At 41.0% G+C, this 72,089-nt stretch overlaps 1 protein-coding gene and 1 long non-coding RNA gene across 2 annotated transcripts; both read left to right on the top strand.

Annotated features, from left to right (window-relative positions):
* The first annotated feature begins 2,057 nt into the window (after positions 1-2,057).
* On the top strand, positions 2,058-10,759 carry tent5bb (terminal nucleotidyltransferase 5Bb). Its single transcript, XM_051390144.1, has 2 exons — positions 2,058-2,631; positions 9,072-10,759. The coding sequence occupies exons 1-2, from the start codon at positions 2,476-2,478 to the stop codon at positions 10,095-10,097; spliced, it is 1,182 nt and encodes a 393-aa protein (XP_051246104.1). The 5' UTR covers positions 2,058-2,475; the 3' UTR covers positions 10,098-10,759.
* A 13,376-nt stretch (positions 10,760-24,135) lies between these two features.
* LOC127357747 (uncharacterized) lies at positions 24,136-60,515 on the top strand. Its single transcript, XR_007882306.1, has 3 exons — positions 24,136-24,228; positions 37,910-37,969; positions 60,435-60,515. It is a non-coding gene; the product is annotated as an uncharacterized LOC127357747 (long non-coding RNA).
* The last annotated feature ends 11,574 nt before the right edge of the window (positions 60,516-72,089 follow it).

Below are 72,089 nucleotides of genomic sequence, written 5' to 3'. Positions count from 1 at the left end.
TTTGACTTATTGCAAATGCCAGTGTGATTATGAATGTGTTTTCTTCCTCAACATACCCAGAGAATCTAGTTTCACTTTGGACATGCAAATTCCATACAGAAAGACGCTGCCCCAGCTGGGATTCAAACCCAGGACCTTCTTGCTGTGAGGGGACAGTGCTAACCAGAGGGCCACAAGGCTGCCTTTCAGACATTTTTTTTAGAGCAGACTTCCAAAAAAGGGCAAACCGGAGAAAACAGGAACAACAAAAACTATTTTTACCACTGCACCTTAAACTGTCACACAGCTTGTGTTCAGTTCCTGGGGCAGAAATATTAAACTCTTTAGCTGTCAGTTACACCTTTGTGTTTACCATCACCTACATAAATCAGGAGTGACAGATGAATCATGTGACATCCAGGATATATTATGTGCACATATGATGCAAATTACCCTAACTACATGTTTTGCATTGAGTGTTATTCTGCTTGTGACTCTGACTCTTGCATAAGAAACACAAACTCTACTTATTTGAATTGAACAATGACGCACGTTGACGAGGCATCATATGATCAGCCTGACATCTGATTCAGTCTCATTCCACAGAGGTCGAACATGATCTTGGATGTTCTGATATCCCTCTAAAACAGGTCTATTGGTCGACCACAACATCCAGGAGTGAATGAGTCTTCATTGTGACCTTTTACTGTACATTACAGTATCTTTTTCCCCATCAGACAAACGCTTCAGCAAAACACTGACTTTCCTAATCAGGCCTTCAAAGGCTCTTTCCATTTTCCCTGTAATTTAGTATTCACATATAGCTTTAGTAGATGCAGATGATTGATCCCCTCATGGAAAAACACCTGATTGGTATTTCTTTTATGCTGCAAATAATTTCTCATAATTCCCTGGATGTTTGGATGGAAACGTACACCATGAAAGATTTTGTACTTTATGAATTACTTAAAAACTTTCCAAAACAATGAGGTGTATTCATTATTATGTCAGAACAGATAGCAGGTTCCGTTGTGGGGACGAAGTTGAGCTGATGATGGACAAGGCTCTATTGCAGTGTTGATGTGTGGTTTGAAGTCTGGTTGGATTGCCTGAAATTCTTTGCAGACATTTATCGTCCAGAGAATGAATTCTAATGACTTTGGTGAGCATCTGACTTGTCCTCCAACCATTAGGATGGCTTTTTTGGTTTGTTGTATAGATTGTTTATTGATTGTTTTAAGGAAGTAGTTATTTTAACCCAAACCATGATCTTTTCCTAACCAGACTAATGACACCACCTGAAATGTATCTCAGCAAGCTCTTTATTTTGAAAGTCTAACCAGATATTGCTTAGGCTATTTATTGTTGCTACATTGACCACGGACTGAGAACATGTTTTCACACAAAGGCAAGGCAAAACGTGACAGTACAGCGGAGGGTGTATTACCCACTTTGATATTAACACACACTCCTCTCACTGGTCTGAAGGTGATATTCTGTCTATGATCAGTCTGAACAAACCCCACACACAGTGCTGAAGAAGTTTCAGTGCCAGTATCTTATACGCATATTATATCTACATTTTATTTTCTAACTTCCAGTTTGACTATTACTTATTTAATCACACATATTTTGTGTTGCAGAGAAACTGTTGGGATTTAATGGTGACAGTTTTATTTTACCAGTTTATACATCTACGGTTTGGAACACATCTATAATTTCAAAGGTCAAAGAGACTATGAAAGGGGTTTTTCCCCCCTACAGTCTTATTAACTTATCATTTGCTTCAATATTTCCCCTTCTTCTGTCTTCTTCTATATTAGTTTGCTCATTTTTGCTCTACATTTCCTTACAGTACATAAGCTAAAAATGTATTTAAAAACAATTAATGTTTGTCAGTTTCAGCGTGCACAGAACAGGTTTTGAAACGGGAAACCATTGAAGTTCCAGAGAACTGCGCCCTTTAATTAACTAGTAATTACCATATTTCCTACAGTCCTTGAACCTGTCATCCGAGGCATTGGAAGTATGTATGTGTGTGTGTGTGTGTGTGTGTGTGTGTGTGTGTGTGTGTGTGTGTGTGTGTGTGTGTGTGTGTGTGTAGGCTGATTGTAGTCTGCTGTATGTTGTAGCGGTCATAAATCTCTGACCAGCCAATGGGGAGGCTCCTGTTAATCCCAGCTCGGTAAAAACCCGGTGCGAGTCCAGAGGCGGCTCTAATCTGAGCAGAGAGTCAGTGCAGACAGACAGACAGACAGGCACAGGGGGACTGCTGGAAGTTTCTGCTTTGGAGATGTCCGATATTCTACAAAAAAATCCCATCACTTCACTGCATTTAGGAGCTTTCTGAAAGTTGTCCCAGAAGAGGAGAGACGCTCTGTGTTTCCCACTCCATCCACAGTCATCCGAACACCACGGGCTCTTTCTGAGGGGGACTGCGCCGCTGCTCTTCTGCTTTTAGCCTTCACACTGTGTGGACATCCCAGTCCGGTCGTCATGTCCTCCGGTGATGCGTCGGAGCAAAGTCGGCGAGTCAGCGTGCTGTCTTGGGATCAGGTGCGGCGTTTGGACTCCATCCTGGGCGAGAGCGTCCCGATCCACGGCCGCGGAAACTTCCCCACGCTGTCCGTGCAGCCCCGGCAGATCGTCCAGGTGAGACCCCCGTCTATCTCACTGTCTTTGAATGTCCCTCTAAAATAAAGTCTCCAGGAGCGCGCATGGCACTGATGATGGAGAGTGGGAATAAACTCGGGACAAGAATAAAACCTTTAATATGAGAAGTGTGTCACTTTATTAGTTCTACTTACTGTGGTGTATATGAAGTCAACCCTAAAAGGAATCATGCATAACTTATTCTTTAAACTCCTTCCGTGGGTGATATACACTTTTAATCTACTGTGTGATTAATATGGACTCATCATAAATGTCATTTTAATTTAAAAAGTTGTCAGTAATGATTAAAAAGGGGGAAATAGTCTTATGAGACTTGCTGATCAGTTTGAAAAAAAGCATCAACCCCCAATGCACACACACACACACACACACACACACACACACACACACACACACACACACACACACTGACAACATTGACTAGTTGAATTAAATAGTGTAAAAGTGTTTCAGATAACACACAGCACCTTATCAGCTGATTATACATACAGTAATTTGCTGCACCAGACACTCACTTCTAGAAAATTCTTCTGAATCTGTAATTGTCTCTGCACTGGCAGATATAAATAAGATTTTAATACATGTACATACATGCTAAGATGGACTTTTTTCCAGTGGATGTTTCTGAAAGGAAATTAAAATCAGGAGGATATATAACTGCCTAACAAAGTCACCCTTGCTTCTTTGATTTGAGCATTGACACATGCAGCAGAGTGCCACTGTTTTTTCCAAACTCACTAAAGCAGTGGTAAGGATTTGTGGCAGAGCTGATTACACTTAAAAAGACATTTGATCACTCATACTTTCAACACAGACACATGAGTCGAGATGATCTAACACTATGACTGCAGTTTTCCACTAGCTCACTAATGCTCCTTAAGTCATTTTTTTTCACAGCTCTCGTGAAAACAAGCGAGAGATAATGAGTGAGCTATGTTATATTTACTGGGGATGAATGTATAGGGAATTGCCTGGGTCGGAATTTTCCTGGACATAACTTGAATGTCCTTGCCTGTAATCCAGGTTCACATTTCACTTTAGTGATTCATATTTTCTGCGGTGGTCCTGTGGGGAAGAAAGACCCTCACAGGCACAATATTTCAAGGGCCTCTATAATCAAGGAGGCCCCTACCATCTGCACTGAACACTTTCCTTCATTACACGACTGTAGACAACAGGGACCCCAGACATTTTTCTTTCCATGAGCGAGAGTACTTTTGGAAATTTAGCCCACTGCTCATGCAATATCTGATGTGAGGCACCAAAGGTTTCTCTCTACCTCCAGTGTCTGTGCTGTCTGATGTTAACATGCTGGATGTGGCTTTACCCAAAGTACACAGATAAACATTTTAGTAATCCAGAGTTGTTTATTGTATATAGCCTGGAGGTTCTTAGCTTAAGAAAACAAGCTTTTTGTTGGTGCGGTCTGAATTAGCAATGCAAATACTAGCTAATGTAATGAAAACAAGAAGCTACATGGGAAAAGTTAAGTAAAATAATATTTGATTATTTTGGATCAGTTTAGGTATAACACCAGCCATTAAAATAATATCTCTGTGTCTCAGGTGGACAGTTCTGTCAGGTGCTTATGCTAATGATAAATTGGTGCGGCACATTTATGACTTTACACTTATCGCTGTTGTCCAGTTTCATTAGCATAATCCACTGATTTAAAAAGTCTGCACTGCATCACTTCGCAGTGATACCATTATTTTGACCAAAATAAAAGCAGAGGCCATGTTCCCTGTCATGGAATATGTCAAGAAGGCTTGAAGTCTCAGCAAGTTGATTTTCATACCATATGGACATAAATGGAAACCAATGACTGCCTGGAAGGAAGGAAAAACACATTCAGAGATCTAAACCACTATGATATGTTTTGGAAAATGGTTGACAGTAATGTGAGGTATCCGTGATTCATGGTAAATGGTCTAAAACATGCAAAACCACCAGTCTGCTCCTTTAAATGTGATTTATTTTTAGCTCGTGCACCAGACACTGTCTACCTGAGACAAATAGAGATGATTCCGGAGCCAAACCTGTCGTCACATACTGTAGGCTGCTTGGTAAGCTGACCAACAGATCACACTCCCAAAGAGTCAGAGGAGCCCATGTCCATGGTGGGTTTGTGTGAGCGCCACATTTAAATAACATCTGTTTGTGGTCTGGTTGTGAGTGAGCCACAGGGGCAGTGAAAGAAAACTTTTACTGTTACTTACACCTCTGTGCTCATTCAATGTTGACAGTCATCAACCAACAGTCAGAGTATTACCATACATTTTCCTCTATCTACAGAGGCCCTACATCCACGGTAGCATGAAACCACATGATGATAAACACAGATATCTGATTTGTGTGTCATAGGTTATGTAATTTGCTGAGTGGGTTTAGGTTTCGAGGCGCAGGTATGGAGGCCACTGTGTTTTTATTGGCCACCAAGAGGGTTGTCTCATATTCCAGCTCTGCAGGCTATTATTCAAACTAAATTGTTGTGCCTGTCCCTGCCTTAGTCATTGTGCTTTTCACTTTTTTCAAACTGGAAGTAGTACTCCCGGTTGGTAGAAAGTGTCCAGGATTTGAAGCAGAATGTGTGGAGTGGATTAGTGCCTGTAATAACACTGGGCTTTTGGGTCAGGCTTGACAACGTATCACTGTGGTAAGTGAAGACCAGTCGCCTGACTCCACTGTGTCCCCGGCCAGACTGTAAACCAACTCCTCACTAGGCTATTGTTGAGAAAGAGCAACATGAAGACACCACATGCTCCCAGTGCTCCCTTGAGGAGGTAACATTAAGTTTAGACGGTTAGGTAATGATTTTTATTTGGCAGTTAGCTTACAATTTTTGGCTCATTTTGCACAAATGCACATCTTAGTGCTTCTCACAGATCAAACAGTGTGGGTGGCGATGATAGGATCTCTCGGGCTGGAATTTCCATTGATGAAGTTAGAGTTTCTATGTGTTTTTTTGCCAAAGTGGCTAATGCTTCTCATGCTTACTTTGAAACACAACTTTACATCACTTCCTGTGTGTCCAGAGCAGGAATGTCCATTGAGAAAACCAAGGTCCTTTTTTCCTTTTTTCCTTTTAACAACCTGGGTTGAGTTTGATTTCTATATTAAACTATAAACAGTGGGTCTAATGAAATTCTAATCCATATTTATTCTTTAAATATGATTACTGTTAGACCAACAAAGTCACAAGATATATGTGGACGATTACTCGTACCATAGCTTTCACTCTCACCAGTTTTATCTTACATGGCTGGCTCAACAATCCAACACAACAAGAGTCTCCTCAGATGTGTTCCTTGGATAAAATACTATCAAATAAAGTTTAAGGGGCCGAAGACATTAAAATGTCTTTGTACCCTTGAATCACATAAACAAATCCTTCATTGAAAATGTCCATCTCACATAGGTGTAATAGTATCACCTTTCAGCCCGTGCCTCACTCTGGTCTAAGCATACAGGTGAAATGACCACCTGTACATAGGAAATTCAAGGAAGCTATTCAAATCAGAGGAAAAACCATCATCATCCCCCACTGCCTGCCAAGCTACTGTACGACTGACTGGCTGGGTTAGTTTTGGAGTGAATATGAAGGTCAGGGACTCGTAACTCCTCACTCGCTGTCGCCATTTCCCTGGCAGAGGGATCATCTGACTCACTGCCCAGAGCTCTCATTGGCGTCCAGGGGACTATGGGCTGGTAAATGGCTGGGCCATTTCAAACTGCCATAATAAAAACACATTCAGGCCGCAGCTTAAATGAAATACTCAAGGAAACGATTGAGACTGGAGAAGGAAAGTGGAGAGACTGTTATGTGTCGCCAAGGCGTTGTCAACACCAGACAGTCTGGTGTTTTTGCGGCTCTTTTTACAAGGCTCTTGTGCTCGAATGTCGGCGGAAGTGTCTCCCTTCACTCGGCTCACCAGGTGCTGGTGCGTCATGTGGGAAATGTACTAGCCTGTTTTATGAGTGCTGAAGGACGGGGATGGTGGGGGTGGCAGAGCTGTGCTTCCTCATACGCGCCTTGTGGGACCCCCAGACAGGCAGATTATGACGTGCTGTTAACTCGGACCAACTGTTTAAGTGTGAGGTCAGAGCAAATAGTGCTGTGGGTTTCCCTTGCTGGATGGTTAAAAAATCCACTTCTCTGCAGTGTTGTCCTGTGAAACCCTGTGTAATTTAATTCTACAGAGCTTCTGACCTTTTCTCATTGGATTTTGGAATAATATGGCGCCCTTGCTTTGAATTAACTTTTTGTTAGTAAGTGTTTTTGTCTCTTCGCTTTGGGCTATCAAAATAGCAGATAAACTGTGTTCGTGGTAGAACTTATTCTCTACACACAGTATCTTTATTTTTAACGGTTTGACTTGAAATATGTTGCCTTTGTATCATAACCTTTAGTTTAGGAAATTAATATAATATATAATCTTACAAGCAAATAATAATTTGCTTGTAATTCCACGTCTGTGTGTGTTAAATACAGATCTGGACTCGTTTCTGCTAGCCTAGCTAACCATAAACAATGGCGGCGGGAGCAGGCAGCTAGCATGGCTCTGTTGAAAGCCATCTTTTCAAAATACACCTATAAGTCGTAAAGTTTTCTATTTTACACCTTGTATCTCATTTATTTAATCCCTAGGCAAACAGAAATGCTGAAATGACAATTTGTGGTTTTGTGCTGTAACCATTTCTTGTTGAACAGTCTCTTCTAGCTAACATTTCCAAATACGCATCTGTAAATGTTAGCAACTAAGCCAAAATCCACATTTCTGTTCATGTACAGACTAAACCACATATAAATCGTGTAAATGTGAGACTCTGAGGTGTATTTCTTCATTTTGGAGAGAGCTATGCTAGCTGTATACCACATGCTAGCGTCCTACATAAAACCCGTCTTCATTGCACAGTCGGAAAGAAAGCAGATAAGAGTGTGGAACTCTTCCTCAAACATCAGGATCTTTTATCTGAAATGTAATGTTAACACTTGGCTCTAACCCAGTATGGTTTGTCACAAGAATGAGGAACCTTAAGAGAATAATTGCAACTTGACAAACACTATTCTCATGTCACTTCCTTTAATCTTCTGGTGTTTTTCAAGAAGAACAATGTCAGATTGAAGAAATTGCCTTAGTTTTACATCACAAACTAGCACATGGACTCTTTTTCTAACCGCCATTGAAAAGGGATATATTGAATTAAGCTAAAAAAAAAATGCATTCAGATACTGTCAGTATCTCAGCATTTAATTAGGACAGTGTAGCTAATGAGAGGGTTTTTTTGGTAACAGACAGCTGTGTTTTGGATTTCTTCAGAAATGGCCTTGTTTGGCTGTTTTTCTCCTCTTTGTGTCATTTGACTGATGCAACAGACAGGAAGCATAAACATCTCAGCTGTCTGTAGCTCAGCAGTTTCCCCAAGCATCACAGCAGTACAACATGGTGTGTGTTCCAATAACCAGATAAACCTTTTTTCTTGCCAAAGAGTGTTTATAGGACAGCAAAGGGATCACATTTTCTCAATATGATCTGAGGCCACGAGTTTAAAAGTTCACAGCTGAACTTTTGATTTTTTTAGTTAAGAGCCTCTTACAGCCGACACGCTCTGACTTGTCATTTTCCACAGTTTATCGCTGTTGTGCTGATGTTGCTTATACTTGTACACATTTGAGCAGATAGGACTAGATCAGGTATTCAGCTCATTAGAGGTATACTGTACAGTATGTAGGGCATCACCCCTCTCAGGCAACAGGACCGGTTATGGTTAATGAAACCATCCCCTAAGCAGCCACTTTGTTGACAGTGTTTCCTTAAGTGATATATTAAAAAACCTGCCTGCTTCAGGAATCTGCCTCCGGCTTTCCCTGACTCTGCATGCATTGCCTGCATTTACCGGCAATAAAATATTCCAAAATGCTCAAATCCTGCAGCATTTTTACTGTTATTCTTTTATAAACACATTTTACTTAAAAAAGCAAGAAGTCAAGAAATGTATGACTAAATACATTTATCACACAGTAAACTTTATTGGAGAGCTATTGGTATTTTTGTAATACTAGCTTGAGAAAGATATTTATGTAGATATCCATAAATGTCTGAAAAAGCAAATATTCCTCTTTTATTTATTTTTGTGAAGTTGTAATACATTTCTCCTTGCTTTGTTCTGCCATCAAATTGAATTAGATATTCAGGAAACTGTTTTGAAAGGGATCCTCTCATATTGCATTCTGTTTTACTGCTTTCATTTAACTCAAAGTTTTACCCCCCAAGCTATATTTTCAGCAGCTCAGATTCTCGTTATTTTATGCAGTGAGGAGAGAGCAGCTCCCTTTTGCATGTACATACTTGTATTTTCTGTGTCAGCCTCTTCTGATTTTTATCATCACTCATTTTTCCTTCATCTCTGTCTTTCAGGTGGTCAGGGCTCGACTGGAGGAGCGGGGTGTGGTGGTACGTGATGTCAAGCTGAACGGCTCAGCGGCCAGCCACGTGCTTCACCAGGAAAATGGCCTCGGCTACAAAGACCTGGACCTGATTTTCGGCCTGAGTCTCACTGATGACAAGACCTTTCGGCTGGTGAAGGACGTGGTGCTGGACTGCCTGGTGGACTTCTTGCCTGAAGGGGTGTGCAGGGAGCGGATCACAGCCCTCGCCCTGAAGGAAGCGTATGTGCAGAAACTGGTTAAAGTTTGCAACGAGACGGACCGCTGGAGCCTCATTTCGCTGTCCAACAACACCGGCAAGAACGTGGAGTTGAAGTTTGTGGACTCCCTGAGAAGGCAATTTGAGTTCAGCGTTGACTCCTTCCAGATCACTCTGGACTCGTTGCTGCTCTTCGACCGCTGCTCGGAGACGGCCATGTCCAAGACCTTCCACCCTACGGTGCAGGGGGAGAGCATGTATGGGGACTTTGAGGAAGCTCTGGGTCACCTTCTCTCCAGGACTATCGCCACCCGCAGCCCAGAAGAGATCCGGGGGGGCGGGCTGCTCAAGTACTGCCACCTGCTGGTGCGCGGCTTCCGGCCTTCCTCTGAGACTCAAATGAAACAGATGCAGCGCTACATGTGCTCACGCTTCTTCATCGACTTCCCCGACATAAGCGAGCAGCAGAGGAAACTCGAGGCCTATCTGCAGAACCACTTTGCGGGTATTGAGCACAAGCGCTATGATTACCTGGTGACGCTGAGGCAGGTGGTGGACGAGAGCACTGTGTGTCTGATGGGCCACGAGCGCAGGCAGACGCTGGCACTCATTTCTGCCCTGGCGCTGCGTGTAATGGCCGAACAGAACGCTATCCCTGCTCTGTCCAACATCACCTGCTACTACCAGCCAGCTCCCTATGTCAGAGATGTCAATTTCAGCAATTACTATGTGGCACAAGTTCAGTCACCCATGGCTACATGCAGTAACTCTTATCAGACGTGGCTGCCTTGCAGCTGAGCTATGACTTTTAGGATGTCTGGAGAGCTTTCGGTTTTAACTTTTTAATGTAAGTTGAGCATTCATTAGAGTGCTTAATACCTCTGTAGCAAAGGGGCTTTTTTTGGTTTGAAGCCCGTTGTGGACAAAAAGGAGCTAATGTATCTTTTTTTGCCAAATCTTATATCAAAACCATTCCACTAAGTTATATTGATTATTACTGCTGTAAAAAAAGAAAAGAAATCTCATTTGAGCCATTATAATTATACCTTTTTATTCTGTTGTCGTTTCATAACCAATGTGGAAATGTATGGAAGACTATGAAGGGTTGATATGTGACGGAGGAACTTTTCCAGTTCTGTTTCTTGTCTGATGGAGGCTTATATTGGGTCTTTAATGAAATGTAAATACTTTGTACGAAACCAGAAAGCTGTTTTTTGTTCTGTCTGTGGTTACGGCTGACCTGACTGGGAGATAAAAAGGACCAAAGAAATACTTTGTTGTGTAGCATGACAAACAAAGACTGTATGTGGTTCCAAGTGCCTGAAACTGACCAACGTCTTTATAGTAATTGCTATGTAAGAATTGTTTTTGAAACCTTTTCATCCAGGTTACTGTACATTTCTATATCTAGGGCCAGGGTATTTGTTTTTAAATCATTAAAAAAATGTCAAAAATGGAAAGATGTGTTACATTGGTCTTTCTTTACACTTTCTACAAAAACAAGCACTTAGATAAGGACGAATTGTTTTAATACGCCCCAGTTGACTCAAATTAGTCTGGGGATGTGCGTCATGAACTCTATCTCCATTCTCTGTATCTCACTGTCTCAGTTGCTGTGTCTCCAAAGATTCACATTTCTATCTTTCACTATCTTCCTTGATCACATACAAACTCCTCAGTGTGTTGTCTGTGTTCCATCAACCAGACACCAACTGGCCTGACACAAACACTTACTTGTTCAAGCTCTGTGCATTCCCCCCTTCCCCCAGAAACGGATTCCCCTGAGCCCGAGCCTATACATTAGCCATTTCCTTCCACTTGGGCATCTGACAAGGGGTTTCCTTGGCCTCATTCAGAAAGGGGAGATTGCTGCTGCTTGTCTTGGATGAATTGAGCTCTGAAGGGGCAGCTGAGGACCAGGTGGTGAAATGGGACTGCTGGCTGTTCAGCAAATGTAATGACGCATTCCAGCGCTTCACTTCCTGTATGATCAACAGTTCAGTATTTCATCCTCGCTTAGACCAGCATGTCTCCCGCTATGACATTTTATCCAAATTACTTTTGCATGGGGGATGACTTCTTGAGATTTAGTAGAGCATGAAAATGGCATGTAGCTGGGACACACCTGCTAACTATTGCTCCTGATGGAGACAGAAAGTACTTGCAATGCTGGAACACTTGAGTGAAGTGCTCACTGATTTCTCTCTAAGTTCATTTTGAAGGAAAGTGTCTGTCAGAATGATTAACGGGATGAGATATAAATGACAAGGGAAATTTCCCTCCCTGGGTTAGCTGTCAGACTTCTCCGTCTCCAAACTGCCACAGAAACACTCAAGGAAACCCAGGACACCCCTGGAGATTTCCACTGGAATAAACACACATTAAAGTCACAGAGCTTGTCGTATCTTTAACAAACCAGTGATTTCTGCGCCTGGTGGCCAGACCTCAAGAGTCAACCAGAGAGTTGTGAGGCACATCTCTGGAAATGTCTAATATTAATTAACAAATACAGCCAGTTGTTAATGTGTTGCATTTGCTCAAGACTAATCTCTATGAAACTGAGAAATCTTGTTGCCCGATGGTAATACCGGTCTGTCAGTCGGTCACTCCACCACTTTGGTCTGGAATGAAATTTTGCACCGACTATTACATGGATTGCCATAAATTTGGCACATTTCCCTCTCAAAATGTTGGTTTATAAACAAATACCTGCAAAATGAATGGCATTCCCATCAGCCTCAGTTGTACTTTGTGTGTGTGTGTAGCATGTTAAATTAGGATTGTGAACATAGTAAACATTTAACCATTTTAACATTGATATTCTGAGCATGCTAACGTTAGCATTCAGCTCTAAGGCTTCTAAGTACAGCCTCACAGAGCAGCTAGCGTGGCTGTATACTCCAAGTCTTGTATCTAAATAAAATATTACAAAATGTTCATTTATTGGGGAGAAATTCCGATGTGGTTATACAATAAAAAACTCAAACCTTGATGTAGGCTTTATGCCATGAAGGTCAACACAGTTCCTCCTATAGTAGCTGATAGCTATTTTCTAAGCCATTTACCTTAGATTTAAGGCAAGGTAGCCACAGTTTTGTTTTTCCTGGACAAATAACACAGATAAATCTGACACTGTGGTAAGCACTGTGGTTCATACTGTTCCACCAGCTCTCAGCAGCTTGGCCTTCTCACCCCCCCCCCTTCTCTGGTCTACGTGGGTGGGCCCTTCTGGGTTCGACTCCCACCACAGCCATTGGAACTCAAAAGGTCCTGTTATCATTTTTTCCTCCTTTCTGTGTTAGTCTGCAGTGTGGAGTAATCTCTGTCTGACAATCACAGTGTGCATGTTGTTCAGGGATGTGGTACGTTTACATGTCGGCTGATTAGATTATTGGAATGTCTTCTTCAGTGTTGAGTGATACCACCTGGGGGATGATGGGAAGGGTGAGGATGAGCGTGTAGCCAAGAATGGTCTCCAGTGTAACGAGCTGTTCACCATTGTCAGCTCTCAGCTCCCTATCTGGGTATATTGGCTGCCTAGGGAGACTGTAATAGAAAAACAAATTTGTTCTCAGATGAGATGCTACATGGGCGGCTGAATCTTCTCAAACAAAGTTGAACGCAGTGAACTTTAGAGAACATGCCTAAAGGAAGATGTTAAAGGAGTATTTATCACGGGAGGTGGACTTTGGGGGAAATTAGAGGGTAAGTCAACAAATCAAAAGACATATTTTAAATCAAAGAAAGTGGAGAGAACTACGATTTCCTAGTTTCAGCTGCCGTCATCCAAATTAAGTTCCATAAAAGTACCACATGTACAAAAATTCACGATTGAGATGTAATAAAAACAAATACATTTCTTCTGTTCAAGAATGATTGAATCGGATTGATACTAATTTCAGTCTTTACAGCTGAAGAATGAAGGAAGTGGTGCTAAAGATTTCTCATAAAGCTGTTTTACTGGACTGGGTGGCATTGCTCCATCCATCATCATGTCGTTAGCAAGCAATTCCCAGGAACTCACAGGATTTCTATTTGTAGGATCTGTGGATATTCAGAGCAGCTTCACCATGGTGATGTTTATTTGTTGTCCCAAAATGCAAAGGGGCTGTCTGTGCCATACAGAGGGCAATAAAAACTATGCATCCACATTGGCACTTGGTACATTTTCTGTGCCACAAAATTAGATAAAAACATGTTTATTAGGGAATTTCTGTTAAAAAGAGTGAAATTTCATGACATTTATGTGAAAGTATAAAAACCCAATACCTACAAAAATGGGTTTAGCATATGTATGACTGGATGCTCCATTTGTAAATCATAATATTTCAGTCAGGACCACTTTCGTCAAAATATCTTATATTCTAAGCAGAATTACATTTGGCGGTATGGCTCTGTTCTGGGACCTCCTTGTCCTTCCGCGTGCCTACGTGGAAAACCTTAAGGCAGGGAGAGCACACCTCCCTGCCCTTCCATGTGCATACATGGAAAAGTTTAAGACAAGGAGAGCGGCAGCAGAGACCCCAGGGTACAGAACAGAGCAAGCATCAATGGCAATCAGAAAATGACATTGATTAATTAGAAACAACATAAAAAGGAGGAGCTGGGGTGGAGGTGGGTGCAAAAGGCTTGTAGAGGAGCAGCAGAGATAGGCAGGCAGGCTAAAGCAGCTTAAATAAGGCGCCATGCATGATGTTTGCCAATTGGATGCTTGAGGAAATCAGGTGAGCTGTCAGCTGACTGTGTATGGTATCCAATGGGAAGCTTAGAGGAATCAGCTGATGTATGTTTATGACTAGCTGTGCTGGTATGATATAGCTGTAACTGAAAGCTAAGCCTGACTTCGTGCCCTGCCTGAACTAACGCTATGCTCAATTTCAGTCAGGACCACTTTCGTCAAAATATCTTATATTCCAAGCAGAATTACATTTGGCGGTATGGCTCTGTTCTGGGACCTCCTTGTCCTTCCGCGTGCCTACGTGGAAAACCTTAAGGCAGGGAGAGCACACCTCCCTGCCCTTCCATGTGCCTACATGGAAAAGTTTAAGACAAGGAGAGCGGCAGCAGAGACCCCCAAAGAACCATACCAGGCAACCTCCCTTCCATGAGCTACATGGAAGTGCCAGTAAGAGGAGCCAGCAGCGCAAATTTTTGTAAGAAATAAATAACAGTAATAAAGCCAATAATTATGCAGAAACTAGTTTAAGTAACTTGGCTGAGGATTAATAAAGAGATCCCTAAGAAGTTATGCTAGAAGAATATTTAAATTAAGCCAGCAAAACATATTTCCCAAACAGAGTGTTATATTTGGTGGTGTGGCTCTGTATGAGACCTCCTTGTCCTTCCACATGCCTATGTGGAAAACCTTAAGGTACAAAACCTGTGAAGGTACAAAATCAGCAATTGTTATCCAAGCATGGAATATGAGATGCTCTAATAATGAATTTACCCAACATAGATAACCAAGTGAGGCGCCTTACAAATCTATTAATGAATGGAACTGAAGAACGCCCTTGTAAATGATGTTGGCAGTTGCCTCATTGTCGCAAAAAACATGATTGTTTCCTTGACCAGTCTTTTCCCCACAGAAACATGAAACAACAATTGGTACATTCATTAAAAAGGTAGATGACAGTATTGTAGCCATATGTCTGTGAACCACTGATTATTATAAAACCCCCCCAAAACCTACAGAAGGGCGGTTATCATACAGGTCAATCATGCCACTTCTACTGTATGCTTGAATTAATTATATCTCCATTATGTCTGTACACAACACCGAAAACTGTGGATCCATTGCTCTTCCCTAAATTGCCCCTCATGTCTGCTCCCTGTCTTCTAAGCTCAGCAAAGCTGTCCATTAGTGATCTAGTAGATCATAGCAGTCACACTATTAGACCTTGCTGTTGACATAAAGCTCCCAGGGTGAACTGGCACACAGTGTTCGATTCATTTATATGTACTCAATATGCTGCATCTTTTTATAATTAATGGCAAATGATGATTCTAGCTGCTCATTGTAAAAGAAGGAGATGCCATGCCATTATCACACAGAAGAGATCGGGACTGGGGCTCGGATCTGCAGCCCTCATTCAAGCTCACCATATCATGGAGTGCTCTATAAATCGGAGAGGTCCAGAAGCCTGGATATAAGGGAACTTCCCTTATATCACATATGCCAATTTAAGATGTCTAAGCAAGGAGAGCAGTTCTCTTTTGGAAATTACTACTGCCTGCTGCTTTTATTACCTCTCTGATGCGATTTGCATCAGTACACTATCTAGAGTGAAGCCTAGAACTCTAGCCTTACAGGGCCTGATGTTCTACTTGGATAGCAGAAGACCTAATGTTTTAAAAGGTATATTTAAGAGCAAAAATGCATTGTCTGATTTTGAATTGATAGTCAACTAACAGAAAATCGTCTACGAGATGGAGCACGAAAGCAGTTGCAGTTATTAAAAGAATCCAGCAGAGAGCCTCTGACAAGTGTCAAATATCTGGGGCTGCTGTAACAACCAAAGGTGAGCCTAACTGAGAAGTAAATTTCTCTTCATTAAACTGAACATATACCAATGTGAAGGTGTAATACATGACTTAAATGCATCTGTGACATCTGCCTTGGCTAGCCATGCGCCTCTACATGCTTCTTTAATCAACTGATGGCATTGTAGATTATAGCATAAAAATAAGGAAAAGTGCCAGAGGATTTAAACTATTTATGCCTTAGTTTCGCCTTTGCAAGAGCAGATAAATTAATAATTATGTTTATTTATTTTCCCTGAATATTTCCTGGTAGCTATACCTTAATGCTTGTTGAGAAGGCGATTTATGAATGGACCAATATGAACCTTTGTTATCCTTTCTTCAGTAAAGCATCGACTATGTCAGCTCTTCAAAGCAGATCGTAGGTTTTGCAACCAAGTCAACCCAGCTAAGAACCATGAACCAGCCCTATAACAGATAATTCACTAACAGTGTTTAGATGCTTTCTTAGCGCCTTCCCCAGCTCAGGGACGTTTACTGGGGTTGAAGGTTTATCTCTCATGCCCCCTTGAGAGGCAGCACGTTCTTCCCTATGGTGATTGGGACTGCACTTCCCAGCATTCTCGGCGGGAATGTGACGCCGTCAAAACAAAACAACGTCATCGTCCAGCGCTGCACCTGTGGGACCATGCGCTCTACCTGCAGACAGCGAGGAGGGAAACAGGCCAACTGCGGACGAAGACTGGCCGGCCTGACGTGCCGAACCGAACCCTGGACCCTTGAACCCATGACGGCAAGCGACAACCGGATGTTGGACAGAACTGACAAGCAAGACAGGTGGAGCCGGCCGCTGCGCCTGGGACCCGCGCTTCCCTGGAAGGCAGCGCAGCGCCAGAGCCGGAGCCAGAGCCGGAGCCGGGACCGCAGCGGAGCCGCAGGAGCAATTCCCCCCCCTTCTGCGGACCCTCCAGAACCAGAACAGCCGGACACAACTGCGGATGTTGTTCAAAGCGACACTCTCCCCAACAGCCGAGATCGCTGCTGAGACTTCACAATGCAATCGACCCGCCATCATACTCACCGCAGACAGGACAAGTAGAAACAAACGACAAACCACAAGTAACGCACACAACATCCTGGCAAAAAGGCTTGTAGAGGAAGCAGCAGAGATAGGCAGGCAGGCTAAAGCAGCTTAAATAAGGCGCCATGCATGATGTTTGCCAATTGGATGCTTGAGGAAATCAGGTGAGCTGTCAGCTGACTGTGTATGGTATCCAATGGGAAGCTTAGAGAAATCAGCTGATGTATGTTTATGACTAGCTGTGAGTATGATATAGCTTCAACTGAAAGCTAAGCCTGACTTTGTGCCCTGCCTGAACTAACGCTATGCTCAATATGTGATTTATTCTCGAATAAATTTTAAGTGGTATTCTTGACCTGGGCAGCTGAGATAATAATCTGACCACAAGGTCCATCAAGTAGCTGTTATAGAGCTTTCAATTACTAACATGAGCTTCATCAGCAAATGAAATGTCTTCTCATGACGTTTCCAAAGTCAAGAATGAACTTCAGCTTTTTAAGCTAACATAGACAAGATGTCCCTAAAGTTACAGAAAGATTTCAGTTCTGTTTGATCTGGTGACACCTGTGGATACTGGTGGTAATGCTAAGAAAGTCTCAGAGTTAGGTTCTAAATTAAATTGACCAGATTATCAATCACCAGGGGCTGAAAATGTTCTTTGAGCAGCTACTCACAAATACAACAAAAGCCAAGCATCACTGTACTTGTACCGATGCAAATATCTTTCCTTTTCAAAATGCCCGGGACTGGTTGTCCAGATTACCTTATTATGTGGCATATGCACACAACTAATGTGCTAACGCTTGTCTTCAGAATGTCCTGTAGTATGGATGAATGAATCCCTTGTGCATGTGAATGCCATTTGATTTAAGCATTGAAATGGTGGACTCCGCCACTGACAATGCAGCCTACTATATATAGAAGTAACAAGTGAGCGCTAATGCATTTAATGGCTATAGCAGAACAATTATAGGATCATTATATTTTATAAGTTCATTTTGAACACTAAGAATTACATACAAAATTCTGACATAATCGAAAGCTCCAGAACAGCTACTCAATGGACCTTGTGGCGAGACTGTCTTCTCAACTGGTATTTAAATAATTACTTGTTAACCTCAGATTTTGAGTAGATTTATTTTAACAAATTGCTAAAATTTTACCTTTTTCTCACTAAGTTGCATTGGACAGTGTCCCTTTAATGTACACTGAGAGACAAGATACAAGTGTCCATTTTATACAAGAGCATAATATGAAATATCTGTGCCACTTCTGGAAGAACTTTGAATCCACTTCCTGTAGTCTCAAAGTGAAATAAAATATCCTTCTTCTACTTTAAAATTACAGAGAGACCAATAGTCTCTTTCAAATTTGAGGTCAATTGGACAGAAATAAAATCTCCCCATAAAGGCCAGCTCAGTGATGAATCAATCAACAAAGTCGAGCAAGTCATAATTTTCCTGGACTGACACATACTGTATAATTCCTTCAGTAGCTGAATTTATTTTTCCAAAACAAGCAGAACAGAAATGTTCTTATATGCATTCACTGCTCTCACCGCTTTATTTGAACAAATTAGTCTGTAACCTATAATTTACAGACAACATCACAGACGCTGAAGAAAAGCCTCGGTCTGTGTTTTCATGACAAATAAAGGGCTGGAACACAGACGACTGAGCACTGAATTCTGTTGAGTCATTCCCAGACTGAAAATAATGAACTGTATTTTTAAGAGAGAGTCCCAGACCACTGAGGGTGTAGACTATAAACAAAAAGAGACACCGTGTGAGCACACAACACAGTTTTGGGAAAGATTTGCTGCATGGAAATGTCGCGTCTTGAAAGTCATTTTTGTTTTTCTTATTTGAAATGGATACTTTCAGCTCACAGGCTTCCACACAGCCACTGCAGCCGATGTCAGACCTTCAACTAGAGGCAGAAACGAATGGTATCGTACCAACATCTGCTCGGGCCAAACACCAGCCTGCTTTCATTTGGTTTAGAGGAAGATGGGGCGGGGGTGCTCTCTTCCCTTATCCGACCGGCTTCCTGACAGCCACAGTAAACACTGGCCCTCTGAAAGGTCACACTGTTTGTCACCCTTTGGGCCCTAGCGAGGAGCTCTCTTCTCATAAATATTAATGGCCACTGTACCAAATGGGGCCACAGACTGTTAACAAGGGGTGTGGAGGATGGGAGGGAGGGCTGTTCCTTTTAACACTCTGAGAGGCTCCTCCACTGTGGGGCCATGGGAAAACAGAGAGACGAACCTGGAAATGTCTGGCCCCTGCTCCTGGCATATGGATCTTCTTAGCCCAAAATGACTTGAGTGCCGATCCCTTGTGGCTTTGATTACCAGGCGCTCACTTTGGCTTCGAAAGTGAAATCAGCAATAGCAGACATCGTCACGGCCGACCACATCAGCTCTCCACTTGAGAGTTGTAAATTTTCCCAAATGATTGATTTATTACCCTCCAGGCACTCCCTTCCCTTCAATGCACCCAGCTGGGCTAATACTGTATAGTGGGCCTTGTTTATCAGTTGGCCTCCGGCAGCTTATATAACAGTGTTATATAATAATCTGAGCCTCACAGACCAGGTATACCATGCTTCCCCATTAGGTCCACTCCATATTAGTCACAACCCCCCCTCAAAAAAGCACATCTGGTTGTCCGCTGATTTCAACCACAGCCAAACGATATGCAGACAGCAGCCAGGATGGGCAAAAGAAAGCTTTGTTTTGGTCCAAGACAACCATGAGTCTGCGAACTGCGGATAAAAAAGTGGGAAAAATTTGGAGGGATGTTTGCTTGATTTGGAATTATTCGGATTTCGAAAAATGTCCCAGCCTTTCATTACTTGCCATTCCTGAGCATGAAATATGCTCTCGGAGAAACCCCTAGAAGAAATCACACAGGTAAGTAGGTATGTGCAAGATTTCACATTTTACTTCAAAGGATCCTGATGGAATTTGCAAGGTATAAGATGTGTGAGTCGACTCTCATAAAACATCAGGTCTAAAAACGTATTATTTTAAGCACACTGCATATGCCTCCTGCCTGCTAGCGCTGGGGCTCATTTTCCCCTCAATTGGGTTTCCCAGAGTTACACACTGTATATGAAGACTCGCAAAGAGAAGCAACATTTCACTGGCAGTGTTGATGTTTCCCAATGAAATACAGCTCAGCAGGCAATGGCATCAGGGCTCCATGCTGAGGAGGAGTCGGGGGGGGGGGGGGTGGGGTTGATGGATGAGCCACAAGGCAAGGGCTTCAGTTTGACTCGCTGTGAGCAAGGGGGGAATGACATGTGATATGGCCATGTGGGGAAGGACAGGCCTGCTTCTGTTTCCATCAAAACCTCTGCGGGTTCGGCCCGGGGAAAAGGTAAATCACATCCCCTGTTCACATGTCAGATAAACCTTAGATCGGCTCTGTAGCTGTGGCTGAATGTTAGAGCTGAAACTCGCTGATGCAGTCACAGTGGATTCCTACAGTCCGTCATAGCCAGAAATAAAGTCGTAAATGAAAAGAGAGGAAACTATAAACTCCAGTTGCTGATGATCATAAGGTAAACAGACAATTATGCGATCAATTGTGCTCCCAGAAACATGCTGAGATAATAACTGTGACATTTTCATATGCACAAAATCTGTCTCTCTGCTCTCAAGAGCCAGCTGAAAAGACTAAATTGATGCAGACAAGTCATGAAGGCTTTCCTATTTGCTCCTCTCCATACATGGAGAGAAACTTCCATGGCTGAACCGACAAAAACAGCACCATCGACAGACTGAGTGAAGGTCTATGGAAAACAAACAGTGTCGTCCTCAAAATTTTGAAGTGCAATGGGCAACAAAGATATTTAAAATATAATGTTTCAGTGAACCAAAATAATAACTGCACTTCTGTGAAAAACATGCATTTGATTTCTTGCAGAGAGTTAGAGAAAGATACCACTCTCATATCTGTTCATTAAGTTTGATGCTGGACCTAAGAGGTGATTAGCCTAGCTTAGCATAAAGACTGGAAGCAGATTGAAAGAGCTAGCCTGGCCCTGTCCAAAGTGACAAGATACATCAACCCCCACCAATATAGTTACAGCATATAGTAGTGATTGAGCTTTAGAGGTGTTGGGTGGCGTACTGTTTCTCCCTTTTTCCAGTCTTTATGCTAAGCTAAACTAATTGCCTGCTGGCTCTAGGTGCATACTTGATGCACAGACATGACTGTGGTATCAGTCTTCTCATTTAACTCTTGACCTCCCAGGTTGTTGTTGTCATGGTGAGGTTGCCAGGCAGTCAGCAGACACGTTGCACAGAAGGCGGGTAGATTCATTATCGTCGTCATTAGCTGAGAAATAGTTCCAGCACTTAACTTAACACCACTAATTGACGTTTTGACATTTCTTTTTGAGTACAGATTAAACAGCCTTTTGTTAAACATTTTTAAACTTTGGGGAGACCCAGGCTAGCCGTTTTCTCCTGCTTCAAGTCTTTATGCTTTAAGCCAAGCTAATCTAGCTCCATACTTAACACACAGACATGAAAGCAAGTAAGTGAAATAAGCATATCAATGAACACTGAAACGCACAGTGCGGGCTGTGGACATGAACTAGTTGAGATAATTTTTCTCAACCATGTACTACAGCACAACTCAGACAAAAGCACAGGTTGAATAAATAACATGAATGATGGCTGCGTTCCATTTAGGGGAGCCAGTTTCAGGGCTCTGGTATTGTGCATGCTCACTCACTGGGTTACTAGGACACTTAATGGTACAGAGCCATTGTAATGTTATTGCTTGCACCTGTGCTTTTCCTACTTTGACAAGTCAAAATATCTGCCGTGAAAAAGGTCTTTGCAAACTTGTTAAGGTCTTGGTTAGGTGTTAACAAACTATAGGTCTAAGTAAGGGAAGGGTTATTTTTTATGAACACTTACTTCATGTTCTCCTTTGAAGTTGGAATTTTTGTTTTTATTTTTTTATTCTTACACACAAACAACATTTCTTCCACCTTTACAGATATCATGCTCATTTTAAATAAACAGCCCAATCTGATGGCGACGAGTTAGAGTCAGCGGTCATATTACTTGGCATGCAGATGCATCCGTTTGGCGAACAGAAGATGTTCGAGAATATGGGTAGGTGTTACATATCCCTGTGCGTCAGCTCCCACACAATGACTCACTCAGATTAGCTGAGTCATAATCACGTCTCTCTGTCCAACATGATTGACCTATTTACAGCTTAACAAACAAACACAAACACATTTCCGTCAAACTTATCTTTGTTATACGGTTACTTGAATTGGAATGTTATTTAACTGTTGGATGTGTGTCTCAGTATAACCGGTACTCCAGTAGAGTGAGTTGGATTTGAGACACTGGAACACTAGTCAGTCATATCTCTACAAACGCTACAAATAGTTTAACATACTATGTAGCTGTAGTGTTAACATACTGTATAATTGTCCTTTATGTTTTTGGGACTTTGGGTGTAGACACACAGATTCCAGCGAAGATGCATCTGAACCATCAACATATAAGAAATGGACGTCGCGTCTCCACTTCCTCCCACTGTACCAAAACGAAGCAAAAAAATATCCCGGACAAGGCCACTGGCATCTTTCGCCATTCGGACCCATTTTTTTGGGCCTTTATTTGATAGGGACAGCCAGAGATAGACAGGAAAGGGGGGTAGAGAGTGGGGATGACACGCAGCAAAGGGCTGCAGGTCGGATTCGAACCGTGGGCAACTGCAGCAAGGACTCAGCCTCAGTGTACATGGGTCCCCAGCTCTACCGACTGAGTTAACCGGGCACCCTTGATCTGTAAACTTTTTGCCATTCAGCAAAGATTCACATGTCTTTATATACAAGTTACTATGGAACTTTAACAAAAAACTAACAACAAAACTTAAGGCATTTTTCTCCAGATCTATTTTTTCAATACTGTCCATACTGTAACTGTTTTTATGGTCGTCAACAACATCATCATATTCTCAGTTCTGTGTGTTGACTTTATTATTAGCTGCATTACATTTAAAACCACTCTTGCTCTAATCTTTATACTCAACTTCATACATGTTTTGTTTTTTTATTACTTGCTGCTAATGACCCAGTCATTTAAGCTGCATTTCACTTTAAAAAGCGTGATCCAAACGGTACAATGGTGACTCCTTTCATCTCAAGCCATCCCTGCCTCCCCTCCTCTCCTCTCTCTCCTCCACCACCTCTGCACATTCATCCCATTTCTCAGATTGATCAAATATTTGCTCTTCTTGGGGCCCAGCCTGTTTATTTTCTGGAGTGTGTTTTCAGCAGCGGTTGGGCTTGTGCGGTGGCTCAACAGTGCCGTCTCAGACATGCCAGTGTTTGGCTTAGTGGCTGGGGACGGAGGCTGGGCCGGTGTCCGGAGCTGTGAGTGCGCCGGCAACGTTGGCCGCTCTCCCTACGCTGGGCAAACTGGGCCTGTGAGCCTCACACACTGTGGCCATTCACTCTCCCAGCACACACAGGATAGAGTATGGATTGTTTGGAGGCCAGTGGCAATGCCAGGAATGCTGAGCCCTAGTTCCTCTCTGGGAAAAAATGGTATTTGGTTCTCTGTCTCTCCCTCTCTCTGTGCCTTTGAAAGGTTGTAGCAGTCTGATGAGAGGGATCACTAGGTGCATTAGCCGACCTGTTTCCTCTTTTCTGCAGATTCCAGACTGGCCAGTCAGAGAGGGCCTCCCAGCCAGAGGAATCCTAAGGAGAGCCACTGCCTTCCACATCGGTATTTCCTGACCCAGTCCCACATCCCTAGTGGCTCATTCACAGTTATAGCAATGAAAAAACAGAAAGCTATATAGGGATGCATGCATAATGTATCCATCTTTAACTCAGAATTGGTTAAAAAAAATGCAGATTAGAGTTTAAAACCATACAAATTTCCATATTTTCCTTTTTTAACAACTTTTCTAATCTACTTATGTATTTAGCGTTTTATATTAAGAGTAATAGAGTAACATAACCAGCTGCTTATTGGCTCAGAGCACTTACATTTATGCTCCTAATCCAGTCTGTGATGATGCTGCATAAGTGCATATTATCATTTTCATGTGCTTCAGTGAACACAGGATGGGGATGATCTTTTACGGCTTAAACAGGTTTGCCATATGCAAAACCATGATTGTCAAGGCGATCCCTGCTGGTCTGATTCATTCGATGTTGGCTGGAGCTGTGCGTGACTGTGTGTCCACTGAACAACTTAGCCACTGCACCCTGCAAATGTAATAAGAGCTGAGGGGTCAGAGAGGATATGAAACACACTCCAGAAGTCATCAGAGGAGGGATTGTAAATCTGAAGATGTTGAAAAGCAGAAATAGGTGAGTACTTATTTATTAAACACCACGGACACATTCTGAGGTGCAAGTGATATCAGGTGGAAAAGGGATTTTTGTTCAGTCGAGTAACTTTTTTTAACATCCCAGAAGGCTGTGCGTTAATATCCCTTCCAGCTTGGTAAACAACAAAGCAGAGTCCAATTTCAGCAAGTTACAGAAGTGCAGGATTGGCAGAACAGTTTCTCAAACGTCAATAAATGCAGGCATCAAGGGGCCAAGTGGAGAAGTCATTAGGAAACCGCTGCAGTATCCAAAACCTATTTGGTCTATCAGATTCATTTTAGAGCAAAAGGAGCTCTAGAAAAGGTGATAATGTCCTGGACAACTTTGTAAAATCTTCAAGGAAACACAAATCTAACAGGCCAAGACTTCACAGTTCCTCCCGGGCTGTTGTCAGCTTCTTGTGAAATTCTGCTTTCTGTGTGTCTACACATGCCAGAGTAGATCCCCTGGGTGAAATCCCATCCCTTCCTCCTACAAAGATCCTGTAGGCTACTGTCCTCTGAGAGGATTCTGAGCAATAACTAATAACTTCTATGTAACAGGGATCTCACCACAAGCATTTCAGCTGAACACAGCCACACAAAATGTTTGTTATTCAGTCTCATTTTCAGCACTAAAATCTCTCAAGTAGAGCCAGTGGGGGAAATGATCCCACTGACTCCATTTAAATTTTCTCAAAATATTGCAAGTTGATCTTTTTCAGAGAATGTTTTAGCTCTCAGATTATTTGTCAAAAAAACCCTATAAAATAAATGGTTAGAATTGTCTCATTTAAACCTCAGTGGGTGGAGCAAAATAGTCTCTCTGCATGGTAGAGATCACAGAAACAAATAGCAGGAAAAAAAACATCATCTCATTATCTGAGAAGGTCACAAAGGCCACTTGGCTGGTTTACCTAATTTAGACATGCTGCGTCACACGAGAAGGAACTTCCCTCTCTACTGGTAGATCAGGTTCTACTTGGAAAGGAAACACGATTACCATCAACACTGGGTCTACCAGAAGTACCTCTTTGAGCTCATTGTTTTGGTGTCACGAACATTGACAGTAAATAATTAGTGAAGAGAGCTTTGGGACTGTGAAGTGAAACCACCAAGTGTCTTAAAGCTGCAGTAGGTAACTTTTATGAAAATAACTTTCATGACAGTAGTCCATGAAAGAGATAATCTGTGAATTCATGGCTCCTAATGGCATTTGCAAGAATCCACCGGACCTGAACGAAAACAAAGATCAGAGCCAAGAAAGATAGAAAGACACTTTGGGTTAGGGGCTTGAAGATAGTTGAAGATTGTTGAGTGTCATTCCCAGGGCTGGTATGAGGCTCAATAATCAACTATCTTTCTTGGCTCTGATTAGTTGTTTTTGTTCAGGCCCGGTGGATTCTTGCTAATGCCATTAGGAGCACTAGGAGGAGTCAGAGGAACCAGATTTTTTAACAGATTATCTGTGTCATGTACTTTTTTACTTCTACTTTTTTTTCTTCAGTAAATCAATTGAGTCCGTCCAGTGAACCACACAAAACTCAACTCAATTGTCAAACTAGGCAGTGCTGATTAAATAAGAATCAAGATTCTGTTACTGCATTTCAGAAACATATTTTAGCATACGGTTTACTTGTAATGCGAGAAAATGTTTGACCAGGTGAGCTGCCATTGTTTGTGATGAGTCAAAACCAAGGCCAGCCAATGAGAGCAGCTCAACTCACAGTACGTCTCCACTGATAGTTGCAAAAAGGGTGGAGGGTACACGCAAGTCTACGGAATATATCTACTTATTTTTCAGTCAGCATTGTGTATACCCACTTCTAAACCCTCCTGATGTGCATCATTCAGTAGTGAACTGAAAGCCTTATAGTTTTTTCCTAGGATGACAATCCAGCACAACCCACCCTACTCTGCCTCTGATTGGCTAGTACTTGTTGCCTTCGTTGGTTGGGTTGGTAGGATTAGGAATAAGGATCTCTCCTCATTTTGCTTTTATAGATTGATTGGATAGATTTAGGGTACAAATATCAGGGTTTGCCAGTCAGAGTAGAACTTGCCCTGATATACGTTATTTTGCATGGTTCTTTGTTCGTCGAAAAGAATTGAGCAGAATATAATACAAGTACAAGTTTATTGCTCAGCTGAGGCCAGAAGATCATCAATGTGGCATAGCTCATCACCACGTCACAAGAGTTAATATAACACAGTATACAAAATGTCTTCTGCACAGAAGGGTGGAGATAAGTGCAGTTTGTTGAAGAAGTATCATCAGTTTAGTTCATGAATCTCTACAACAGAGGTGATGAGTGTAAAGGTAGCATGACCTGCCACAATGTTCACATTTATGGGAAATACACCAGGGTGCTTTTCCTTTATGTATGGAACTGGAGTTGAGATTTGTTTAGCTTAGTTTAGTATAAAGACTTGTAGCACAGCAAAACAAATACACTTATGAGCTTTTTAGGGCCGAGCAACAGTTAATCCGTCCGCCTGGTACTTCAGTCCTGCATTTCCTGCCACAGTGTGGGTTGCCAGATAAGGTCGATGGGCACAGTTTTAGTTTTTGTTCTCTGAGCAGGCATTGTACCAAACCTGGCAACCTCAATGTGACAGGACTTTGGGATGTTGCACAGTCACTGCACACAGCTGTTTTCCAAGAAATAGTTCCAGCAAATAGCTGTACAATGTCTTATAATTGTAATTTTATAAGTGTACTGGACGAATGTGCTTGTATTTATAAGTTGATGTGTGGCTGTAGATTTGTCTGTATATTTGTTGGTGATAGAGATTATTTTTAGTGTCTGGTGATTGTTCTGTTTCGGCCTGCTGATGGAAATTAGCTGATAGCTTAATCTGGCAGAAATGATCTCTTCTCATTTTGAGATAAATGGTTTTGTACATGGTCCGTGGACATTTTTACAGCCAGGCTAGGTTCCCCTGCCTCTGGTCTTGATGCTAAGCTAGACAAAACACGTCTTGACTCTAGCTCCAGCTACTTAATGCACAAACATTACCATTATTAATCTTCTCAGTTCATTTTTAGAGAGAGAATAAAAGCATGTTTCCTAATGTTTTAATTGTCTGAGGCCTGTATTTTTGTACCTTTTGTATAAGTATCACAATCCGCTATGCTAGCTTAGCTATATTGGGGAAAAAAGTGAAAAAACAAACAGTCTTTGTCTGCAAAACCCCCCCCAAACAATTGCATTTTCCTTTAAGATCTTGACACATCCCCACACATGTCAAAGAAAATCTTTCTGACATTAAACTGGAGGCTTAAGCACGAGTTGCTCTATAAATGTACTCCTTTTTGAATAAACCTGTCCACACACTAACCGAGAAAGTAACTAAATGCAAGAAGCGTGACCCTACATGTTCTGAGTATGGTCACAGAGGAAAGACTAGATCTTGTGTTGTAGCTCGGAATGCTGAATTTCACAGTATGGAGCTTTTTCACTGTGATATAAAATGAACACACAGTTTGCTCAGAAACGCTGTCATTACATTCAAAAGTGATAGTTAGCGAAGCTGGATGAGACGTTCACATGCCAGCGGAGGGAAAGAGGAGGACATTCTTCCCTGTGTTTGGCTTTAAGAAAGAACAGATCGTCTCATCAGCTGAATGAAGATCAGCTTTTAACCCTACATAGATAGAATCACAGTGTTTCTAATGAAGTTCACGCACACAAAATAAATATACTTTAGGATTATGGCCAACTGTGTATTATTCTATGTGAATGAGCGTATACCTATGCTTTAGTTATGGCCAACCAATGTCCCAAATGAAAGGAAAGGGAGGATAAACAATGTTGACTCAGGCCTTTGGTTCACCGCTCCGTTTCACGACCTCCACACCCTCCCGCCACCACCACTCCATTCATCTTCCCTCCCGTTCAAAGCTTGACCCTCTCGCAGACTGCCCACATCACAGGCCAAATCCTTTCCCCGGTGGCGACATGTGAGCAACATGTATTTTCTCTCAGTGAACTTTAATTAGCTGTCGGGCCACAGCCTCCGTGACTTACCCTTCTGCAGCGCTTTGCATGTATGTATAATACATGCTGTATATACATATAGAATGTGTGGTCCTGTGTGGAATTGGTCCCGATGCCACCCATCTCCTGGCTGCTGTCATGACAACACGTTCTTACTGCCAACTCGTGAAAATACTGCCGTTTGGTCAGTGGCCCTCTGCTTTGAATCATGACGCTGTAGGTGTCCCTCTCGCGCCATTTCTGGACACGCAGGATTCCACGGTCAGGTTAGCAAGAATAAATATGCAACGTATGGTTAGACTTTCAAAACAAGTGTGGTTAACATTCTGACTCAACTCAACTCAACTGACATAGTGATGATGGGTGCATCCAGAAAAAACGCTAGGAGGACACCTACAGTGAACCTGAACACCCTGACTGGAGAGGTACCCAGTCCAGCTCTCCAACCAAGAGGAAGCAATTTACAAGCTAAAATTCTGTGCAAGGTTGTCAGGCCGTGAATGGATAAGCAGCATGCCACTGTGACTCTTGTTTTTTTAAAGGTCCAATGTATAACCTTTAGGAGGATCTATTGGCAGAAATTGAATATAATATTCATAGGTATGTTTTCATTAGTGTATAATCACCTGAAAATAAGAATCGTTGTTTTTATTACCTTAGAATGAGCCTTTTATCTACAGAGGCCATCATGTTGAACCACCATGCTACAGTAACCCAGAAGGGCAAATCAAACACTGGCTCTGGATAAGGGGTTTTTCATGTATTTTGCAGCCACTGTAGTTATTCCTTTGTGCTTGAAAGGGGAGGAGGAAGCGAGGCAGTAGCGATTGGCAACTACACCACTAGATGCCACTAAATTCTACACACTGGACCTTTAGACTACAGCATAGATTTAGGTTGGGTTTTTCAGTTTAGGTAAGTGTAGAGTAAGAGAAAGGCAGGTCAGACATTTGAGGTTTTATTATTTCTCTTCATTTCTTTTATTCAGAGAAAGGTAGACCTTGTTCAAACTCTGAGTTAGTAGTTCTCTTTTGGTTGTATTTATTTATTTGATTGAAGGAACCAGTGTGTAAGATTTAGTGGAATCAAGCGTTTGAGTTCCAGATTGCAACTAACTGAAACCTTGACTCAACCGAGTATGAGAAACTATGGTGGCTGGGAATAACGCGAAAGGCCCCATCTAGAGCCAGTGTTTGGTTTGTCCATTCTGGACTACTGTAGAAACATGACGGTTCAACATGGCCGACCCCGTGGAAGAGGACCTGCTCCCTCTGTAACCCTAACCCTAACCCTTAAAAAACAGCTAATTCTAAGGTAACAAGAACGTAACGATTCCTATTTTCACGTGATTATACACTAATGAAAACATACCTATGAATATTATATTCAATTTCTGACAACAGATCCTCCTAAATGTTACACACTGGACCTTTAAGCAGCACCCTCTGGGCCTTTATCCTTATTTTTGGTTAGTAAATCTAAATAACCTATAACCAATCCATGCAATAAATAACTTTATTTTGACAAATCTATGTCCCTTTCCCCTAGAGAGCTGTCTCTTCCCCTCAAGTATTTCCCACCTAGAGGGCAAATCAGGCCGCTGCAGTGTGGAAACATCCAGAGCTCTCTGGAAGAGCAGCCAACAATAACGGTCATCCTGCAGTCATGAATATTTAAGAAAGCGCCAGCTCTTACACTGTTTTATATATCATCACTGAATTCCAGGAGTTATTTTGTGATGATGTCTATTTCACTTTCCTGGTTTCCCTACTTTGACTTATTATGTCTCGTCTGCTTCTACTTCAGCTTGGGATTTCATACATTTGTTTTACAGAATAACGGCTTCCTTCTGACACCACACGTCCTGTGTTGTGTCCGCAATATATTGTACATTGAATATCAATATCAAAAACTCCTGGGGTTGTAAAAATTGGGTGTAAAAATTTTAAATATTTTTTTACTTTCCTTAAGTATTTTTCCTCTTTATGCTACTTTTTACTGCTTCTCCAATACATTTATTTGACGACAGTAGTTACTAATTTGCAGATTAAGATTTTATATATACAATTTATGATCAATTGATAAACTATGATGCTGCATTATAGATTAACATTATATAAAATAATGAAATTAGCTATATTAAACTTTAGAATAACAAAGTATCATGACAGTGTGAAAACAATCTGACAATGTGAAAGGGGTTGCTTGTAGTGATTAACCTATGGAGAATTCTTCAGCTTCCCTCTCCTTTATGGAGCTTTATAGTGAGTTTCAGCTCAGTGTTTTGCTGTCCGGCTGCAACTTTACTGTACTGTTGGTTCACTTTTATCGCTCTAGTGATCGTTTTCAGCCACAGCAGGCAGCTGAGAAATCTGCTTCTCCTCAAGCAGCTGCTGCTTTGGTGTTAAAGGAATAGTTTGACATTCTAGGAAGTTGCTCTCCTGCCGTGGGATAGATGAGAAGATTGAAACCACACACACACTTGTGTTTCGTAAACATGAAAACAGGGTCAAAAATATCAATTTACCATATTATGTGCTGGGCCATATTGGGGGAGCAGTAAGTTCCTGGTGGCTCTGCTGGCTGCCTGGCAAATGTCTGTACAGACTTCAAAGTGAAAAAAATCCTCTCATTAACTCTAGGCAAGAAAGCATATAAGCGTATTTCCCCAAATTGAACTATTTCTCCCATGTATCAGCAATAATATTTCAATAACACTGCGCTCTGAAAGGGTACTTTTGAAAGTATTTTATGTAGAGTGGTACTGCTACTTTTAGCTAAGAAATAGATATAAGTACTTCTTCCACCACTGGAAAAAAAACCCATCATCCTTTGTGTCTAAGGCAGAGACCTTTCTTGGAAATACTCAACATTAAGTTGTTCGGAGTTGACGGATTGGCTACGTGAGTATGTAAATGAACAACAAAAGGAGAACCACCTGAACCATTTTTCAAGATTGATTCCTTTAAACAACAGAAGATTTGCCATTGCTCAAGGAAGACTGCAGCCTGTTTACTTTGGAAGAAAAAAAAAGACTACATAGGCTGTTTGCACAGCTATCTAGAGTATAGCCTTGGCTAAAAACAACACTGCATAAAATCATAATAGATGCAAAGTTTCACAACACTCTGTACTCTGTAGAGCTCGCACAGTGGCACAAATGGCAGGTCCTTGGCAGGAAGTAGACTGGAGGGTTAAGTAAGGGTGGCGGCTGGCGCTGCTACTGATTTCCATGGGTTTGGATAAAACTGACGGGCTTTTTATAGCACAGTGGCCGGGCGGGGTCACAGGGTATGTGTGGCTCACAGCATTCACTGTGTGGGAGTGTGGCACCCGTTCAGATGGAGCTGAAAGAGAGACAGTGAGAGAGAAAAGGAGACAGAGAGGTGGTGGTGATGGGAAGCAAAGAAAGCCAAGCCTGAGATTGAGAATCAACAAAGAGGAGAAATGCTAATGTATGATCAGCTTAATCTCCCCAGAGATCTCCTCTCTGTCATTTTGGAAAGGTGTCATGAGCCATAGAAAAGAGAAGTGGCGGCGGGAGCTCAGCAAATGGACTGAGACAAACGGACAGAGAGCTGCCAAGCAGAGAAAAGCCAGGCCACTCCTCCATCACAGCCTCAGGAAATACCCCGGACTCAGTCCCAGATCTTCAATCACCCAGCTTGTCTGTGTGTTCTTCATGTGTGTATGTGCACATCTACATGTGCATGGTGGTTATCTTCAGAGTCAAACAGGGTGATTTACACTGGGGGAGAGTCTGGTTTGCAGCACTGCAAGCAAGTGTATTCCCATGCCAATGTCATCAATATCACAGATGACAGAGAGCTTGCAGGGGTAGAGAGTTGTACAGCCAAACAGTGTCACTGTGTCATACCAAAGATTCCTCTCTGCTCAGCAGATGGATGATGAGGACCAGAGCACCGGGCAGACCCTGCAATCCAGGAAAATATAAAAATATCATTAGTGGCTGGTTTGCAAAGTTGAAAGAGAATAAATGAGGTTTTCATCGATAGAGACTGCATCATGTTGTTCTACTGAAGAGAAAATTATAGTTAGAGGATCATTCTGGTGTATTACTCGTGGCCATTGCATCAATTGGTTATGATAACACTGTCGGACAGTATACAAGCCAACACTTCATCCAGATTGTCTGAAGCACGTCTTTTGGAGGTTAAACTCAAAAGTGCACCTGAAATGTGGTTGTGATCTCTCATTGCACAGGAACTGCACACACAACCAGCAAGCAGGTACAAGTAAAAACTAGAAGGTTGGTCTGTAAACTGTGATGGTCAGTACAGAGTTGTGGTAGTAATTAAAAGAGGTAAACATATAGGGTGGCCAGTCGTCCGGCTTTAGGCCGGACAGTCTGGTTTTTAAATACCCTGTCCGGCTGCAGGCGCAGCCTTAAGCCGGACACTCGTTTGTCCTCCTTTTGAGAACATTACCTCCTTAGTTTAATACTTATTGGCTAAAAATGTGTGTCAAAATAACTAATTTCATTGGTTACATTTTCGTGTTGTGACCTATCAACACTTGGCTAATTTTAATATTCAAATGAGCCATGTGTTGATTGTCACATGATCACTGCAGTTGCTACCACCAGGCTGTCAATCAAGCTCTCAGCAACAGAGAAGGTAATGTGAGCTAACGTCGGTTGTTGGACTGAAATTCTGAAAATGCTCATACTCATATGTAGATAGGCAAAGTCCCTTTATCCCCAGATAAAAACATTAAGAACAGTTTCTGTATGATGTTTATTAGACCTATGTAATCTGAATTGGAAGGGCACGGTGTCATGAGCTGTATCTTGTATATTTATTATTAGCTTTGTGGTATGTGTATGCACCTTTATGTAATCTGGTGGAAAAACATTCACATTTAAAACCGGATCATACCAAACAAATATCTGCTTGCGTGTCCCCGTGTATGCAAAGTGTCCTCCTTTTTGATGTGAAGGAAATGGCCACCCTATAAACATATGTGTTTCAGTTGCTCTGTTACTGTTACTTGAAATATTGCTGTTGAGCTGAGCTATTGTAGCAAAGCTAACTTTAGCTTTGTTTGGCGACTGAAAGTGGCGTAAAAGCGAAGTTCACCCATATTCATTTGGACACGAGGGATTCCCTTCTTAAGGCACTGTAGTGCACTGTATGACCAAAACACCCTTGCCTTTTATATTCTATGTTCGGTTTTCTTCATGCATGTAAACTCTCCAGAAAAGCAGCAACCTTATCACTTTACACTCCTGACCTCTTGTTTTGTGCAGAGAATAAGAAAAGACAGAGTTCTTGGAAAGAGCTAAATGGCTAAAGAAACAACATCAATCTCCTGAAAGTTTTGTTACAGGCCAAAATAAATTTTTTCTGATCATTTGTCTTCATTTTTTTGTTTCTTATTGTTTCTTAAAATTGTTGGTGATTCATTTTCTCTGGCATGAAAAATCGATGAATTGCTTCTGTGCTAGAATATGACTTCAGGACTGTCACCTTGTTCATCCCACTTGAGTTTACCGTCGGGCCATATAGACCAATTGAGGCATTGCCGCGATTGGCCACAGGGTTGTGCAGAGGCATGTGGGCGTGTTTATTTGTGCTTAGGACATAACCGCTGTAAAATAATCACAACATAACATTAATAACCGGCTCTCTCAATACCGGCACTCCCTCTCGCCATTCGTTGTCCATGTAGCTAGAGCACAGCTGTCTCTCTGCCAAACAAGAGGACATACACCAAAGCAAGCATAGACTGCAAGCAAGACAAAGACGTCAAAGCCGTTTACACAAAATAAACCAAGCAAGGACACAACTGGGAACGTATCACAGTTTGTTCCATGAACTCCGTCTGGATAGCGCCTGTTGCAGTTCCGGGTTGGCCACTGCAGCGTATTGTCGGGTTGCATTTCTCTAAAAGTGAATTCTGTTTCAACTTCTGCACCGCAGATCGAAGCATTTTGGTTTTTTTCAGCATCCCCTGCGGCCCCCACTGCCTAAACACACTACCCTACTCAAAATAAATGGAAGGAGTGTTTTTGTTGCAGCGCCTGATTTGGTCTGAATCTGCCCTTAGACTTATGAAAGAAAGACCCAAGTTGTAATAAACCAGACTTATCAATAATAAATGAGAAAGCTTTCTTGTTCTGGAACACCATGAACTCATTGTTACATAATGAGCTCAGATACTGAATGAACTGTGTGAATGCTGACTATCAGTTGTTTAGGGTTGATTCCCTTGAATTGTTTTCAATGAAGTAAGACCTGCATAAGAATCAGAATCAGAATCAGAATTATGTTTATTGTACAAGTGAACACACATGGAAACAGGCGTGCTCGAGTTGAAGCGCCTTTGAACTGACAACTGAAAAAATACTGCCTGTAAACTCCTCTAAAATAAAACTATGGTTCATTCGCTTTTTGGCAATAGAATAAACACCTTTTCATATCTAAACGCTGGCTAGCTCCTCCATGAAGCTGCATATTGTCAGTCAGTCAATCATGTCCAGGCAAACCACTGAGAGAAAGCGGTGTCCTGCTTTTACCCTTCACAGGCACAGCTAGATCATACAGTACTCTTAGTGGGAAGGCTCATCTACATTATAGGGTACTATAATGACAAAAACAAGGCAGTGACTTGGGAGCAGTTCACGGCTCTAGGGTTTCCACTAGTGGCTGCCTACTGTGTTTCAGTTCCCAGGCTTCTCTTTTGTCCTTCTCAGTCAGAGTGCTACCAGGAAACAAGCTCCTTTATGGCACAGGACACCACAGAAAACAATACCAGCCACCAGATACAGTTACAAAACAAGGTGTAAGCCCACCTGAGTAACTCAGCATGCTACTGCATTAGCTCCAGAGCCAAGGAGGAGGCTCACATCAGGCCATGACAGGCTGGATTTGTTTTTGAATGGGCCATTTAGCTGGAATTTTTTGTGGAATTTAAGCGTGTTGATACTGGCACATTCCTTGGCCGTCTGTAGAGTACAGGTTACAAATATAGACAACAGAGAGCAAGTTTGAGTAGTTCAAGTGTTCCACACTTTAAACCTAAAGTGCCCAAGTTCAAAAGGAACCTGTCAATTTGGAGTAACATGCAATCAGAATGAAGCAAACTTCCTCTGATTTGAGGTGTTGAAGTTCAGTGTTGACATTAATATTCAGTCTTTCTTTCTTTAATTGACAGCTTTGCAGTGGAAAACATCAGGTAAGATCCCAGGCTGTGGTACTGCAGGTGCACCTCAGGCATCAAATACACCAGGACTCTCCTGGACCTATTTCAGGATAATACTGGAATTATATTTTTCTTATTTCCAGTAAACCAAATAAAAATACCAAAACCAGCAATTCCTTATAGTCTCTCAATACTTCCCAACATCCCTACCTGAAGCCCATCGGCTCGCTGATTTACTAAAACTGTACTTCTTAGCAAATATTACTAAAAAAGCTATTTTCAGCTCTACATTGATGCAAATAAAGGAGTATTATTAGGAGTGTATACGTTTGGCCACATTTGCCGACTTCTTTCCCCACTCTCTGATGTATCCAACATAATCTGTGTTTACCCGTAGAGGCAAGTAAGGAAATGCATCATTACTTTGGGAAATGTACAGATTTATTTGGGTCTGAACATTGTTGGAAACATTTGGTATAATGTCCATAACTCAACAAAATATATAAGATAGGCCTAGAGTTTATAGACATTTTGATGTGGAAATGTTATGTATTACTTGTTAAATTTTTCCTAACACTAATTAAAAATAAAATAAAACCCAAGCATGTTAGCATTATCACTGAGCACAATACAGTAATATGCAGCCTCACAGAGCCTCTGTAGACTCTTGGTGTGTTGTAAGATAGCAATGGCACAGAGGTTTAAGCTATACCAGGCTTTGGATAAAGATACTTAAATACTTGTTAGGTGCATTTTGGTGGTTTTGGTCTTTTCATCTGTTGACAAGAGACGTATAGATAATTGCCAGACCTATCGATTAACATTCAGCATTGGAGATAAACTGCAATCTCAATGTCAACGGTTCAATTCCGACTGGGGACTTTTCTTGCATGTCATTCGTCTCACTCTTTCCATGTTTCCTGTCAGTACACACTTTCTACTGTCAACAGAAGCAAACTAGCCCTCTGTACAGACTCCATGTGTTTCACACTGCAAAGTAAACTGATGAAGCAGTGATTAACTCGTCTGTTCAACCATTCCTTTTGGTTTATTTTTCAGGCTATTGAACTTGGCTTCTCTTACAAAGAATAAGCCAAACATGCAAGCAGCATCACAAATTGAGACTGGAGCCCCAGGAACTCCCATCTTTACCAAATGATAGCTGTGATTATGGTTGCTCTTTTAAGGATTTTTGTTGGAAGACCTCTAATACTGGAACTGAAGTCCTCATTTGTCTTGCACAATAATTCCCCACCACTCTCATGTCTGGCACTCCATCTGATGCCATTCTGTGGGAAAATCAAGAGAAGATCTGTGAAGGGAGTCATGGACAGTTTTAACAAATCAAAATGTCTGATAAGGAAAAATAAAAGCCAATCAATTTTACTATCCCAAAGGAAATGTGTCCCAAATTAATTTCCAGTAGGACAAGGAAGTTGTCCATGCAGTGATAGTCAAGAGTGTATTATTATAATGCTTTAGATTAATAAATAATAAACATTTAGAAACCTGCCATGGTAATGTGTGACACTTTCCCTCAAACGATTCAAACATGACGGTAAAAGACTAACAGAGGGCTAAGAGGAACTTTAAAATAATACAAATACATTTAATTATTCTTCAAATAAGAAATTGGGTTGAATTTAGTATTGGATGTAGATAAAGTTGGAGGAATTGGTGCAGCAGAAGGTAAGATATTGTGACACTTAGTCCCTAGTATTGGTCAACCTGGATCCTTCATTTCCCATAATGCATTTCCTGTTAGACTTTCCCTTTATGGTAAATTTCACCTTTGTTTAATTGTGAAACTTTTGACTTAAAGGTCAAAGGTCACTGTAACCTCAAGACATTTTTACATTTTAGAACAGTAACCCTGGAAGATACCAACTTAACTTTTAAAGCCTCACATTAGCTTCAGCTTAAACTTGCTTCAACTTGTGGACAGTAAGCAGATATTAATGGTAAATATATTCAGAGCAATAGAGCAATGGCTCAAAGCGACGCACCGTGCAGTGCAATTGTCAATGCTAGTTTCCGACAGGTAGAGTTGACATTTTCATGCTAGTGGAAAATGTATGGTATTACATGTAAACCACGTAGGACTTTTAAGGTGTGTCTGCACCCCAGGTGGGCAGGAAGAAATATCCAGTTCTTTGAATTCAGGAATTATTCAAATGGTTTCCTTTTTATACTTGTTATTATCAAAATCATGGAGACCTCCCTTTCTTCCACTGTGCTAATCACAGAACTTAATGGTTCCAAAGAGGATTCTCATAGTGAAGGCATTCATGATGATGTTTTTATGTATTTATTCCAGTGTTTTGAAGATTCTTATTTTATGAGATGTTCAAATTAGTTTCTCACACTGTCAAGAATTTGTAAATGTCTACCTCCTAAAAACAAAAATTGGGATTTATACTGATGACAACCACAGGTTTTAAATGGAGCAGTGTGGAAGATTTTGAAAACTGAGTGACCCTCCAGAATTTTCTGTTTCCATGTCCTCCTCCCACCCAGCGGAGCTGCAGTGGATGCGGTCTACCGGGAAAGATCCAAGAGCTCCAATGGAAAGAACAGGTGAGCCATCCGTCACTGAGATTCACCGTGGCAATACTTGAAAAGACAATTAGACTGCTTAAACAATGAGGCCTTTGTAACACTGCCTCCGTTTCTTCCTGGCTCTTTTTTTTTTCCGAACACATTTCGGCTCCATGTGAAATAACAGTAGACGTCAGAGCGAAGAAGGTGTTTCCGTGTGGCATTACGGCAGAATGGATGTGGTGGAAAAGAAGGGCAGACAGGTGCTGACAGAAGGCTAAGAGTAACACATGTCTGAGAACATTGAAAGAATTATCACAGTGAGAGAATTCATCACCCAAAGTGACTGGACAAAGTTGAAATCCTCCTCTTCGCCATGTGTGAGTGTAGATCGCCTCTATGGCTTCATGAAAGGCTTCTGCACACATCCAAGAATGAAGACTTTAAAATATAGATTTTAGCTTTTTTATTGGTGATCTCAAAAAGGGAAAAAGGTTATTTGATCTGGAGAAATATCTGAGGAGGAACCTACTCTACAGCTCCGACACTTAGTGGGCACAGCGTTTGTTGTGTAAAGCAGATGAGAACTTCAGAAGGGGAGAATAGCCAGCTGACATTAGTATGTTTGGGAAAATGTTCAGTGCAATCAAGTACAGACCTTTAAGCAGTAATGTGATTACATTACAGAGACTTACGGGCTTTAATCGTGGAAAATGTCAATAGATCCCAGGGGAAAGTACCAGGCGCTCATTTAGCTGGATGGTCTGTTATTGAAGCTTTTGCATGGAGGATGTGCGCTCATGTCTATGTACAAGGAGCTGCCTGGCATCAAGTACCACTAAATACAGTACAGTAGGCCTCTGTGTAAAATCTCAATCACCCACCCCTCCTGTTGTTTCTACAAGCCCTGTGATATAGCTTCCAGTGTGAGGAAACATTGGGAGCTATTGTAGTAGAGAATTTTGTCAACATGCACTTTTGGGCCTCCCTACCAGGCTGTCAGCTCCCCTGAGTTCCCAGCACCCACCGGGGGTTGGATGTTATAATGGCCATGTGGGACAATTTTATATGAAAAACCTCTTTGCCTTCCAGGCCTCGGGGCTGTTAAATCCCCCCTCATGCCCAATCCTACCAGCAGTGCTTTAAGCTCCCTACTGGGGTCAGAGAGTGAGGGTCGGAAGGCTCTGGGGGAAACCACGGTACTGCAGCCCTGTCGTGGAAAACGAAGGGGAGGGGACATACAGCTGTGGATCCAGCTGTATATCATCTCTTTCTTTTTTTTCTTCAAAGTGTTTGCAGAGCAAGGGGCCACGAGTGGGACAAGTTGTAGGGGGCCTAAGGGGGAAGTGAAAGTGGTAATTACCCAGTACCTTTAGGTAATGGCGCCTAATAGTCACTTTATCTGAAGTTTAATTTAAAAAGTGTTGAGTGAGCGTGTCCTGCATGCTGTGAAAGGCTTTTGAAGTGTACATTAGAAATATAATTCCCCTCATTTTGCAGTTAAAAGCTGCAAAGCTGCTAAATATGGAACCATTATGTTACAACTTTCATTAACAGCGTAAGCGCCTTTGGTGATTTTTGTTTGAGTTGAATAATCTGTCTTAAGAGTGATAATGGCTGATTAACACTCTAATCTATGTTTCATGGCTAGGTTTGCCTGAGGATTTACAGCAGCCTTTTTTCTCATTTAGAGCGAGCCCTCTGTAAATTCCATGCTGTGACCTGTGCGCTTGCATTCCCAGCAAGAACAAAGAGCTTTAGGACATTTTATCATTACTGCTGCTTATCTTCCTGCCTTGCAGCCAGGCTTTTGGGAGGTAGTGTTTACACTGGAAAATTGTTTCTGCTTTGAGAACTTAACCTAACAAGTGGGTTTAGGCTAGTGGTCCTCAAGTCATAAAAACAGCACAGTACAGTGAGAAGTTTTTCTGACAGGGCTGCTAATCAAAGCCGCCGGTGAGGTTCACATCAAGGAAAATGCATACGCTTGTCGTCAGTGTTAATGCTGACACACACACACTTACAGAGCTTAAGGTAATCTGACATAAGTGAGGAGAGGATTTGTGCTGTCAGAAAATGGAAATAATATCTTCAAGGTTCAACACAGTAACATACAAGTGAGTCTACTGTGCACTTCATGCATGGATATCTGATGCATGTGTGATAAGTGACATTAAATGATTTGAGCACTTCTTACTGTAAAAAACAAAATTTATACTGCTTGGCATGCAGAAGAATAATACCACTGTCTGTATGATAAATATGGTTAGTTTAGCCTAAGGATTGGAAAACAGGGAAAACAAATCCCCCTCCCAGTTCCTCTAAAGCTAACTAATGAACATGTTAACACCGGTGCAGCAACCTCCAAACTTGAGGAATTTACTGCAACTGGAAATAGTCTGGCACTGTAACATGTACGTTTTTTCATCCATTGGTTTTCATACAGACTACACTAACAATAACCTAGTTGTGGCGGGTGGTTTGTTACACAGAATCATCTGCCTGGAAACTATTCCAAGGAAGGCACTTTAAAAAAATACTCTGATTGAAAATACTGATTGGATGAACCATCTGTCTGTCACAGTCTATCATGAGCGAACTTCAACCAATCAGATCAATGAACTATATAACGCAGTCAAACTCTTACCGAAGCCAGCAAAGAGTGAAAACACATAGTTCTTCAAGGTTTTGGTACCTGGCTAGCTGTTTCTTCCCGTTTCCAGTCTTTATGCTAAGCAAAGCTAACCAGCTGCTGGCTGTAGCTTCATATTTAGCATACACAGATGTGAGAACGGTATCAATCCTCTCATCTAACTCTCAGCAAGAAAGGGAAAAGTGAATTTGTAAATCCCAAAACGTCAAACTTAAAAATTTAAGTTTTTTTTCATTATTGATTTATTTTTATTTTATATTTAATATTATTTAATAGTCTCCTTCATCCACACAAGTAAGTCCTGATACTTGGACTCTTAAACTGCGATTCACTTCAGAGTGATAAACTGTTAACTCCTCTCAACTAAATCTCAGAATCAATGTATTAAATCAACTCAAACTGTATTATAAACAAATTTTAATGTGACAGGTCTGTCAGGTTCAAATCTGGTCAACTTAAATTGTGCTATTATGCTCAGAACCTTTAACAATGAACACAATCATGAACGTAAAATGATAATTTGACTAAATGTCCAACTCATCATCCAAGGCTTTCTGCACTGATTTTACACACGAAGGGGGAACTACTCAACCTGTGAAAACAGCTGTGTAAATGCCTTCTGTGGCTCTGGAACTAACTGTCTGAAGATAAAAAATAACACTCACAATATCAGGGTTATCTCAGACTGGGCTTGAGACTTGATAATGTTCCCAGAATGCCTGTGGTTGAAATGAAGCTGAGATGTGGAAATTGGGTCAGAACAGACATTGAGGGTCTAACGAAAGATAATAATGAATAAATGCTGCATTATGTGTTTTTTCTCTTTTTAATCTGTCTCTTATGAGTCCCCCAATGTAATGAAAGTGTAGTGCTAAATTACTGGAATAACCTAACCCTAACCCTTTAATTTGGAAAACTATGTTGTTTAAAAACAGTTATTTTCTCAGCATAATGTTAATCTGATGGAGGATTGTTATGTTAAGTTGGTATTCCTGCATGTGTCTCAGATGATTTGTATGATCTGATCCAAATTTTAATAATGCAACTCATGATGAAGATGGGGAACTTCTCCGTTTACTCTTTATGCTCTATCACTAAAGTCAGAGGATCCATAGCATAGCAGCCAGTACATTAGCTTTGAATGTGGCTGTTAGCTGTTCAGAAGAAGTTGTCAGTTTGTTATTGGAGACCAGTTGTTACTACTTTATTGATGAGAAAAATCAAACATTGTTGTGCATGAAATTAAATTAGAAACCAACATTCTTATTGGGTACATAAAAAAAAATCGAGTTAGCTGAAAAATTGGGCCATCTCAAAAGAGGAAATACATACTTTTTCTCATTTTAACATCGTCATGCTAACATTTGTGTAAATTTTAAAATGTGTTTTTTCTGGGAGGGTGTTTTCACCTTGCTTTATTCGCCAAGAAATTGAAACAAAATGAGCTTGTACCCTTCCAACCAACAGATTTTTTTGAGTGATTTTATTATTTGAAACCCCAAGTGATTCCTCAATGACGGCAGGGAATAAATTTGCAAACAAATATTACTGAACTCATTTCCCTCTCAATATTTCCTTGTGCAGTGGAAAAGCAACACAAAAAACACATTGTTTCGGGTGCCTGGTTAGCTCAGTGGGTAGAGCTGGCGACCCATGTACCAAGGCTCAGTCCTTGCTGCAGCCCTTTGCTGCGTGTCATCCTCACTCTCTGCCCCCCTTTCCTGTCTATCTTCAGCTGCCACTGTAGTAAAGGCAATAAAAGCCCCAAAAATGTACTTAAAAAAAAAACCTATTGTTTCATGGTCACAAAGTTTGTCTCGACAATCATTTTATTTGGACGGTTGCTATTCCTCTCACCCCTGTTTTCCACCTTGTGATTAATGTCCTTTCATAAAATAATAGACACTTAAAAATGTCATGATGACCCTTTCATCCCAGTAGGCCTGAATCATAATCTGTGGATGATTTGCAGCACATTCATGTGAGGAACGGGGTCCACATTAAGTGTTTGCTTCGGGCTGTCAGTCAGGAAACTTTCTTTGGCAGAAGATCGGAGTTTCCAGAATCTAAGGGACTGAGGCATCAATCATGGCCTCGGTGGGGGAATCGGCTTTCTCCTGTCTGTCATGGAGAATATCTGGGCGAAGTATGCGGCCCACTCCGTTGCAGTTGGTCTGGTGCTGCTGGTGGCGAGCGTCACCCCCACCCCCAATCCACTTGAGCAGCACTTTTCCTGTCAAGGAAACCAGAGTCTAATAGTTCACACACGTCAGTCATTACAGTAGAGAGTGATGAGACCCTGATGAGCCTCTCTGTTTTTCCTTCTCTGTCTCTTTGTGTTTCTTTCTAGCTATTTTTAATCTTTTCACTGCCCTATTGTCCTATGAAACCCCAGAGACCAAGACTACTATGGAAATACAATATTCAGAATCATAAATCACATATGCAGTTCGACCAGAACTTTGCATTGCAGTTTGTGGCACTGAAATCACATCATTGCTGAGACTCAGTGATACCACAGTCTGAAGCTATCGGTACACCGAACAGGTCAAGGATCAAGTTTAAAACATACACGTAAAGAGGGACTATGTCATTTTTGAAAGAAGAAACAACACAATCTCCTTCTTATAAATGAAAAGTCATAAGCACTAAATACACCCTTGACTCAGGGGTTTTACTGCTACAGTATAACTTGGTGTGCTATGTCCAGACTCTAATGGTGGCTAGTCTTAGATACCTCTAGCAAACTTTAGATAGCTTGATATGTTACTGACATTACTGAGTCAGTTTTGCTACTGTTAAACATTTCAGTGGTTTAAAAGTTACAGCCAGGATCTGTCTGGTTGGCACGTGGCCCTCTTTCCATTGTTCCGGCCTTGGTTGTCAGTCCTATTTGCGATAATACATGTAATGTTAATTTCTATGATCTGGAATTGCAGGGACATTGCTAAGAAAAGTCAGACGGGGAAGAAATCATGGATGTATTAAAGGAGAACTGGATACAGCGGCAGGCTCTGTTTATTCCTATGAAAGTTGCTCAGTGGCGCATGAAGCCAAAAAAGCCACTTCCTGCTGTAAAGAAATTCCCATGGATGAATGCAAACGGCACACGCTCTATGGGTCTTCCGCTGGCAGTACTAAAACGACTCATTTCGCGGGGGTTGTAACGCTCAAGAAAATCTATCCACCATTTTACGGCCGCACAAGAATAAGTCTTTTTGGGCCACTGTGCATCATGTGACGTTGTAATTACATGGTTTGGCCACTATGTCAAATTGGCTTCAAAGCCCTCCTGGGCAGGGGCGTGTCCAAACTTTTTTGACAGGGGTGGCACAAGAGGGGCACTGACTTATGCAGGGGTGGCATTGAGCATGTGTATCAGCTTTCCAGTCATTCCCGATTCCAACCCCATGGACCCCAGTCCACAGAAATATTTAAATACACTCAAATTACGAATAAAACATTAAATACAACATAAAAATATATGTTGTATAAATGTGTATAAAATGTGCATGGCTTTTGCCCAAAAACTGCATGGGATTAGCATAATGTGTCAGCAACGGGGAGACTTGTGGGTACCCACAGAATCCATTTTCATTCAGATATCTTGAGGTTAGAGGTCAAGGTATCACTATCACAACACCCGTTTTTCCATCGCCAAAAGTTAGCCAACTTTGGAGGGTTATTTAGCCTCTTACTGACATGCTAGCATGACATTGTTGGTAACAATGGATGCATGAGTTATCATATGATACAAGTATCTTCACTCTTTAAAACAGAGTCCCTCTAGGAACTTCCCTGTTCCTGGAGGCTTGGAAGTAACATGAGCCGTCTGATGATCACACACACAGTGTTCACGATTAGCCAAACTTATTTACAAAATGAAAAAAATAAGTAAAAAATCTGCTTGATTATTACCTAAACTGTCACAATAGCATCACAATTTACATTTGCATCCGTTTCCTGACTTTACTTCCATAATTGTGAGTGCAAAATGTATTTTGCAATGAGGGAATTATTACCAACCGTTGTTGTTTGCTTGTCTAAAACCTCTCATCATCTGATAGCTCATTTGTCTTCATCAGGCTTTGTTGTAGCATGTATGTGTAGTCATGTTCCCTTTAATAATTAATAATCCTTTAATACCTTCCATCCACAGTCAGTCATTCGTTACTGTGAAACTAGCTTTACTAAAATGAACGCTGTCACATGGCTCTATAGCTCCACTGTGATGCGGATGGAAATTGGAATCACTGACTGCCAGAATATGCAGTGTGTGTGATTTTCTGTGTTCAGTTTCTTATTTTAAACAGCACCGTTTTGTTACTTTGTCATTTGCTGTCACAGCGTCAGTGAACTGGCAGTGTGCACAGTACACATTACAATCTGTTTCTACATTCATGTCTTATACAATGGAATAACATTCAGAGGAATGAACTTGGAAGGCCAGATGTCTTTTGGCCACATGTGTGAGCATTACTTGCTTCTGACCTTCAATCACACTCATTAATTGAATTAAGCATCAGAAATAGAGAGCTTTCCTTGTTGGTAACATAAGCATCAAGGACTGTGGTCTCAAGTAGTATTGACCATCTGCAGACACATGTGAACAGCAAGATTTAGCAGGTGAGAACAACCCTGTTAATAACTTGTATGCTGCAGGATATTGTTGAAAAGTAGTTATGTGTGGAGTAGGTATAACTGCAGGTGTTTTTTTACTTTCTGTAGACTTTGATTGATGCTTTGCCCTCCAACAGCAGAGTGGTCTTTTCCCCCGTCAAACCCAGCCCATTTCTTAACACCTCCGCTCGACCTCTGCAGCCACAACGCACATCTGCTTCTGCAAATTGATCTCAGGCAGGAAAAAAAGGAACAGAGATGATAAGAAAGCTTGACAACTTTTAGAAGGAAAGATTATGAGTTTTCTTTTCCTTAGAAGGAGGAACATCACCACAGTGTTAAATTCCTTCAGCAGCAGCAGTGTGATCCACAGGAAGATCTGTGGAAGCCGTGAGCGAGTGAACAACATCGCTCCTGTTCAGTACCATCCCTAAGATCTGCTACTGTTGACCTTTCTGATCCATTAATCACACAGCGGCTGCAGCAGTTAAACACAGGACCCAACGTTAACCTCAGCACACACGTAGGCGCACATTGGACTACATTGACCAGTGGTAGTGTAGTGTAGGTAGCTGGTTTCCATGGTGAAAACTCTGAAATTAGATTTGCTTCATGCAGTAAAAGCAAATGGCCAGTAAAACAAGAGTACTTCAAGTCAGCTTTTCTAGAAATTAGTGGGAAATATAGTCTTTATCTCAGATCTCTTACGACATTAGTATATTGTCTTAAAATTTGTATAAACATTTTTTTCTACTACTTCTTTTACAAATTTGAGGTACTTCAAGAATCTGGTGATACAATACAGAGCTTACGATTTATGATGATTTATTGCCTTTAATCGATAATGACAGCTGAAGATAGGAAATGGGGAGAGAGAGGGGATGACACTCAGCGAAGGGCCACAGGTTGGAGTCAAACCCCTGGGCCACTGCAGTAAGGACCCTTGGTACATGGGGTGCCAACTCTACAGGTGAGCTATCTGGGTGCCCTAATCTAAGATATTTTGAAATCCTAAAATTTTGATTATTGGATTTCAGACTTTTTAAGACATCCACTACAATTATTTGACAACTTTAGTTACTTTTCAAATTAATTGTTTTTGCACACAAAATATATGAAAATGTACAGCAGAAATTATTAGTTGATTGACAAAAAAAATAATAGGAAACAGTTTTGATAATTGTTTAGTAATTTTCCATGCAAAAATGCCATTTGATGGTCCCAGTTTTTGCTGCTATTCCTTTTAATTATTGTTTTAATCAGTTTGAGGTTTGTACTGTTGGTTGGACAAAACTAGCATTGTGAGGGTGTCACTTTGTGCTCTGGCTAATTGTGACATTTCTCACTATTTTACAAACAAAAAACAGATTCATGGAGAAAATAATTAATAAATAGAAATAATCATTAGTTGCTTACAAATTAGTCAAAAAATTAGCTCCATCTTCCAACTACAAGTCAAATGTAAAAATCCTTCTTTTTACATTAATGCATGAGCAATATTAATCTAATGCTATAATATATAATAATATGCATACAGTGTTTCCAATACTGGAATTTGAATAATAAAAGTATTGACTATGTTTAGTATGAGAAGGTAAATTATGAGCAGCTACTGATCATCATAAGACAAATTACCAATAGAAATACAAACTTAAATGTCAAGCATATTATGGGTATTTTAAACCTTTATTACAGACTGTGGAGAGATCACAGGAAATGAGGGAGGGAGAGAGAGAGAGAGAGAGAGAGAGAGAGAGAGAGAGAGAGAGAGGTGTTACGAAGACTAAACTTTGCTAAAGGGGAGATCCATCTCTGACATATCGTCCTCAACCTGAATACGACAGGGCCCAGCAGGCCCTAGTGGCCACAGGTTCATTGTGTGGCATTTAGGGTGTGGCAATTTTTCTGATTGTGAACAATATTGGAAAATACAGCCCTAAAACAGAGAAGAAACTGAAATAATTAGGGCCTTAAGGTGGCTCCTACATTTTTACCTAATCTTGACACTTCTTGTAGAGGACCCCCACAGATTTCACCTGGCTCCTTAAAGTGGGGCTGGTTTTTCAGTATAAAGCACTAGTAAAAACTGAAGAAAATTAAATAAAACCTACGTAAATACAAAGATATACTAGAAAATATATTTTTTGTTATTTAGGTGAACTATTCCTTTAAATAGACATAAAAGAGTCATATCACTGATTTATATGAATAAAAGGTGGTTTCATGTCAGTTTACACATTACTCCACACCTCTAACTATAATATGTTCAGTCAAATTGAAGAAGTCAGTTGATACACTGCTCATCAGCGGGAAAGACACAACCTCATACTCCGTGTCCTGTGTGAATCTGGATACTTCATCACCTCCACAGAGCTGTTTGTTCTCCTGCTCTCCGCTGACTCCTAATTCATACTGTAGGTGTTTAACAGGGTTACTGTTTCCCGGCAACAGCTCGTTCTGCATCTCGAGCTGCGCCTGTAAGCCGACAGCGGGTCTGACAGGAAGACGGTGCGGACTAATGAGACTGGATGCATGGGCGAGCATCACCCGGGGCCAGCCAAGTTAATCATTTCCATTCAGAGCAGCCGGGCCTTTGTACACAGCCAATGGCTAATAAACTCTCGGTCGAAGGCATTTTCACTTTATCAATGACTTTTGGATCCAGTCTCAACTGAGAGGCAGTGTTTGTTGGTACAATGCACACATTATTAAACACCTTTGGCCTTTTGGAGGGGACAAAGAGATCCAAAGTGGTGGTGATGTCTGCCTGGCACTCTCCCATCTGAGGTCATCTCCTGAATTCCCCTCATTTTGAACTGGCACACTGTCCAAGTCCCTTGAGAAAACAAGAGAGCCAGTCACTCAGTCAGGTTTATACAGCCATGATACGGATCATCGACCCGTAAGAAAATGTCATTTTTTTTCGTTCTCTTCCTGCGGTGCACCGGCCAATCTTGAGATGTGGACGGGCCTGCAGTTTCCCAAAGACTTTTCCCCATCGCACCCCTAATTAGGTAGGAACTTTCCGTGCTCATAAACGCCAATGCGACCATCAAAAGGAGGAATGCTCGGAAACAGAGAGGAAAGCTCCAGGAATCACAATCTTCTGTCTGACGGAAGCCTCACGGATTACTATTTACAGTGTCACAGGCCTGGGAAGTCAGGGAGGAGTGGAAAACTGAAATGAGTTTGGAGTGATGGAATATCTCGTAGAATGTCTGGCCAGACCGCTGGTGGGCGGTGACATATAGCAGCTACGCTTAAACATTGCATATTATAACCGACAGCAACCACCAAGCAGCTATATATTTTCATATTTTCTGAACAAAGGATTCAGACACACAGAGAAGGGTACAGTACGGGGGAGGTTCTGAGGTTTTGTCTAGAGTAGAGTTATTGATGCAGTACACAACATAAGTCACGTCAGAAGGTCATGGCCTGGAGCTTTCAGGCTTCCTTTTTATCGAATGGAACATATCCGTGAAATCAACGTGGTTTCAATTCTTTTATATTTCTGATCAGAGAAATTGCTCATCTGAGGCACATTAGATCAGTGTAAAAGGACACATAACTTCTGTTTGGCTTCCATCATTACATTGTCTTTAAATGGCAAAAAAGACACTAAAATAAAATTAATGCTGGAAAATACAATGCTAATAAAGCAACAATGTTTCTAAAGAAGTAGAGTTTAGTGAATGATCAGCTGGACATTTAATCAACTCATTTGTTTACTGAAACCATAACTATAAGTTCTGAATGTAGCAACTAGAGGACTGTTCCGAAACCCCAATAATCAGAAAAATGTCTCGTTGGACTGAAGACACATTTATATGAAGGCCCGTTTTTTTGGAAGATCTAAAAAAGAGAAAAAAAGAAAAAAGAGCTATATATATATATATATATATATATATATATATATTTAGATTTAGTTCTTTATATATGTTGTTTGTATAATATATATTGTTTGTATATCTGGAGTTTGAAACAAAAATAATTTCCCCCTGGGATTATTAAAGTATTTCTGATTCTGATTCTGAAAAAATTTGATTTTTTTCAAATTTTTCTATTAGCCTCCAAGCAGCTTCATTAAAGATATATTATTGAAATAACTTGCTCATAGCATCTTAACAGTAGCTACTCAGTGAAGCGTGAGTGTACCTCATTCCTTTTCACCATCCACATCTTCATAGCTGGGCCAGCAATTCCACCCAGACCTTATTCAAATATTGATTCCTATTATTTATAATCGTGCAGAGCAAAGCAGAGCTTTTGCACTGAGAAAATAACCACTTTGGTCTTAACACGCTGTAATGCAGCAATTGCTTTGGCCTTCAAAAAGTATGATAAATATCCTTTTGGAAAATGAGAAACACAGAATCCATTGTAAGTGGAAGTCAAATGGTTCTTGCAGCCAGGAGAAAAATAGCTCTTCGAGTGAAAGCAGCTCAACGTCTTGCTTCCAGGTCGAATGTGACCAAAAGTTGGGCCTACAGATTAGCCGAAGTCCAAAATTCAGTGTAGTCAATGAAACCAGTTGGAAAGCAAGGTTTATGACGGTATAACAAATGAACTGTATTTCCTATTTTTAAAACATATATGCTTTTTGAGAGCTTTTTGAATGGCTCCATTGGACTGTGTTTAATAGAAACTGTGATGTATGTATATGAATCAAGGGAATTAACTATTTAATTATTTGTCATTTTGGAAAACATACTTTTTCACTTTCTTTCATATAATAAGGTTGACCAGTCTCATGTCTCTGAGTTAAGTATGGAACTAAAGCCAGGAGGCAATTAGCCTAGCTTAACTCAAAGATTGGAAGCAGTGGAAAACAGTTAGCCTCTCCCAAGTAAAATAAATCCACCACCGGGATCTCTAAAGCTCACTTAACGTTGTATCTTGTTTATTTAATCCATGCACATAGCAATGCCTGAAATGGGCTTGTACTGACCAAAACTGAATACTGGCACTTTTGATATTTGTCCACATGAGAACCCTTACTTCTTATTGCATAACCCCACTTCCTGGTGGGTTTGCACATCCCCTAAAGACCTGCGTTGTTTTTTTCCCCACCGGCATTCCACATAGACCTTCCCTTCTCTGCCTCTGATTGGCTAGCGTTCATTGATTTGGAGTGACGGTAAGGGTTAGAAGAAAATGTAAAGGTCAGAGCCAATCAGAGGCAGAGAGGATTAAAACCACCCGCTATATGTGTCTCTGTGTAAACACATAGTTAGCTTAATGCTTAATGAGAAAACAGTGCTTAAAATGTCCTTGTTAAAGGAGATAGAAAAGAATTAGGGTTAGGTTGATGTTGTGTTGAAGGTTGGGGTTAGGGTGAATTTAGGTACCAGCACCTTTTCTGGTCCAGTTCAGGCACAGTCTTTTTTTACTTCTGGTTTAACCAATAGGGAACTTTGGTTTTACAATTTACAAATAGGTTTCTCTTTAAGCTCCCTCATTTGTTCTCCTTCCTTGTTTCCTAAACATTCTCACCTTCTTCTCCTGAAGCCATTAACCACTTGACACATAGTGCTGCTGGTTACTGCAATTCTCCCTTCTGAAATGCTCTTATGGGTATAAGTAGCGTATTAGTAGTAGGCCATGGTACAGAACAGATTAGCCCTGTAGTGCTCACACCTCCTGCATCTTCACTAACCATAGGTATACAGTGTAATCCGTGTTAACGTCATTAACCTACTGTACCTTGGGGTGGGGGGGGTGGAGCTGCCTGAAAAAAAGGCTTCTGTCAGCCTTTACATAAATAGTATAAATGTTGGAAAATGTATTTGAGCTGTTAGTTTTCATATGGGAGATATGTATCTTTTATCTCTCCAAACCTCTTCACTGGATATACTGTGTGTTTTTGGTTTCTTCGTGAGCTTGGGATACACCGTCAGCCTTCCTTCACTGTCACTCACACTCACCAGTCTGTTATTAACGACAAGCCATATGATGTAAATAACGGTTTTTAGATTGCATTATTAGGCATTTCCAGTTTGCTGAAGGTGTTTTTTGACTTTGACAGCTTAATGCTTTTACTGCTGCTGTGTTTTAGGTGAAAAATAGGAAGACAATAATTGCTGAAATATGCACAGAGTTTATGTCATAGCACAGCAGGCCAGAGCTTGCACAGCATTTCATGGCTGTATGAAGTTAGGGACTAAGGGATCACCTCAATCTGTTTACATCTTTACTATTATTTCTGCCGTCAATCATGAAAACAGGTAATCAAGAAGTGGATCCTTACTGTACAGCAACAGGCTGAACTGGCTGCGTGCGAAAGCGGGGGGAAGAACGATCATGGCACGGGGTTTGTGTATGACCTCTCAAATATGCACATGACCTGACTTTAACGTCTCACCGTTTCCGTCACTTTTGCATTTCCCCTTTCCCCTTCATTCAGCGGCCCTTTCATTAACATTCCTTGGATTTTTTGACGCGAGCCAAAGTTGGAAACGTTCACTCAGGCGGACAGAAACACACTCATATGGCTGACATAAGGAGAGCAGGGCAGACGTGGTTTTCCTAAGGTGAATACAGTCCACCACCTCTCGCCACTTGGCACAGATTCATGTCCAGTTGTGTCTTCTCTCTGCGCTACATCACACACGTGCCCCCCTCTTGTCTAGAAATCCTCTTTGGGACATGGGATAGGACTGCTAGACAGATGTGACCTCATGTGAAGGGGACATTGTGTCATAGTGGTGGAAACAGTGGCAACAGTGGCACCACTACACTCCATGTCCATGAAGAGGAAAATGACTAACGTAGAGCTAAAGAGTCTCTTAAATCTGTCTCTGCTCTCGCAGCTGTAAGGCTGATCTGATGACATGATTTATAACAGATGACTGCGCTAGTCACGTTGCCCAAATATGCACCATGCGTTATCATTTATTGCTCCCTTCTGCCAGTCTGCTAACTGTTGCAAGGTGAAATAACTGACAGACTTTAAAGGGTCAGTCCACCTAAATCACAAAACCATATATTTTCCCACTTACTCCAACTGTAGTGGTATGTGGATTGTTTTGCCAGGTTTTAAGATATCGGCCACAGAGTTTTCTGGCGGCACCCCAATAATGGAGGTGAGTGGGATTTCGTTTGTGGTGCTCAAAGCTTCGGAAACATTGAAAAAACTTTCCAGCAAAGATGTTGCGGTTTCTGAAGATAATCCACAGACCCCACTCACAACACGTTTCGCTATTTTCTGCTGTCAAAAGGAAATAGTCAGTTAAATTTCATTTATACTGGCCACAATCACAAATTTACCTCAAAGGGCTTTACAATCTGTACAAAATATGACATTCTCTCCCCCTGGACCCTTTTTCAGATAATGGAAGTCTAAATGAAAACCATCACAGGGTCTGTTGATTATATAGTGTATCCAAGGCAGTTTCTGAAAAGATATATTGCTGGTGAGTTTTCCAAATTACCTTTTCAGTTCTTTATTTCTTTCTATATTGCAAAGTACCACAGGGGTAAAAAAAAATCTTAATTTTTTCATGTAATTCAAGTAAACTAACCCTTAAACATAAAACACAATAGTAATGCGGGCAGCTCTTATTGACACAACAGTGCATAGTTGACATTGTTGCTTTGATTACATACTGTAGAAATTGCTGGGTGCACATTCTGCATTGACCAAATCAAAGGTCTCAGTGTTGCTGTTGACTGCCAATGAGTATATGATACTTTTCATCTTGATTCACTTAACACGTGTGAGCTGGCTGATGCTTCAATTTGATCTGAAGCATCTAATTAGCAAATAATATGATATGTTGGTGCTATTACTGCATACAGTTAATTAACACAATCAAAGTTGATTACATTAAACTGTAATTAGTGTATGACAATGTGAATCAGTTTTTCATTTTACTGCCTCTGTGAAGTTTCTGGTATAAAAATGTTCTGCTCTTTAAATCCACATAAGAACCATATTTGCATGATAATGTCCAAAATACACGGGGCACGGATGCAGTGCGACATATCTGCAGAAGCATTGCCCGCAGCAGAGTGCATCCATTATAATTATAAACTACATAGAACTGTGTGGAAAAAAACAGTACAATCAGTCAATCACTGAGGCAATGTGATGCAGAAAAGCAACCTTTTGGGTGTTTTTAGATTTCAAATCAATCAAATCGATGTGTATCCATGACCGTTGTTCAAGCGATCCAGTTAAGGAATTCAGTACCAGTTAATAAAGCATGCACTTCCAAACCCTGCATAACCAACTGCATTATTGCTTGGCAAAACTCAATATGCACACAGTGAAGCTGGCACTCAACCATCTGTAAAGACGGGAGTCTGTGTACTGCTCTGCCCCGCCTATGTGATACATTTAGTTTGCGTGGGTAGGGCTGTCACACTAACCGCAATAATGATATTGCACTATTCAGAAGCCAACAGCAGGGAGTGGCAAGTATAAAACACTGACAGGTCTGCTAATTATCCCAATTCACGACAGGTGTGGCGTTTGCGTCCCCCGCTTACCAGCATCTTGGTTTAAAGAGCAACCCTGGTAACTAGTGACTTTCAGCCAAATATGTTGACTAACTAACTGGCTTTTTTTGGCTAGAAGTCAAAAACCCAGGAGGCAGGAGGAGGCAGGGTGCAGGTGATTAGTACAAGCAGGTACTGAGATTAAACTGTAAACCTTACAAAGTATTGTAAGGTGTAAAGTATCTATTGTATTGTATTCTATAAGTATCTAGTGTTTATATGAAATTATTGATTAGTGCACCTATAAAGCACTTTGTAGCCAAATGCTACTTCAGTAAACCTTTTTATTATCTTCACATCATTATTATGAATGTTATACGTAGTGCTTGGGTCAGACTACCTTTAGAGCAGGTTGACTAACTACTACAAGCCCAGTCCAGTGTCTGAGGTGACTCACCAGAGATTTAGTAGCATATGACTGATTGAGTTTTGTGCCAAATCTGCTGAACCACCCAATATCACTCTGTCCTCAGTTTGTGGCCCCATGAAATGAGACGTTTAAGCCAAGGTGCTCTCATTTGATACATCTGCTTGTTTCCCTTGACTCTGAACCAGAGAACACATTTATACTTTCTGCAACAGTGCATTTAGTAAGAATCACAGATCACAATTTCACTCACGTTACACTGCGCCCCGAGGATAAGCCTGGCGGATGCTTTTCTCACACTTCTCGTGAGGCAGGTTAGTCGAGAGGCTTTTCTTGTATTTTTCCTGATTAGGCACGACTCGCTGAGAATGAGCCGAAACATGATGGTGGTATGCCGAGGACTGTAAAGACGCTCTGATAGGTATGATGTATCTGTTTCTAAAGGGCAGTGGGCCTGTAGAAAGAAATCAGGAATGACAGAGAATAAGAGTTTACTGAAACATGGATGATAAAACTATTTCACTTACACCAAACAGTCTCCTGTATTTATTAAAGGAATGTTACTTTCAGCTTCATTTTACACACAAGCTTGAAATCACACAGCTCTCATATGCCAGCGCATGAATGCCCACAAAAGACACGCTTTGAGTCTGAGTCCACTTTTATTTACTGCTTTGGCACCGCACGACAGGGACATGGGATATATTACGATGGAAAATTCCTGGTCCTGGTTTCCTGGATTAATATGGACCAAATATAAAGTGTCAGCTTCGATTTGGGTATTTACGTGAAAATGAAAAGGAGAATTCAGTCGCTGGTGTTGAGTCAGAGTACAGAACAGCATGATACGCTCATGAAAGGAGTTTTTGCTTTCGCTGGCTGTCCCAGTGGTTGTGACTTTAAGCGGTGTCACGCCTGCCAACACAGGGCTATGATTAAGCTAGTTTGTGTGGTAATCGGCGACATTTTGATATTTAAAAAAAAAGATGATTGACATAACATAACAGCGGTTCAAACCTTTAGCCAGGACATGGAATTGCTGTTGTCAGCATGAAGCATCTGGTTGGTCTTTTAAAGCATGATGTATTATACATTTCTGGTTTGTTAAGGATGTGATGGAACTGAGTAATGCTGCTATTTGCTATGACTGATTAAATAAATCTGTTTTACGTTTCTATTTCATTCAGTTAGAATGAGCAGGGAACCACCATGAGAATAAATCATTCTCTAGAATTAATCATTTGTGCACAGAACATACAGTCATGGACGAAAGTATTGGCACCCCTGGAACTTTTCCAGAAAATGCACCATTTCTCCCATAAAAGTGTTGCAATTACAAATGTTTTGGTATACACACGTTTATTTACATGTGCATTGGGACAACACAAAAAAGCAGAAGAAAAAAGCCAATTTGACATCATTTTACACAAAACTCCAAAAATCGACTGGACAAAATCTTTCGCACCTTATTAAAACTGTAGGTAAATAATTTCATTTCAAGCATGTGATCTTCGTTTAAACTCACCTGTGGCAAGTAACAGGTGCTGGCAATATATGAATGATGGATAAACAACCTCAGTCAACTTCCACACAAATTCAGGCTGTCCTGCAGACTCAGGGTGCAACGGTGTCAGCTAGAACCATACGTTGTCATCTGAATGAGATGAAGTGCTATGGCAGGAGACCGAGGAGAACCCCACTTCTGACACAGAGGCATAAAAAAGCCAGACTTCAGTTTGCAAGAACATACCTGAGTAAGCCTCAGGATAAGAATGTTTTGTGGACAGATGAGACTAATGTAGAGCTTTTTAACAAAGCACGTCATTCTACTGTTGTACAGAAAACAGAATGAGGTCTACAAAGAAAAGAACAAGGTACCTACAGTCAAATATGGTGGAGGCTCAAAGATGTTTTGGGGTTGTTTTGCTGCCTCTGGCACTGGGTGCATTGATTGTGTGCAAGGAATCATGAAATCTGGAGACTATCAAAAGATTTTGGCCCGTAATGTAAGGCCTAGTGTCAGAAAGCTGGGTCTGCGTCAGAGGTCATGGGTGTTCCAGCAGGACAATGACCCAAAACATACCTCACAAAGCACCCAGAAATGGTTGGAGACAAAGCGCTGGATAATTCTGAAGTGGCCAGCAATGAGTCCGGATCTAAATCCCATAGAACACCTATGGAAAGATCTCAAAATTGCTGTTGCGCGAAGGCACCCTTCAAATCTGAGAGACCTGGAGCAGTTTGCAAAAGAAGAGTGGTCCAAAATTCCAGTTGAGAGGTGTAGCAAACTTGTTGATGGTTATAGGAAGCGATTGGTTTCAGTTATTTTCTCCAAAGGGTGTGCAACCAAATATTAAGTTGAGGGTGCCAATGATTTTGTCCGACCCAATTTTTGAGTTTTGTGTAAAATGATGTCAAATTTGACTTCTTTCTTCTGCTTTTTTGTGTTGTCCCAATGCACTTAAAGGAAATAAAGGTGTATACCAAAACATTTGTAATTGCAACACTTTTCTGGGAGAAATTGTGCATTTTCTGGAAAAGTTCCAGGGGTGCCAATACCTTCATCCGTGACTGTATATATTGTTAGATTTTAACAATTGTTACATATGATTTTTTTTTCAATGCAGCTATACAGTGTAGCTATTACAACTTGAGACTTCTCATTATCACTCTGCTGATGAATCCTTCCAAAGCCGTTTGTGGCTGCACCAACTTTGTCACCCCAACCATGCCCTTGTGTGTGTTCAGTTTTGTTTAGTTGTTTGTTTTTTTTTTCAGTTTTTTATCAAATCTGCAAATTCTTAAATTGAGCTCAAAGTGTCCAAAATACTTATTTTAAGAAAGTCTATCTTAAATAAGTGATTTTTTTATTCATAGAGCAGCCACATGGAGAGACATTATCCACAGTGATCTTTAGCCTGACCTGTATTTGTTTTCACTGCTGTGTCACCGTGTCAGGTTGTTTGTTCTAGGTTGTTGAATCATGTTTTTAGCCTCCATCTCAATCCAAGAGAGGATTCATCAAAAATAGACGAATGAAACCTGGACCTTCACATGAGTCCAAACAGACAATCATGATTCAACCTCATGCACTTATTATCTTCTTATGCTATCTGACATCAGAAAGTGATCAATACCTGGAATCTAACAGAATAAATTTACATTCTCTACAGTGAATTAAAAACAGAGAAGTAGCTGGGAGAAAGCGATGACAAGTCCGAGACAAAACAAGGTTCCTCACAGGCTGCTAATTGGATCAGGGTCTGTTTCCCCCTGGGCGTCTTGGGAAATGAGCACAAGTAGGTATTAGCACAGTGACACAGCCCCATCTCCTCTCTCCTGGCTTACACAAAACACTGGCTGGATTAAATAAATTTGAAAAGCACTGTCACAACGGAGTGTTTTAATGCCACAGATAAATGAAATGTGATTTTGCTAGGGTTGCGTCACCACATGACCTTTTGAACAAAACGGCATATGATTGCATGTTTCTACTTGTATAATGTAAGAGTGTCACTTCTCAGATCATCTATTATAATGTGATTTAATACAACATTTCCTCTTATTAAGTCTTCCTGGGCATTCCGAGGATTAGCAGACTATATAACTGTATCTACTATTATTTTAATATACTGACTAGATACTCAGGTCCATTTAAAGCCAATATTTGGTTTGTCTGTTCTGGGCTATTGTAGAAACCTGGCGGTTCAGCATGGTGGCAGATAACAACAGCTCATTCTAAGGTAATGAAAACACAACAATTATTATTTTCAGGTTTTTATACACTAATAAAAGCATACCTGTGAATATTATATTCCATTTCTGCCAATATCCTCCTAAAATCCTCCTAAATGGACCCTTAACACGTGGTGGCTGTTGATGGGTTGGAACACATGCAGGTCATTTCTTACTATGGATAATGTCCACGTGTAAGCTATCATGACATTATGGCAATGTATTTTCTACCGCCCTGCATCCAAGAAACATGTATATACAATGTATTTCTCACAGCAGGGTTCTTGAAATTGAGAGTACATCTATGTCTACTGAAGTATCACTGCAGCAACCATGCATCACAGAAATATTTGTTATCAGTTTCTTTCAATTGTCCATGAGGGAGTGTTTTCTCAGATTCATTTTTCCTAACAAGGGAATCCTGATACATCTGAAAATCGATACCCAGCCAAGCCAGAAATGGAGCTAAAGAGACTAACACTGCCTCTGCCAGTGTTTGTTTCCAGTAAACAGCCTCTTTGACAGGGTAAAAGATACCCAACTCTGACATGAGAGGGAAACAGAGGCTGTTCACAAGCAAATTCCCAACGACACTCTGATTCTGCTGCCTCTCGTTTCTCATGAAACAAACACTGTGCTCGAGCCAGAAAGGTCTTTTCAACTAAACATTCACAAGGGCAAAAAAGGTTTATACGTGTTAGGAACACACACACAAGTAAGCACATAAAACCATTTTAGATCCACTCACCCAGTTCACCTCCTGTTCCCTCCGGCAGGTGCTATAAGTCACTGCCATCCAGGGCAAATTCAGCCTTTCAAAAATAGTTTTCACTCCACTGCAATACAGACCTCTAAAACTCGGGCTCTTTAGCCATCTTTTGCCCTTCGTCAATCCGTACATAACTATTGCACTGTGTGTATTGTGATATGTGATGTGATTCTTGTTTTTGAAATGGTGTTGATAGAAATGAGCTGTTACACACTGTACCAAGCTCAAATTCCAGCAGCTTGTTGCAGCTGCAAGTGAATTAAACAGCCACACTCAAAGGTGGGATGAAATGTCTGCTTTAGTGAACGACATGGTGAATCATTCAGATTAGGATAATTGCGGCCACACTCCTCAGAGGCATTCATGCTGTTGCACGTTTCACACCCAAAAAGTGACGAAAGTAGTTGTTTTAAGAATGAAAAGCTTCAAGGAGAAATTCAAACCCTGATGATTTTTTCACAACAGGGTGTGCTTGTAGGATTGTCAGTTTCAGAAAGTCATAAAATGTTGATGTAGTCCTCCCAATGTCAACATTAGAAGGGGTATTGGGAAAGGGGCTTTCTCACGCTGTTCGATCATATGTTTGAGGCGTATTGATGCCTTTTGATCACACAGTGACAATCCTAGCCACGGTGGCCCTGAATGGTAACCTGACTGCGCCAGATGGTTTGTTACACAGAGCACTCTGGGAAGTCTTTGTTGGAAAATGTTTGGAAAAGGGCAGGCACTTTCAAAAAATATTCAGCATGTAATTGGATGGTGTATCTATTACGGGCAAACTTCTACCAATCAGATCAACAAACGTTAAGTAGATACATTATATGGTCAAACTTACCTAAGTCAGTTGGGACAAGACCAAACACATCCTTTCTATGGAGAAAAGCCTTTAGAGTCGTAAGAAATACAATTCTGATAGAACAGATGCTTGCAGCATGTACGCTAACCTCTGTGGGAGCCACCATTGTTGTCAAACAGTATCTTGTTGCTGCTCCACACCTAGTGCCCACCCCCGTAGCTGCCAGTACTTCCTCAAAGGACACTGATTAATCCAGTACCAGCGCATGGACCACAAACACATCGATTGAAGGCTTGCAAGATCAATTCTCCCGTGATAGTGTGACCTCGCAAGGCAGCTTGACTTGCGAGGTTACTGCTGTGCCTAAGCAGAGCTGCTAGCGTGGCTGTAGACTCTGAGTCTTGTTTCTACTTGCATGCATATACTGTATGTATGTGGATGTTTATGTTGATGTTCTCTTTAGTCCATTTATACACTGCTCCTCTCACACACAGTGGCGTTGTCTTGTGCCTTAACAGCAAACACATGGATCCTATGTGCAGCTCTCTGTTTTGACACCCCGTATAGTGGAACTACAAACACGCAGTATTTTTAGTTTGGCACCAGTTCGTGCAATATGGAAGTGAGGAAGGAGCATAAGAGGGCCTTGCATGCTGTCAAGAAGAGTGGTACTCTGCACCAGCCTTTGACACTAAATGTTTGAGGGGGCTGTAGTGAATATGATTAAGGAGTCTTTTGTTGCCTCAAACTGGAAGGCCCTTGTCCCTTTGCCTGTGAATATCCTCAGCTCACAGCACGTGTCAATGTAGTGCTACCAGTGTGAGGAAAATGCACAGAGAAGGTCAAATAGGCAGGTTGCAAAGAACCACAGAGTTTGTTCACAGACAGCCTACAGAAAAGATTCCACATCAGCGACCATATGTAATTAACTGTTTTAGGTAGGTAGCAATAAAACTGTATTTGTCCGTTTTCTTGAATTCCTCCTTCCAGCCACTGAGACTGTCTCTATCATGCGGGCTTGACCCAGAGGTTGCCAATTTGTGTTTGTGTCTTTGTCTGCAGCTCTAGTACAGGCTTGTGGTTTTGGCGAGGAAAAAGAGAGGAAGACAGCGTTGCAGCAGAGCAGGGGGGATGGAGATGGAGATGGAGGAGAGAAAGGACAAAGAAGAGGAGGAGAGGAAGATGTATTTCAGCCTAACAAGCCATAAACAGAGATGAGGTGAGGAGTTCATGCCAGGGGAAGGAAGTCTATATAATTTCAAGTTCAAAAGTATAGAAATATACTACAATAGAAACCTGGCCACAACAGTGTGATTAACAAACTCTCTTCTACTGTCATATGGAGGTTTTTTTATGTCCGTGAAAAGAGATTTTCAGACGCTATAATACTTGCAAAATGGCCAGTGCATAATTTCAATTTTTCATCCTTTCATTTAACGCACTCCAGCCCTTTTGCCCTGTTTGAAATTACATCTGCTATCACCGAAACTTCTCTGAGCCCAATTTACCCTGGTCTGTCATTGTGCTCCAGGCCAGGCTTTTCTCACTGCCATCCCTGCGAGACCAAATAAAGTCAGCCAATTTCTGGTTACTGATGTCATCTCCACCATTTAAGTGATTGCCCTATAATCAGACCCATTCTGCTCTGTGATTGGCGTGGCCGGGCCAATCTGGCCTTGGTGACTTCTGTGGGACCGATGGCAGAGAAAGATGAAGGAACATATGGCATCCTTTAAAGTCAATCTCTGTAAATGCACTTGATGTAACCGATGACTTAGGTGATCATTTGGATTTTTTCAAAACTCTCAAAATCAAATTTAAGTAACTAATAAATGAGAGTTTTTTGCCATGTTTTGCTGCCAGTGGATGTAATTTTTACTTATTAGTTATACTATTCAGGTCATTATGCTCGTTCAGGGACCTTTTAGGTTTTTGGGACAATTTCCTCTTATTAAAACTTACTTTAATAGCTTTAATATGTGGGATGAATGCTTGTTTTTAGTGTTTTTTGTTTTAACGTTCATTATTTAGTTCATTTAAAGGTCCATTGCGTAACTTCTACTTCTAAGATCTACTGGAAGAAATGGATAATAATATTCTTTTCATTTATTTATAATCAGCTGAAAATAAGACTCTTTGTATTTTCATTATCTTAGAATGTGCTGTTTTTATCTAAAGAGGGAGCGAGTCCTCTTCTATGGATGCTGCCATGTTGAACAGCCATGTTTCTACAGTAGCCCAGGATGTACAAACCAGATAAACTGCTGGATGTTTATCTTCATGCTTGGAAGGCGAGTGGTATTCAGTTAGTCACCGCTTGATGCCACTAAATTATATGTGGGTACTGCCATACAGGAAGGAAAATAGTTTAAACAGGAAAAAAGAAAGAATCAAGTAATGAGGAAAGGTAATTCAGTCATGAGGTGTTGGACTATGCACTACAACCTACTTATTATATAATCAGGACAGACCAATTAAAGCACTATTGGAAAAATTGCCCATTTTGAGTCCTTAGTCAAGAGCTACTGAAGTGGCTGAATGTGGATTGGCTTAGTATTGAATAGTACATTGTATTTGAAAATTGGACCTTCTTCAGAGAGAATTACTATGATTGCCTACAATTACTCTCTCAAATATATCCACAGAGGTGCCCAAATAAAACGCAATACGGCTTGCCACAACACATTCTGCAACCTGTCATTAAGAGCCGCAACTTCTTCTGTTTAACGTCTAGTAGCTGTCTTGATTACAACAGTCTTCTAATGTATATGAGGTACACCAGGAGACCTCGGCAACAAAGGAGAGGAACAGATTTAAGGTTATGAAATGCAGAGTGCATGGCATAGTGAGGGGCCGTCGCTGACAAAGAGCGACCCAGGAGGTCAAGAGTCTCTCACAGACCAAGATGACAGGTCTGCTTCTGACCTCGGGCCAGGCCTGCCAATCCAGTGCACATCAGCTGTCAGTCTGCAGAGAGCACTGATGCCAGCCACAACAGAAAACAACCTAGTCTGCATGCCAACCAAACCAAACCAACCAAATCAAGAGCAATCCGGGGTTGAACCCAATTCAGTTCACAAGGATATTCTGCAACAATATATATAGAATAGATGCTTTTTTACAATGCTTTGCTGGGAAATAAAAAAGGTTTAATTTGCTGTTTTGAAAAATCCAAATGGTCACTAGTTCATTAAACAAATAAGAAAGACTTACATACATTTTCTGCACTTCTAGTTCTAGTATTCCTTACAATGTAAGAAATGTCTACGCTAGTTGCACTTAGTAATGTGATTAATTAATCCTTAGTAATATTATTAGTAGTAAATGTAGTTATTACTTTAAAGCTAAATATCTGTTTCGGAGTGTTCACGTAGTTTAGAGTGAGTGGGAAATCTGATTATCTTATATGATCTTACATGAACTGATGTTAATTGGTCATCTAATCTTACATGATTGGCATTACTTTACAACAACAACACAACCAGGAACACAAAAGTGATGTGAATACACAATGTGACTGAAGTGTGATCTAACACTATTGCTGATTTTTCCATTTCATAAAATGTAATAATATCCTTTGACACTGGCAGGGGCACTCTTTGTTTCAGGCGAGGAAGAGTGCCAGGACTATAAATCCCTGCTGGATGATCTGTATTTTTTATTCAATTTACACTGAAACACATTATGTGTCCCTCAAGGGGAAATCTGAGGAGTGTTCACAGAAGTAAAGTCACATAAACAAATCATTCACCCACATATAAGCTAAAAAGTGCAAGTGCATTTATCAATGGCCACACAAGGTAAGCTCACCATCTCCTGTGTGGTGGTTGTCTGTAGCCTCTGAAACAGAATCAAACTCCCTTCTGTTTGTCTGGTATCTAAAACACATTCCTAATTGACTTAAAAAAAGAGATTTAGCATTGCACTACCAACATCTTCAGACTCACAAAATGATGCAACATTGCAACTGGACAGCCGTCTGAGATCTGGGTGTGTTATGCTATGCTACTGTAGCCAGGTACCGCTATCCTCAGGCAGAGATGAGGAGCGGGCTACAGAGGTCTGGTAAGCTCACTTCTTCCACTCCCAGATTTTTTCTTCTTAAAACTTGTAGACCCAACAGACACTGACTCAAGACATGCTCAGTATTAACCTGTGCTAAACTCTTGAAGCACTCAATCAAAACAGTGAGATTTCATTAGCTAACTGACACAGGACAACTGGATTACCAACCAGATAAAGCAGGAAACTGCCCAAAGCCTTTAGACCACCACTGTCATTATAGTAAATGGTTAATAGATGAATTACAAATGTGTTTGGGAATATGGGCCACTAAATTGTTAAAATTAGACTGCTATAGCAACAAACCACGAACAAACTGTTTTCATACCTTCATTACTTAAATTTATACCATGCTCACATTGTGCATATTCCTATTTAAATCGGTTTATTTACTTGAATGTGACACTACAATGCGCAGAAAGATGATGGTGGTGATATCGATGCACTGTATCAATAGGGGCAAATAGTTTTGCCCTAGGGGCCCTCAGTGGGTTAATCTGGTCCTGACTGGGTGAAACATTTACTGTACTGAAAAAACTAACTGTTCTGTTTGTCTTTTCATTTCTTGACAGTACAATTATTTATTTTCAATTAGACTTTAAAAGAGACATCTGTCTGAGATGAGTGAATTTCTTCTTGAAAGAAATAAGAAGAAATTCTTCTCTGGCTGCAGGTTATAGGAACCATCTGTCACTGAGGCTTGTTAAATAAGAAAGCCCAGGAGGGAATGGAACCTTTTCTGTCTTGGATCTACCCCTGAGGCATAATAAGTGTGATATGGTCTTCATATTCAACATTCCACAGGTTAGGACTGATCTTTTCTGAGGAGCAGCAGCAGAAATGAGATCTACCTGAGAGCTGGCTAATGCAGGGTAGAAGAAATGTGACTTATATACTGTATGCCAGTTTTCCATCCCCCCTCATCCTCCTGATATCTTGTCTAGCCAAATATTCTATGATGTGGCATCACTGTCCCCTGCTGGCGCTGCTCAGAAATGTTCCGCCTACCTTTCATTGTATAATATCGTTTTCTATTTCCACTTAGTTCTATTTTGCAGCTTACAAATGACTCAAAGCCAACAAACAAGAGTGTAAGACATTTAAGAGTCTCACTGCCAGTTTATAGCCCACATGTGCATGTAAGTTTTGTATAATGTGTATTCCTTTATGATGCTCAGTTCCACTTCATTTAATATAGGATTTTATGTTTCCAAACCAGAGATGATGGATAGATTAAGGTTTTTTTCCCCCATCCAAGCAGCCATACAAAAAGTTAGAAGATGGAAGAAAGATGATGTGTTTAGGCACCAGTAGGTGGCAGCAGCACAGTGTAATTTAGGGTTCATTTAAATTGGAAGCTCATACACAATCTGCTCATCTTGCTCTAGTTTATCTTTGTCTAATGGATGAATGACTCATCCACAGAGCCACACACTAATAAGACTGACGTGTTCTGATTTAAAAGCAAGCAACTGTGCTGACATTTGGATTAAAAGAAAACTTTAGGAAAGTATCACCAATGTTTGGCCCCACGTACCAACTTGGTCCAACAACAAGTCTGTTCGGGTAACTTGATAGGGGAAGATTTGTCCCTGAGCCCAAACAACCATACATATAAGTTGTGCTATCCTTCCACTCAACATTAAGATACATATAATATTTTCTTTCATATTTGAAGAGCTGTCAGCTTGATCCAGCGCAGTGCGTGGGAGAGTGAATTCCCTGAACTATTGAAAGAAGGGCACTCAGCAAACTGTGCCACGATCAACAATATTTATTTTCATGTTTGAAATATATATTACCGGTCTCTAGCTTCATCGTGTCCCTCTCGACATTATTATTATGTGTCAAAAGGTCACGCACATGACTAGTTTGCCAATAACTTTACAATAAATACAGCATTCATACTGATGTCTTCTCTCCCCTCCCATCTTTAACTTTCCCCCACATTTCACATTGGAAGGGTCTAACATGATAAAATTGCCTGTACCATAAAAAAGCAATTTGCCCTAATGAAAAAAGATTATAGATATGGGCAATGAAATTGGTCATGCATTTCAATTACTGAAGTGACGGGGCTTGATAAGTGTGCATCTGGACTGCCAAGTGAGTGGGAGATGAGATCTGAGCCTGGGGCCATTCTCCTTCAGATTCATACATTCAAATGGTAAAGAAGCCTTTCGACCTTGTGTGAGAGCGGCACGTAGATGCGTGGGAGGAAAGTCGGCGCAGACTAAATTCACAAAGCAAAAGCTTGGCCATCTTTTCCCCCAAACTCATCTGTTTTGTGAATCATGACCCAACAGATTTGCAGGCTGTCATTTGGCTAAATCAAACAATATTTACATCAGGTGTCGTTAGTAGAGTGTTTCTTTTCCTGGGAAGGCTTTTACAGTACATACTGTCAAACATTGTTTTAACCCTGGTAAAGAATACAAAGAAAATTGAATCTTTTACATTACATCTCTAGCTGCCCTCTGGCATCCTGACTCTGTAGCAAAAGAGCATTGAGGGGAAAGAGAAAGAGGAAAGGCTGATTAGCTCCCGGCAGGATAAAGGGCTCAGATTTGTCAAAACAGTGCTGACTCTGGACCCAGGAGACCCCTGTTCAGTGTTCTAATTTCCAAACTCTACGGCCAAAACAAGCCATCTAATTAGCATCCCTCTCATATGGACCCACCGCTCCTCGCTCAGTGGTCCATTACAGAGCTATAAACACTGGCGCTGTTTAATGTCCACACAGTATCCTCATCTGACAGGAGCTTTGGCGCTGCCGGGAGAAAAATCCTGATGACACAGGTGCCAAAGAGCCATGTGTTACTTGTCATTTTTAGGTTTCAGTGTAGTTTGCTCAACAGAGAAAACTGGCAATACAAAAAAGCAACATTTAGCAGATGTACTTTAAGCTTCTGTTTCTCTGGACACACACCAGGCTGGTAGTCTGATGCCAGGAATGCAAGGGCGGGTTTAGAGACTTTAAATAGTCTGATATAAAATAATATCAATAAATAGCTGCAATTTGTAACTCCAAATAGCCTATATCCATGGACACATAGTAGGGCCATGACCATGGGCATGTAAAAGGCCCCCTTACCCTTCATAAGAGGAATATACCCAGACTGAAAGAGACAAAACTACTACAGACAATGAAGTTGAATCATTTGTAGTTATTTTGTGTCTCTTTGTAGTTGTTTTGTGTATTTTTGTAGTTATTTTATGTGTCTTTGTAGTTGTTTTGTGTATTTTTGTAGTTATTTTGTATCTCTTTGTGGTTGTTTTTGTCTCTTTGTAGTTATTTTGTGTCGCTTTGAGATTGCAACAAACAACTAGAAAGAGACACACTCTTTCTAGTTGTTTGATTGATTTTCCAACAAGGAATGTTAACACTGTCTTCATACAGAGGTTCTTGTCCAGCCAACAACACCCATAGGTCCCCCCCTCTCCTCCATTCATCATCAGCGCCACCTGAGCCAGTGGCTAATATGCACGCAGCTGCTTGGTAACTCAACAGTCAGGCTGACTTTATTAAGATTTCACCTCAGTTGTTCAGACGCCAAGGCCATAAAATATTTGCTGCGCTTAAAAGCAGCACCATAGTACAGTTAATATTGCAGAGGTTTGAAATATTATCACTATTTGTTCAGCCAACACAGGAATCACTTTTAGTAAATCCAAGCTACCTGCCAAATTCTAAGGGCCTGTTTAGTAGCCTGCAACAGAAACACAAGCGTCACTCATTGAAGTTAGAGATCTGTGTTTAGGCTTTTGGAGAAAAAGCAGAATAGTGCAGCAAAAACGTTGTTTTTGGTTCTATTTCATTCAAATTGCCTGGTAGTGTGAGTCTAAGCATTGTGCTTGTATACCTCATCTTGATGAAGAAAAAAAATTATTGTTGCAGGAATTTGTTGTACAATCTAGGGTAAAAGTACACAAACTGCACAAACTCTTGTATTTAACAATACCAGACCAACACAGGCCCTTGTGCGGTTACACTACTGTCTTAATGTTGGACAAAAAGTGCCCTAAAATCTATGAGGGCCTTATTGTAAGGCCGTCTACAGACTGAAAATGCATTTGCATCCAGTTGGAAGGCTTTATTAGGATCCAGACAATGTGGCAAGAATTGAGCCAACATGTCTTTTCAGCGGTGTGACTGTAGTGACAGCAGTGTCAGAGGATCAGTCGGTCCAGATCTCTACCAGACAACAGATGGTGAAGCACCTACTGCAATACCACCAGCCAGTTATTTTAATAGAGATGTATGCCACAGTTTTGCATAAAGTTTATTGTACAGTATAGCCTCAGTTTTGCAACCAGGCATTTTATCTAATTTGTTAACTTGCTAGCTATATCCATGCTGATCCAGTTAAATGTTTAAAGGTCCAGTATGTGACATTCAGGAGGATCTATTGGCAGAAATGGAATATTATATTCACAGGTATGATTTCATTACAGTTCACCATGTTGAACCGCCATGTTTCTACTGTAGCCCAGAGAGGACAACCAAACACTGGCTCTAGATAGGTCTGTTGCGTTTTATGGTCGCTGTATTTTTTCCTACACTCTTGGAATGGAAGGGTGAGACGAGGCCGCTGTAATCTGCAACTAGATGCCACTAAATCCTACACACTGGACCTTTATGAGGAGTCATGAGTCAGCAGTCGGTATAAAACACAGCAGTCCATAAAAAACAAGAAAGGTTTTTTCAACATTGTGAATGACTGCAACCACGAGAGATCTTTGAGCATACAGTCATGAATGTGAGCCAAAAAAATCTGACGCTGATTGGTCCAGTAGTATGTGAGATTAGTTGTGGACAGTTAACATGTACAGACACACACACACACACACACACACACACACACACACACACACACACACACACACACACACACACACACACACACACACACACACACATTCCTTTGACCACAGGTTCCCCAAGACACCAATAATGCTGTGTGTAAGCTCATTATGACTCAAAAATTACCCTTGATGCTGTCTGCACTTTCTCTTAGCTTCCTCGCTACTAGTATGTGTCAGTAAATCCCTCCTGTGAGATGAAGCTTGTTAAAATACAGCATCTTCCATTGCACATGCAGTTATTTTATAGCCTGTGAGCAACTCCCATAAGCATCTCCCACTCTGTCCATCACGTTATACATAATGAAAGCAATCCTCTGTGGTCAAGGCAACAGGTACTAAGCAAGTCTTTGAAAAGCTATTACCAATTAGTTCATGGTCAACATCTGTGACCTTGTAAGAGACATTTCATCAGCATGTATGGAATTTAAAGTAAAAATTACATGAGTGAGAGGAGCAAGCAGACCATTTATAACAGTGGAAACTTATAGAAGTAGGTAATGCAGGATCAGTTGAAAAGGGAGTTGTGTCACAACTGAAGCATGAAATAGGAAAAACATGTAACATTTAATTTTAAAAGCTATGAGAATACTACAATCTTTACTGTGCTTTGGATTACATAATACAAGAGTAAGTTAATAGAAACACATTGCATTTAAAATTATTCTAGTCTTTTTCTCCTTGCCTGCTATGCTTCAATCTCCTGATGTTCATGTGTAAGAGATGCTTCTTTCTCTATATGCTCCAACTGAAGTGTGAACGTGCAACTGTTCGCTGCTTTTCATGTCATGCACTGGCTGGAAAACGAAGGCTTTTAGTTGGCAGACAAGAGAGTCGAAAGAAGTCTTTGATATCATGTCAAAGACACTGGTCGGTCTCTCACAGCTCTTTTGAATACTGCAAAATAAATTACCCTGGGGGAAAAAACTGCTAAGAGTCTGTCTTCCAACTTCACATCTTTGTTGCAGCAGCAGCTGTCTGTCAGGATTTCAAATTAGAGGAAGCGTCAGAGGAGGAACCAGTAGGAGTGGCGAGGAAACTACTATAGATCACTATCTCTGTGACAAAGTTACTTTTGATTAAACCCTTGATTTATTCAAGCACATTTCAATTTGGGGTTCAGTGCAGGGGCAATAGAGAGACTGAATCAATGATGTGAGTCCTCAGTTTGTTAGTGCAGAGAGCAGTATGTTGCCTTTAATTTGGCCTCATTTAGGAACCCACAAGACATCAATAGCAATTACTGGTGACAGAGCATTGTAGCAGGTCAGACAGGTTTAAGCCCACTGCAGAGTTAGTAAAATGAACACGCTAATGGCAGATGGTTTCTCATCCAGAACAAATAATGACTTATCTCTGTGCTGACACGCAAGTGTAAATGGTCAGCACAATCATGGTGTCAGAGCACAGCACTTAGACTCCTATTAGTGACATTAACTAGATTCATGTTTATTCCCTTATGAATGAGTCGCTGTGCGTAGATCACTATTACAAAGGATCCAACAGCAAGCAGTCGTGAAGTTATTTGGTCAGAATTTATGTCACTAAAATATAACAGGATAAAGGTCAAACAGCAGCCAGAGAAAAATAAAATTCCCCATTCATTTCAGTAAGGAGGAGGGGAATATGACACACATTGATCCAACCTCTTGCGCATTGACTGAAGCTTGACAGACAGTCGAAGGACTCTCCAGTCCAGTCAGAGAGAGGGGGTGGGTTTGACGTCTCATTCCAGAAATGATTGATTATATGCTTCAAACAAAGTTCCTTCCCGACAGTGGAAGCCCAAGAGACTGCCCGAATGACGCCTTTATCACAATCTGTATGATTCATCCAGTCAAGACTACAAAGACATGCAAAAGATACAAGCTTCTTGGAGAGAGATCGGGGAGGCAAGAGGAGGCTGTAATGGCAGGCTTTTTACATAATGTAATGTTTTTGAATTAAAGTATTTTCATTTGGGAGTTTTCCAAGCAAATATTGATATATGTGCTCGTTATGTGATTAAATCAGCATATGTTTCTGCCACCTCTCCATGTCAAGTCTCCATGCCACCCTCTGGCCACCCCATGTATATTTGAGTCCATGTGTGAGATCCACCCATCCGGCTGGAAAACAAGGTTGATGGGAGTGCCGAAACTGAACCAACTATAAGCTGAAAAAAGTTGAAATGCTCCAAAGAGCTGAGAGGAAGTGTAAAGTTGATAGTTCTCTCTGGCTTTGCTACCAAGAGCAATGACTTATATACATTATTGGGCGGCGCAAAGTCATTTTTCAAGTCAATAAAAATGTAGCTTTAAAGACAATAAAATGCCTGATAAGAAACTGTATGCAGGATGCAACCCGCACTTTTTCCTGTTCTCTCTGCTTTTCCCTAAAACACCCAAGTACATTTGGACAGGCAAAATATTTTATCTGATCTCCCCATAAGGCTGGCTTTGTTCTACATTTTTTACTTTATTTTTTACATTTTTATCAACAAATCACATGGAAAGCCAACAATGCTCTCCGACTTGCCTACTTTTCCGTTGGCACTCAGCTTCATGCCAGAAAACCTAAATCTTTGTCAAAAATACATTCAAATCAAGAATATGCAATCTCCTGAATCTACTTTCACCTTTGAGCACCCATTACTCCAACAGTTATAGTGCATTTCTTTCAGAAGCAGGTTAAACCTTATAACCAATAAAAAATTGTGCGTGTATCTGCAGCAACAGGATAAGGTATGTTGGATCGACTCAAAATACTACAGTGCCCATCTTCAGTATAATGAAGGGACATAACACACAATTCAACAATGAGTCTCACTGATGTCTTTTTAATAGAGCTAAATATCAGGCTTTGGATACACAGACACATACTTCTTTGTATTTCTTATTGACTAAGAAAAATACAGAATATCCACAGCCTCATCCTTAAATGCCAGCGAGAACCGGAGAAGAAATAAAAGAGGTTTTGTTGCTTTTGAGATAAACAGAGAAGAAGGAAAATGATTTAGTGGGGAGGTGATTTGAGATAGATTTTAAAAACCTATTATTCTTAAAAAGAAGAAGGCACGTGACTATTTTACTGCAAAATGACCAACAATACTGTAGTCCCTCCGGGATTTTCCAGCTCCAATCCATGGCTAGTAGAATGGATAAAGGATGGGAATGAGGGATGAGGGATGAGGGCGGACCCTCAGGGACTCAGGGAGATGCCTTGCAGTCTCTGGGGAAACAAAAGGCAAAAGTGCAGAGCTCAGAGGGATTTGGAAGGTCTTCAGCTCAACAGATTTATCTACAACAGAGTCAATGAGCCAGGTTTCACTAGAATTAACTGATTTTAGAAGCTATATTGATATACAAGCTATCACCTTAGAATAAGCTGCACTGTGACTCTCTCCTTTAAGGAAATAAATATTAAATACCACATTTTTATATAAATACACATACTTTTAGCATTTATTTGTACCTCTGTATCTGTATGTGAGAGGCAGTCTGACATTAAGATAAGGCAGCCAGAGTTTTAATTAATCTGTCTATGTTTATTAGTTGAATGGAGACCATAGGACACATGGTGTCCCGTTTCTGCCAGTGACACGTTGTGCTTTTATTTGAAATCAATTAATTTTGGTAATTGAAGCATACAGTAGTTCTGAGACCTGTGGTTTTCTTCTTAATTACTCAGCAATCCAGTCTCAGCCCTTTGAAGCATCCTGCAGGACAAATAGTACTGTGAATTGTTCATGTCCTGACTTGAGAAACAGGAGCACAGGCAGCTGGGCAACATCCCTGACAGCCGCCTGAGTCA

Source organism: Dicentrarchus labrax, unplaced genomic scaffold (genome assembly GCF_905237075.1).
Source record: "Dicentrarchus labrax unplaced genomic scaffold, dlabrax2021, whole genome shotgun sequence".
NCBI lineage: Eukaryota > Metazoa > Chordata > Actinopteri > Moronidae > Dicentrarchus > Dicentrarchus labrax.
This window is presented reverse-complemented; position numbering and strand designations above follow the sequence as displayed.

Coding starts and splice junctions, on each gene's coding strand:
- tent5bb (XM_051390144.1), top strand. CDS start 2,476: ATGTCCTCCGGTGATGCGTCGGAGCAAAGTCGGCGAGTCAGCGTGCTG. Junction 2,632..9,071: donor AGCCCCGGCAGATCGTCCAG/GTGAGACCCCCG, acceptor TCTGTCTTTCAG/GTGGTCAGGGCTCGACTGGA.